This window comes from Punica granatum, chromosome 5 (assembly GCF_007655135.1).
Source record: "Punica granatum isolate Tunisia-2019 chromosome 5, ASM765513v2, whole genome shotgun sequence".
Lineage (NCBI taxonomy): Eukaryota > Viridiplantae > Streptophyta > Magnoliopsida > Myrtales > Lythraceae > Punica > Punica granatum.
This window is the reverse complement of record NC_045131.1, coordinates 15,415,175-15,487,263: the sequence shown is the minus strand read 5'-3', so window position 1 is coordinate 15,487,263 and position 72,089 is coordinate 15,415,175. Positions and strand designations below refer to the sequence as shown.

The following is a 72,089-nucleotide window of genomic DNA, read 5'->3' as shown; positions in this document are numbered from 1 at the left end:
GCTTAGCTTTCTCCATCTCATTATAAATAAAGCCCATCGCAGGCTTTTCATCCGAATCCACCATGCGGAGCACCTTAATGAGAGGATATGCAGCCTTCAAACATGTATTAACATTACTCCAAAATCTGTTATCCATAACAGCACGTTCCGCATACTTTCCACCTTCTAACTTTGCAAATTGACTCCCTTTCCATTGTTTGGATGCAAACATAGTCCTTAGAGCATTTCTATTATCGAAGAGGCATCCCAAAGTCAGATAAGCAGTAGCAAAGCGAGTCACAGCCGGTCTAATCAAATCTTTACCCTTTGTGAAATGCTTTAGCATCGTGATAATGAGTGTTCTCGAGTAAATGAAGGTTGTGATCTTCCTACCCTTCATTATCGTCAGCTCATGTACCTTAATTTTCTTCTCCAAATCCTCCAGCATAAGATCTATGCAATGAGCTGCACAAGGAGTCCAAAATAACTTCTTCCGTTTCTCCATTAACATCTCACCTGCCGCCTTATAATTGGCAGCATTATCTGTGACAATTTGAACTACATTCTCTTCCCCAACTTGCTCTACTATATCATCTATCATTTTGAACACTTTATCTGCAGTCTTAGAGATGTCTGATGTGTCAATAGAAGTCAAAAAAATTGTGCCCTTGGGGCTATTCACTAGGAAATTACATATAGACCTCCTCTTCTTATCAGTCCATCCATCTGACATAATGGAACACCCCGACTTCCTCCACATAGCTTTATGCTCCTCAAGCAATGACATAGTATTATCAACTTCTTTTCTCAAATATTTATCTCTAAGCTCGTGATAAGATGGCGGTTTCAATCCAATGCCATACTTCCCAATCAATTGACACATCTTCTCAAACTCAGGATTCTTCACACAATTAAATGGAATTGCACTTGTATAGAAAAAACGAGCAATCTGCATACACACATCCTCTCTTAAATCCTTTTTCATCATCTGATTAATTGTTGGTTGTCCTTGCTTGCTTTGAATGCTCAAACTTTTCTTCTTAAACAAAGTAGAGATTTCAGTTGTTTCCTTTCCCTTTCTCTTTGTACCAACTCCTACATTTTCATCATCATTATCAATGTCTACAACATCATTATTTTCCAACCCACAACTACTAGCTTGTTTCTTCTTCATTGAAATATCCTCCAAATGCATACAAATTGCGAGCATATTATTCTTAACATCATCAGGAACAGCAATACAAGGTGACACATTAATCTTGGTACATCCCAAGTGATGCTTCAATCTATAAGGACCCCCAGAAACTATCTTATTACAGTATTTGCATTTAATCTTTAGTCTTTCTCCTGGAACTTCATAACCGTGTGCCCATGCCGGATCATCTCTAACTCCAGATGTATTTTTTCTAGATTTGGCAACTACCCCAGTATTACTAGCCGATGCACTCCCAGATCCACTTGCAGAAGCCATATCTGTTCAACCCAAACTCAACAATCACTCACTTAACAATTCTAACACAAACATGGCTTAACTGATCAACTCAGTCCAGAACGAATCATTCTAGAATGAAGACTAATAGCAGCAAAAATTTTGTTACAGAAAAAGGGAAAGAGTTAGGGAAAAGGTACCTGGGTAGTAGCCCTTTGGCTATATAACAACTCCTATTTTCTTGGAAGGAGAATCAATTAAGACAGTGGCTTGAGAGAGTGCAAAAATTTGGATTAATAAAAGTGATTAGATAAGAGCTGTGGTTATTAAGAAATGAGCTGTGGCTATTGAATACGAGCTGTGGCTATTAAATCTATGAACAGGACGATCACCTTCAATGCCAGTAAATTAACTAACTGAGTATTTGAATTGCTTATAAATTTACTACTCATCGATCCCGTCAAATGTGCAACTATCGATCGTGCCATCAACCAAGCATTCACTCAGTAACAGAATGAGCCACAACTGTGGCCATAAACCAAGCATTCACTCAGTAACATAACGAGCCACAGCTATGGCCATCAACCAAGCATTCACCATTACCACGCAACAGAACGAGCCATAGCTATGGCCATCAACCAAGCATTCACCATTACCAAGCAACAGAACGAGGAAAGAAAACATCAAAAAAGGAAGCAGCAGCAGGACGAACAAAAAAAGAAAAAAGAAAAAAAGGAAGATCAAACACGTCCTTCCCTTCACAGGATTACGTACCCTGACACCAGGGACTTAAGCTACGTAACTATAATGGATAGATACACTTTATATACTTTTTTTAAAATATATATATATATATATTTTCCTTTTGTTGAGGAAAGCCGTCCTCCCATGGCATACATGGAGGAGGAATCTGGAGACTTGCTTTAGAATTAAAGCTTTGGTGTCACCGTGATGTGAGGTTGGGATGTGAACACACTCAAAACAGATGATCCGACCCCTGTTTTTCAGTGATTGGGTTAATTGCACAACAGATTCGCACTCAGTCAATTGCCAATATCTGATATTAAACCCAGACTCCTGTTCTCAAGCTACATCAAGTTCAAACTCGACGATAAGTATTAAGTACTCGATGCTTTTCATACCTGGAAAATGCAGAGGAACTAAGGAAATAATCGCAACTGCAATCGAAGCTTGGACAAGCTAGCTTCTCGAAAAAAGAAGGCGGTGGACCGTCAATCGAAGCGAGTAGGTGGATCGAACTATCGAAGATTTCGTCGAAGATTTGAGGCAATGTTCGAAGGTCGAATTGGAAGGAGACGATCTCTGTAAGGAGCTTCCGTGGAGAAATTAGGGTTTCATCTGATAGGAAAGGAGGAAGAAGAGCGGGTGGGAGAGGGGTTTCGGGTTTGGGCTTTCGGGTCCAGGCTTCGGCCCGCTTATTGGGCCCGGGCTTGGGCCGAATCTGGCCTGAAGGTAGAATTGCAGAATCAGCCCGATTCTGCGATTCTACGATTCAACGCGCGATTCGGTTCCGATTCTACGTCCCCGACTCACCTAGCTGAATCAGAATCGATGATCCTCCTTGAATCGTAGAATCGTACGATTCTACGATTCGAATCGCGATTCTGACAACCATGTTTGAAACTCCTCGGCTTTGCATCGCCGAGGCCACTTTGGTGTGCTTTGCCCTGTGGAGACTTGGATCTTGAGGCTTGTTTTATGCATTCTGAAGTCGAACTACGTGTTCTTCGCCCTTGCACACTTTACAGGTAATTTCCCCTATTGTCTAGAAAAAGAAAAATGCAAAATTGCCCTAGGGAGTATGTGACCGATGTTGTCCTGGTGTTTGCTGTGGAAGACGCCCATTCTTGATGCGAATGACCGGGAGCGTTCTAGTGTCGTTTGTTGGAGTGACCAACTATGGTGACTTCAAGGCGAACTTTAACCAGGAATGCCCCAGTGTACATCGCTTGCCGAGGTCGTGTTGTCGCGAGCTTCAACCGGGGATGCCCTAGTGTACGAGGTGGAAATGCTCATCGTGGGCGAATGATGTCCGAGGTGGTCTCGGTGTGAATGGTGAACGTGAATACCTTGGTCTTCATTGTTAATGTGACCCGTGGTGGATGCCTTGTGCAATCATCGACCCCGATCGTGCTTGTGTCTCCAGCATCAGTTGTACGCTGGAGAGGTGTGCTCTCGAGGCCGATTGGCATGCTTGTTTGTCGATTGAGATAGTTGCGCTGAAGGTATGTGGCTCGTTCGGACGCTTCCGTCTTCGGCTTCATAGGGAATACCTCCTTGTCAGGCCCTTCCCTGCTAAAGTATAGGAAGAAAGACCCCATAGGAGTTCTTGGGGAGGTGTAAACTCGCGCATCGCTCTTTGCCCGCGACCGACGTGTCCCTATGAAGGATGACAAAGAGGATGATGCATTAGGCGATTATGCGGTGGAATATGTAAGGTAGACCCATGGGAATATGCATTAGGCGATTATTCACTAATCATTAATGTGCACAAAAAAAAATTTCAGTCTAGAATTTTCTTCTCGGATTTTGAAAATCGAGGGCTCGGGGAGCCCTTGGCATAATGTGCTAGAAGGGCCTTAAGCATGGACAATATGCAGCATAGTGCCCTAAGTGGAAGAACCACGAAGGTAAAAACGAAAGGGCCATCATAGACAAGAAAGCCAAATGGCTAGGAAAGGACACAACCAAGAAAATTTCAATTCCTGAACCTTCAGAAGGAGAAAATCCTCAGTGTCATTGCAAAGATGTACACGAACTAGAGACATGTGCAAGTTTCATCAAGGACAACAGTAACCAAACCACTAATCATGAGGATAATCCCTCGAAAGAAGAGACTGAGAAAAAAAAACCCTAAAAAGGAATTCAACATCCTTGATGAGCTGATGGCTCATGCTATGATTCCTAAAACTAAGGAAAATTGGGATTTGTTGGGAGAGCCATCAAGGAAGTTTGACTACAAAGTCCAATATTCAGCTCCTCTTAGTTTCTACATGAATGAACCCATAGTTCCTACAAGATGGGGATTTGAGGACGAAAGTCATAAATAACCCTAACGGGTTGATGCCAAGGCCATTAAGAGGACACATTTCGAGGATTCTATCGAGGATATTACTTTGACCTTGATTCTGACCTTAAGAAATTTGTAATTGCTAAAGAATTAACCCTAATATATTTTGGATTAAGAGGAGAGTTAGTTAGAAGGGACTTCAGAAAGATTGAATATTTTATGGATGAAACTTTTTTGCAAGATCAGACTTATGGCATGTGCGTTCATATCTCCGAGTTAGATGAGGAAGGCTTGCTCGAGAAGTACTCTCAGAAGCAACACATCGTGAAGGACATTAATCATCTTATTTCCCCTAGAAATTCAACAGGCGAACCACGAAAAAGAAGTGGAACTCATGGCTTTATAGATACAGGAAACCCCTTTTTCGAGAACAAGTCATTGCATGGGAAGAAGCAGGGGAAATGGCCGAGATCTCCCTTTTACAAAGGAAGGCCTGGCAAACATAATAGAGTTCGATAGGTCCGACTATGAGCCGTGTGACTAGTTATCTACTCCAATCAAGAGTGTGTTGTGTTGCTTGGGTACTCCCCAAGGTATGTAACGACATTGAATATGCAGTACCAACAGAGAATAAAAGGGAGGATAGATCTATAACACCATTAGTATTGAGATATCAATCTCGTGGAGGCGGTAGACTCGTTCTCACAACAACTCTAATCGGATTTAGAAGTAATGGAAGATACTTATTGGAATAGGGTATCTAAAGGCGACGCGAATAGAGTATCTAAATGCTTTCTTAGAAGACTTGCTCTCCAAAGAATGAGAGTAAGTCTTCTAAGAAGTGCTACTGATAAATGCTCTTAACAGAGTAAAGAAGTTGTAGCACAAAAGAGCCTACAACGTCGGTGACGAGCTTGAGGCAGAAGCCGAAGTTTAGTGTACCTTGAATTTTCAAACAAAGATATATATTTATATATGATTCTATCATTTATGTCTTCTAATCTAAATTGGTTGAAGGGAAATTGTCTAGAGGTAAGGAGGAGCTTAAATAGCAACCCGATCCTAGGTTCGAAACTCCTTGGAGCCATCGGAGCGTTTTTGGCATGATTATTCGTTCCGTACGCGCTGGGGGTTCACGGAGCCTCGAGGATTAGTCGGGCGAAACCCGGACACCCCAGGTTAGCCAAAAAAAAGAAATGATGGAACCTATATAAAATATTGCTAGGCAGAAGCCAGCACTAAAGCGTACATTAGAGCAGGAGAAAATTTGACTAATGGGGGATAATTTGTGCCTTAATTATCACCCAAACGAGCTCAGTTCAAGAAAATCGAGAGAGTAGTGCTTGGGCATGATATTTTGAAAAATTCCAATGTGATGTCGGAATGCTGTCCTAATTCAAAGGGTCTACAGCCAGACCGAGAAAAGGCAGGGATTCTGTTATGGGTTTAGTTAATTCTATTTTTTGTAATTCTATAAGCTATATGTTATATATATATATATATATATACACAAGCGGCATATATATAGTTTATACATATAATCTTGCAAACGGCATGTATATATACATATATGCAAACGGCATATATAAGTTTTGGGCTATATTATTCCATTGTATATGATCTATGTATTGAGCAATGTATACTGTTGAGATATGTTGTCCCACATCGAAAAATTGAGAAAGAAACCACAAGCTTATATGAGGCTTGGGTCCAGTAACCTATCAGCTTAAGCTTTTGGGTTACAGATGGGCTCAAGTCCGTGTAGGCCCAAGTGGGTATTTTACATGGTATCAGAGAGGGTTATGCTTCCGCGCGCTCATGTGGGCGCACACCACGCCAGATTCAATTTCGAGGTAGCCAAGAGTGCGCCTTATGTTAATCAGGCCCAAGAGTGGTCCGGTCCAGTTCCGAGGTAGCTAAAGGTGCACCTCTAGTTAGGCCCGAGTGTGGAGCTCAAGACTAGTTTGGTATTTGTCCCCCCTTGCCCGAGCACGGAAGAGGATGCCCGGCTCGGGTCAGTTGTTAAGGGCGGGTGTTTAAAGCACGTGGCACGTGTTGGACCACACGTTGCCATGTGAGGGCGGGTGTTGAGATATGTTGTCCCACATCGAAAAATTGAGAAAGAAACCACAAGCTTATATGAGGCTTGGGTCCAGTAACCTATCAGCTTAAGCTTTTGGGTTACAGATGGGCTCAAGTCCGTGTAGGCCCAAGTGGGTATTTTACATATACATAATCTACATAATTTACTGTATATTATGGCCTTGTGTATAATATTTATATTCTATTGGGCAATATGTGGATATAATCTACATATTTCGTTGATAATCTATATAAGAATACTTTCATGATAAAAGAATATAAAATTTCCTTCTATGTTCATAATGATGAGAAAATGTAAGAGAATTTCGTCTTTTATTTTTAATGATGTGACGACGTGAGAATTTAACTTGCGCTTTGTTTTCATATATATATATATATATATATATATATATCTACCAAATTCAAGAGAAAGTCTTACATGTAACGGATATATTATGTAATAATGTAACAAACAAAAAAGAGTTCATAAATTCGTCTCGATTCTTCCTTCCTCCTCCTTGGTTCAGCTCTATTCCGAGCTCTATGCTTGTTCTTCCATCTCTGAGCCCCCTCTAATCCCACCTTCCTCTCCCATGATCTCCATCGAGCCTTCTCCTTTCGCTCTGCTACTCCCTCACTCTCACTCTTCTTCTATCTATTTTCTTTCTTTCGACCAGAACGTTCCTTCTCTCTCCCTGGTTTCCTCTCGTCTGAGAATCTCTCTCTCTCTCTCTCTCGCTCTGTTTTCCCTTCGTCTTCCTCCTAGCCAAAACGTACAGAGAAGAAAAAGAAAGAGATTAATGAAATAAATGAGATGGCGGTGGAAAGGATTGCTCAGGGGAAGAATTTTGGGGGCCACGTGGAGCCCATGCCACCATTTCTTTTTTTTTTTTAAACAACATAAAGTATATTATATAATATAATATATATATATAAGCATATGTAAGTATATGGGTATGTATGCACGTTTGAAAAAATATGCCGGTTCTCACACTACGAGTGATTTATTTTTGTTTATAATTTTCAATTCCATGAGCTTAAACATAATCTTGAAATCAAATTCAATTTTTCAATTTAAAAAGGATATTAAAATAATTTTCAAAAATTTCCATGCAAGTAATTTTACTTACATTATTGAAATCGCAAGGACCTTATAAAAAAATCATACAAGTAAATAGAATTAGTTTCTTTTTTCATTTTCCAATTCTACAAATACTAAATTATATTCTTAAAATCGTAATTGGATTATTTATTTTAAAAAGGATGTTGAAATACTAGCCTTTTCGGCCCACTACGGGGTAAAACTCTTCCAGCATGAATTTTTTACATTTACAAGAACTCGAATGCGAGACCTTATTTAAGTGGAATAAGTATCGAACCGTTTCAACCAACTCACGATGGTTAAGATAATTGATTTCTTTAGAAGTTCGTAAAATGAATGGAATAAATTTAGTTTCCATTTTTATCATATTTACTTAAAGTTGAAACATATGAGTGATTTACTTTTCAGTGAGTTATGAGTGATTTATTTTTATACAAAAGATATATATCCAAATATCTTATACAATATTGATATTGAAAACTAAGATTCTTTTTAGAAACTAAAAGGCTTAATTATTACCGTAATTTTAATAAAATTAATGTTGTTCATGCTTTTACTAATATTAAATAAATGATATAGATTTTTTTATGTATATATGATAAATTTAACAATTTTATTTATTGTTATCTTGACAATTATCAAAGAGTTAATTCTATAAGCTAATTAATTGTTTTAAAGATACTTTATAATAAAAATATACAAATATCTACTATGATAAGCAATCGCACGCAATGCGCAAGTGAAATAGCTAGTTAATTAATCAAGAAGTGATTACAGGTCCAAACCAGCAATATGGTGGCAAGTGAGAAATTGCCCATATGCACAGAAGCGTCATTTTCTTCCAGCTTTCTTCTTTTTCATGACTTTCCTCATTTTCACATATATATTTGGGTGAGAACCATAGGCACAAATGTATAACTGACACGAAATCTTAGTCCATGGAATAATTTTTCAATTATTATTTTTGTGTGGATTAGGATGGGGAAAAAAAGAAAAGAAAAGCGATCGACTTTCTTTTACACAATCAATTAAATCATCTATTGAAAAAGAAGGTGGGTTTGTAATGCATACTCATGAGGTTTTAAATTCTATTTTCACTATGTGATTATGAAGCCCTTTGATTGTTTTATTATGTCGCATATTTTTATTAGTTATTATAGTTTTTATTATATTATATTGAATCTATGCACTGTTCATTATAATAATTGAAGAGGAAAATATTAAATTCTCTTGGACATTTCTTGTGTGCAGCAATTTGACATATTTTAATGGTGACGTGACCCAAAAAAAAGTTAATATTGGTGGTCTACGCGAATCATAAAATGGAGAGAGGCCCACAAGCATCAATAAGGCCACCACAATATATATATTTTATTTCGTAATATTAGGGACGTGGCAAAAAAAGAAAATAATATTGGTGGTGCATGTGAATCACATAACAAGAATACTCAGTTGTTCTGTTGGCGTATTTTGATTGACCTCCCCCACTTCATGACCCATGATCACGAGTTTAGGTGTGTTTGTTTTCGCAATAAAGTTTAACTCAACTCCACTTATCTTCAATTCAACATCACAATCATTACTTTTTTTAAAAAAAATATTTTTAACCATTCAATTCAATTTTTAATATTAAATTCTCTCAACTATTCATTATTTTTTCACAATTTAACAACACAATCATTACTTAATCATTATTTTCTTTCAATTATTTATTACTTTTTCACACTTTTTCTTATAATTCAACAATACAATCATTACAAACCAATTAAAACCAAAATTCAACTCAACTCAACTGTCAATCCAAACACACTCTTAAATCTTTGTAGTCCACTCTTTTTATTATTTTTTTCCAATTTCACATTCCCTATACTCTTTTTTCTTTTTTCTTTTTTTGCCTTTACAAATAAATTATTTCTCCTTTTTTAATACGAGAAAACAATGGATGGTACCCATTTTTGTATTATCTCATTTTGCCTTGGCTTAAACATATTTGCAATTTCAATATTTTTTTTCTTAGAAAAATAGAGCCTATATACTCAAATGTTTCTATCTAAGATATCTAGAGCATATAACCTGAGTTAAATATAATTAAATTATATATGCAAAAAAATTTATTATTGCATAGCAAAATGACATATGATTATTACATAATTGTAGTCATGTAGAATTTCTATAACAATATAGGAACATATAAATCTCTATATAATGAAAACGGGTCCATATATATACAATTTTGCCACCTATTCCCATTTTCATTTTTTCAATTGTCGGCAGGGCTCCTCCACCCCTTGTCCGACATCGACTGCAAGTTTCTTTTATATATAATTTTTTTATTATTACTTTATTATTGTTATTATTATAATATGTAAAATGATTTTGGCCGGAATTTGACCGGAATTCTACAAAGTGCCTATTTTCTGGTGAGATTGGGGGATAACGTGCAACTTTTTAAAAGTAAGGAGGCAAGTGTTGCTTATCCCCAAAGGTCAAGGGAAACTGTTTTTTTCCTCGTGTAAATTATTTCTCTGTTCCCTCTTATATTATAAGATACTCATTATTTTTATGTAGTGTATCTTATGTCTGTGTAAACTCAAGAAAACCACTATTTTCCTTCGTTTGTTACAAATGAGATTCGTGAACCTATAATAAAAATGGGAGAGAGGTAAAGGGAGACGAGGAATTACCATTAACTATATATAGAAGATCTAGTTAATCTAACATATATTGTTCCCAAGTTGAGAATGATGGCACTGCACAGAATCCTCACAAGTAAACTATTTCAATTGGTGTCTGATATCCAATAAGGATTGATTCAAGTAGTTCGACACTTATTTTCTTTATGCAAGGCTTGAATATAAGTATTGTGAATGAAGAAAATCTTTGATTGGGAGAGTTTTAACCCTTGATGAACCGACCTAACTCGAATTGGATTAGTCGGACTCCATTAATTGGATTTTCGAATATTATGATACGTAACAAAGAAAAAAGAAAAAAGAAAAAATTGGTGCTTAATATCATTGAGTGGGTCTCATACCATGACTACATGGTGATGGTGGCTGCTTCAACGCCCCGTTCTTTACTTCAAAGACTTCATGGAAATAAGCTGTCCCATAACAATCCCCCCTGGTCTCATCCCTGGAAAAGACTGAATAATCTTCCCACTCTTCATAAGAATCACGCGAAAATTCACCTAAGCATATATCATTTAAGGACATGATAATGCTAGGTTGAATAGCCTCTAGAAGGGAGAGAACAACAATTAATTAAAAATGTTAAAAAATAGAGGTACTGCCGGATACTATCTTGCCATAAACAAAGAAGATTTATATTCTATTTTCGTCGGTGGGAATCATCGTGCTCCTTTAATTTCTTTCCCTTAAACTCATGTCATCAGTTGTGCTCCTTCAATTTCTTTCCCTTATCATTAAACTCATGTCATCAGTTGTAAACGAAAGAAGGAAAAATCAAAACGTACAAGAAAAAAAGAGAAAAGTCAGAACCGTTGAACAAGGAAAACAAATGCCAGGCAATAGACGGCACGAAGACTAGAATTGCGTTTGTTGGAAGGCAGATGCAGAAATTTGATTCAGGTCAAGAGCAAATATCATTGAACTGAACATTCTTCTTCACGAATAACCGTAAATCGTCGTTAGCCACCATCTTCATTAGTGGAAAATAAACCGATATTGAATGCATGCATTGACCCGCATTATTCTCCCGTTGGTGAGTGAGAGTAACGGCATTCAATATGTAGGCTATGAGAAAAACAAGTATTCTGTAACTCATGCATTTTATTCCTGTGGTCAATCCATATTTATGGATTTTGATGGTGCCTGATGTCATGTCATTGAGGGGAAAGGATTTGGGTCTATTAACCCTATCACTCGGTGACTGTGGCTGCTTGAACCACCCATTCTCTACTTCAAAGACTAGATGGAAATAAGCATTTCCGTAACAATCCCACCTTGTCTCATCCCCGGAAAAGACCGAAGAATGATCAACATTACATCCCTATACACCCTTCACTGAAAGTGTTGTTAATCTGAAATAAGCGTTATTTCCCTTCTTCTTCTTCTTTTTCCCCTTATTGAGCTACGTGCGGATCAACAGATTTCTTCACGAGTATAATATAGTTGTAAAGCAAGGCCAATTTAGGTCGACAAAAATTGAATATACGAATTATAAGCAAAGTTTCACTCAGGATATAGAATTTAAGGACGATGAGAGTAAATATTTAATGGGTGATATTCAATCACTTGACTATGTACAATCAGAATGCCTAAAAGTGAGAAACTGACCCCACAATAGACCCACAAATTCGTACTTATAAGTGTTTTGTTGGTTGCTCATCCACGCTCAATCAATATTTTTTCCATGATAATGCCATTCCTTAAGATCTGCATTGGGGAACAAGAAGTGAGAAATATGGTGCAAAGTTGAACAAGTCCAACTGAAATAAAATATAAAATAGAAAAAGTTCATGGGTCCGACTATTATGACAAGGATTCCAAAAGAATAAACAAAGCTATCTACCGAAAAAAAAAACAGAAAAAAGAAAAGCAAAGCTAATTAAATCATAGCATGAGATGGAATGGACGACAAGTGCGGTTGGTTTTTTGTCCTAAAAGAAACATCTTTTCGACTTTCCTAGCTCAAAGATTATTGGAGACTTTAAAAAAATAAAAAATTTAGTCCTCCAAGTCCAGGAGGATAAGATTCGAGTTCTTTCTTAACTATGAATGCACTTAAACTTCATGCAACAGTAGTTTGGATTAATTTAAGAGTAAATTGCACCGGTGGTCTAAAATATTTTACAAATGTTTTATGATGATTCAAAAAGTTTTTTTCGCTACATGATGGTACAAAATGTTTCAAAGTTGTTTCCTGATGGTACAAACCGTCAACTCGAGCTGACGCCGTTAACATTTTGCTGACGTGGCGCTTCCTATGTGTCACTTTTGTTACGTGGAACCAATCATAGTGCGCCACGTCATTTAAGACAAAATAAAATTTTAAAAAGTCCAAAAATATACAAAAAATAATTTTAAAAATACAAAAAAAAGAGTAAAAATTTTGAAAAAAAATTTTAAAATTTTAAAATTTTGAAAATTTGAAAATTATTTTTAAAAAATTTAAAATTTTTTAAATGTTTTTTAAAAAATACAAAAAAGAGTAAAAATTTAGAAAAAAAAAAAAATTATTTTAAAATTTTAAAATTTTAAATTTTTTAATTTTTTTTAAATAATTTAATTTTTAAAAAAAAAGGAAAATTTTTAAATAATTTTTTTTATTTTAAAAAATAATTTTAAATAATTTTATAAAAATTTTAAATTAAATATTAAAATTATTTTAAATTAAATATTAAAATTATTTTAAATTAAATATTAAAATTATTTTAAATTTAATATTAAAATTATTTGAAATTTGAAATTTAAATTTTAAATTAAAAGTTTAAAATTATTTTTAAAAGTTTTTAAAATTTAAAATTATTTTTAAAAGTTTTAAAATTTCAAAATTTTTAGAATTATTTAAAATTTTTCAGCCACATCAACATGGAGGTGACACGTAGTAGCCACGTCAGCGTCGGCTTGATGGCGTCAAGCTCGAGTTGATGGATTGTACCATCATGAAATAACTTTGAAACATTTTGTACCATCATATAGCGAAAAAAACATTTTGGACCATCATGAAACATTTGTAAAACATTTTGGAGCACCGGTACAATTTACCCTTAATTTAAATAGCGAAACACTTATTTTTTAGTTATAATGAAGGTTTATAAGCCTAATATAATGAAATACAAATTCTAATAACTAACACAGGGCACAAGCAGTCCCATTATGAAAATCGAACGTGAAATCTCTTTATTGAACATGTGAGAACATGGCGCCACTCACTATGCCTTCTTCTCTACCACTTAACCTTTATAATTTAGTGCTAGTATGAGAAAGGTGGTTTAACAAAGTAGTACTCACTTTAAAAACTACTTTCACTAGAAACTAAGAGATTTTTAGTTTCGAATCTAATTAATAAGACCATCCTTACTCTTTTATATCCTGTTCCTCTCCTTCCTATACCCAAAACCCTCCATTATATATGCCGAAATGCAGAAAATGAACTCCTAATATTGGTATATATTTCTAGATTTTCCTTATTCTTTTCCGTTAACAAGGGAAGATCATGGACCATAGATCGAGGAGAGGAAATATAGCGATACAGGGAGTCCAACTAGTGAAAATCATATTTTTGACTTCTTGATCTTCATATCTCCTTTCTCCAATTTTTGTCATGCATGTATGGACTCGTAGACGGATGGAAGGTTTTTCTCATCTAAAATACTTACTTGCAGCCCCTTATTTAACGGGGCAATTATATTGACTTAGAAGATTTCACTTATTTTTCGTTCCTGTAAGAATGTTTGCTTTGCCCACCCTACACCGCTTGCCAGAAGCAATCTGCAGTAGCCATGTTATGGGTTTCTAAGGTTGGGGAGGAGACCGTCATCTCCCGACGATACTGAAATTGACTTGATCAATTGACGCAGAAAATAGCGCTTCTTTTGCTCTGAGGCATGAAATCTTAATCTCGGGATTTCCGGGCTCAAATTTGCGTCCAAACAGAGAAGAATGGTAAGAATGGGAACCCACAAATTTTCCGCCAATCAAAACATCGCTTAATTTTGTGGGTAATAATAACGGAGCCTAAGGCCTGAGAAAATAAAAAATTAAGAAATATAAAGGTGAGATATGGGGACCCAATAATATCGGTGAAAATCAACAATGATTTAAAATGAGACGGTGGGTGCTGGAAAAAAGCGGAAATAAGAGCCAAATGAAGCGCTGGTCTTGCTAACAAGCACAAACGTTACCCTCTTAGAAAGTTGTGCTGGGGACATAATTTTCCGAAAGGGACTTAGCGATGGTTTGGGAATTCCCTAACCAGACCTAAATGCTAGATTGAAATAGCAAGACTAGAAAAATGAGCCGCGCATAGAATTATTAAAATAACAAAATGATGACTTTTACTGGAAATGACATGTATGGAACATAATATAAATAGCTCTCATCAGTTGCTCTGCTTAGAGCCTGTCCAACCTATAAATTTTAGGTATTATTGAGTTTACTATTAGTATTAGTATTTAATAATTAAGGGAACTATGTATGTAAAGTACAACTATGCTCATCAATAAATATAAAAATAAACTTGACTATAACCCCGATTAATATGGTTTTTTTTTCATTAGTGAAAATTGTGGGAGACATTGCTCTTGTAATTCCTGAGAATAGAACATAAAAGATTATCCCCAACAAATGCATCTCCTGGAACTCAAACATGCGTTCTCCTTGTCAGCACCCCATTTCGGTCCACCGACTCCAAAGCGACAAAATCATCACTTTGTCACCCCGCATGAGGGAAGTATTTCTAGCGAATTGCTTTAGCATTCATGGCCTTTAAAAAAGTGACATCAATGGCCCAGCCCACTGCTGCGGCCCTATTCGGTCCAGCAAGCCTGTTCGGCCCAATCCAGCCCAGTCCACCCCGCCGGATCTCGGCCCGGCCCAGCTCGTCCAGCATTTTAATTTTTTTTTAAAATTTTTTTTATTTACAGAATCGCCCCTCAACTTCCCAAACTAGGTAAATTCTCGACTTAGTAGCATGATTAGGGCTCCTTTCCTGAATATTATTGCTTGCCTGATGGATATAATGTGAAATGAGTATTCTTGAGTCGCGTGGGTGATCGGATTTGTCCCGAACTCGATTTTACGAACTATCCATTTTGTCACATTTCAGTCCAGAGGACGCATTTTATTTTTTTTTCAAATCTGCCCCAAACTCTAAAATTTATTTTCAATCAAGTCCCGATCATTTTACTATTTTCCAATCAGTCCTTCGATTTTTCAGAATTTTTTTTAAGCATCCGAAATAACTTTCCAAGTTTTTTTTAGTTTAGTCCCGGGGCCATTTTTCACCTTTTTCAGATCTGCCCCGACTTTCAAAATTTCTTTTCAATCAAGTCCCAGTCATTTTACTATTTTCCAATCTGTCCTGGAATTCCCAGAATTTTTCAAGCATCCCAAACAACTTTCCAAGTTGTTTCAGTTTAGTCTTGGGGCCATTTTTTCGTTTTCCAGATCAGTCCAGATTTTCAAATTCGTTTCAATCAAGTCCTGGGACATTTTCAGTAATTCTACATGGTCCCCAATTTTTTCAGAATTTTCAAATCGGTCCCCGGAACTTCATCCGAATTTTCAAATCGGTCCCCGAAACTTCATTCGAATTTTCAAATCAGCCCCTGCTCTTTTAAAATCGTTCAAGTCAGTCCCCTGGACATTTTCTAAAAATATTCGACCCTTTCCTACTTGGATCACCCACCGACAATGTATGTGCCCCATTTAAATATTTTATTTTGTAATTATATGCGATAATGTCGGAAATTAGAGTTTATCGGGCGGTCAACTAATGGTTATCTCGATGACTCGAAACCCGTAAATTAAAGCATTTGGCAAGTTTTTAATTAACCTAAAATTTTACACACGGGATAATCGGGACGTTAAATTTGGCTAAATTAAATCATTTGATTTTCTTTAAATGGATTGCACGAATTGATTAATAATTTGTAATCGCGTCGACAGTCCAAGAACTGTTAGTCATACCCTTTTAAAAATTCGCAATTTCAAAAGCACCGAGATACGTGCAACGTAATCTTGATTTTCATGCACATACATATTTACCGATTCAAGGGCATGATTACCGGTTCTTGTACTGCCGTAATCCTAGCGTAGGTTTGTGCGTAGAATTGGTCAAAACATGGGAAAACAAATTAATCACAAACTCGGCTTAAATCAAACACGGGCAATAGTCAAATAGAGGGTTAGGTTTTTGGGTTTTAGGTGAAAATACTTTCAATCTGTAAAAGCCATATTATCACGATACAGAATAATCTAAAAACAACCCATACATTCGAGACTCTACTATGGACATCACGTTTGTCGGGTCCGTCAAAATAATGTCGAATGCTACATCCCTTCTCTATCATCCTGTTTGTTTGTTTTAGGATAAGATTTGTATGCCAAGATACCCCGGATAATAATTGATTAACTCACGTAAATTCGGCGATAACAAAACTTCATTGTTTGTTTATTTGTGCTTACTTGTTATATTCTTGCACTTATTTGTTATGCGGGTCGAGCCCGATCCTTTAGGATACGATTCACATGGGGTCCAACGCCCCAATCGTAGATTACGGGACCTAATCCCCTAAACACCGAGTGCGCACCTTAATTTCAATTTCAGTCTTTTCAAACCACACGGTGAGCACGAGTGGAATAATAACCGAATGCGAACCGACCGGGATTCAATTGTTGTAATTTGTATTTTATTTATTTGAGAGGACAATGTGAGCATTTATGTTGTACGTTTATTCATGTAAGAATCCCGGTCGGAGAGCGGACGGTCGGAGTATTTCTTCGAATTTACGGTGTCAAAACGCGTAAGATGAGCGGAATCTAATTAAGCGGTAATTAAATTAAAATGGCAAGCTTAGACAAGCTAGAGTACCGATAGGGCATGCGAGATATAGGCTCGCATGTAACAGAACCCCCGAACTCAGAATTTCCGGTTCCGTACAAGACCATTGCCTTAGTATACTAGGTGTATCCATACCCCTAGACCCGGGCGACTCACCGGCCCTCGACCTTCGGGTCGTAAACAGGTAGTGGCGACTCCTTCTCACGTGCGTCCGTCGCGCGTCCCCGGGAAGGTGGACACTCCTAAGCCGCGTTGCATTTAGGCACGCGCATGCGTGCCCCGAAGAGACGAAATTCGGATCGCACAGCTTGGCGACTCCACTGGGGACACTTAGAGGATTCGGGCTCGTCTCCGTTTGCTTTGTTTGCTTGTTTATTTACCGTTTTTCGCAATTTATCTTTTATCTACTTACGCACATTTATTTTACGCATGCATTGCTTATCATCCTAATTCTAGGTACCTATGGGTCGCGTCCCACGACCGATATTAGGAAGCACAGGTTAGATAAGGGTTCCGAGTAGGGGCACGCCGCGCGGCTGGGCTGCCGACACGACCTTGAAAGACCCTGCTCGATTTCGAGGAATTCACACCCTCGAGTCGAGAACCCCCATCCCTAGATAGCACGGTCCATGTAGCACCAAACCATGCATTGTGCTAAGCCTCTACACAATCTTCTAATCGCCTTCAACAACTTGTCGTTTGAGTCGGCCTGCGTGCCATTTGAGTCGGCCTGCGCGCCATTTGAGGCTTTCTTATTTTCGAGAGACGTACATGTACCTTGTACTTTGTATATTAAGCCGTGGGCATTTATTTTTCTGCAAGCACGCATCGCACAATTTTTCAAAAAAGCTAGGGGTCATTCATATCGACGAGTCCTAAGTCGGTTTCTTGTTGGTCCCGCTCTGCCTCTTGTCTGAGCCTCGGCCGCGTCTTGCCACCGCCAAACAAGCAATCGCATCTGGACTAATCTTGTACACCAGTTAACCACGACTAGCAACACTCAAGGATCTCACCGGACTTTCATAAAATGAGACCGGCACACCTATCAGGGCATCTTTCTCTTCAAATGCAGCCGCCTTGATTGACTCACCAATATCAGAATCGAGACAATTCATCTTCGCCGGATATAGCCAAGAAGGATGAGGAATTCACAGAACAACGTCAACTCCAAGGAAACTCGCAGGCCCCTACATCGAGCTTTCGAGACTTGATCAAGAATTGGCCCAAACGAACATTGCCTTGGAGAGGTCTCGGCACAGAACTGGCGCTTTCCAAAGCAGCGTAAGCTCGCGCTCTAGGCGCAGTGGAAAATCAACTTAGGACTTCAATTTCAAAACCTGCATTGAACTTTGAACCTTTTGAGTCAATGTGAATGACGGCATTAGTTTTGGAAAACTCACGCATCGCATGCATCCCACTCATTTACTGTTTTGCATAACAACTAACATCCCACCACACGAGTGAGTGGAGACCTTCTTTGCAGGTAGACCAACCGCGACCTTTACCCTCTCTCCACGGCAAGGCGAGCTGTGGCCCGAGGGCCGATCCACCTTCCTCGGCAAAGCTAGCTTCTCACTAACTCCGCGCAACTAAGCGTCATCGCGTGATCGCACGCACGTCTCTTCGCGCCACTGAGCACATCCACCAGCACAACCGGGTGCGTCCTTCCGCGTCGTGCGAGCATGCCTCCATCTTGCCCATGCACATACCTTCGGCGCGCTCGCACGACGCCTACCAGGCTAGTTCGATCCCCTGCGCCCTTACATTGAAATTGCGAACATAGTTTGCTCCTTCATTGTTCCCCTTTTCCTATTACAGGAAATAACAGACAAGAAGGCAATCTGAATTCTAAAATCGAGACATAAAACACTTCTCTGCTACCTCCTCGGGCTCCAAACACTGAGGATCGACCTTCCCTCCACGAAAGATCACAGGCGACAGCTCCAACGAACATAGCATGTCTCAGCCCACTCGCCACGGGACTTCCAGCATGATCACACTGCCGATCGAAGAATGGGCCCAACCCACCCTCCGCTATGGCCACCGACCTGCTACCGGGGCAACACACCACTCTCCTTTAAAAGCTCTTTTACATTTATTCGCATTTCCAAGCAAGCTCTCGGCATGAATAAACCATTCAAGGGGCACTTGAACAGTCTCGAAGACGCCCTATTGGTTCTGTCGGACCTGTCCGACTCGCATGTCCCAATGGGATTCGGCTCCTCGAGCTTTCCCTAGGACGGCTGCGCAGACCAACCCGCAATCGGGAAAGTACAACTATGCGATTCCCAGTCACAGTCTAACTGCTCCAGCGTGGCGATGACCATACTCCCGAAATTGAGTGTCCCCCACGCGCGACACCCCATGGGTCGCGCGCTGGATAAGGGAACTTCCCATGGGTCCACATTACATTTCTTACCACATATTTCACCGTATAATCACCTAATACATCATCTTCTTTGTCATCCTTCATAGGGGCACGCCGGCTACAGGCGAAGAGCGATACACAGGTTCACACCTCCACGAGAACTCCTATCGGGTCTCTCTCCCTATATTTCGCCAGGAAAGAGACTTGATGTGAAAGTACCCCCCTTTTAACGAAGCCGAAGACAAAAACGACTGAGTGAGCCACATGCTGTCAACCCAACCATCTCAGTCGATAGCAAGCATGGCCCCCGAAGCAAAGCACGTACGCCGACTTCAAAGCACCTATCCTCCTAGGGGCACCCTCCACGGGAACGACAAAACACGGTTAGGAACGGCGTTCGACACAGACCACGAAGACCAGGGCATTCGCATTCAACTTTCATGCCGAGGCAACCTCGATCTCCTGCACCCCAAGACAAATCTTGTTTTTCTTTTTAGACGATAGGGGAAATCATTTATAAAGTTTGCAAGGACGAGCAGCGCGAAGTTCGGCTTCCGAATATCTTGAAGCCAAATCTCCATGAAGGGCTGACCCTCACGAAATAGGGCAAGGTACACCAAAGCGACCACGCAATGCAAAGTCGAGGAGTTTCCAACAAATACACGGGAAACAAAAAAAAAAACCCAGCGGTAAGAAAAAAACAAAGCGAAAAGAAGCGGGAAAAACTCGCCAATGAAGAGAGAGAGAAAAGACGCGGGAAAAACCCGCCAATGAACAAAACAAAGCACCGCCGAGATATAAAACTCCGGCACCGCCAATTCGAAGAAGAAATCAACAAACCTCGACAAAAAGGGGAGCAGCAGACGCAACTTCTCGACGGAGACAGAACACAACGCACTTGGAGGTCGAATCCTTCGAACCCTTCGCCCTTGCAAACTCGAGAGACAAAATAATCGAGCCCGCTAGGTCGAAAACCCCTCGGGGCGACCTAGGCAAAGGTTAGGGCAAGAGAGAGGCACGACTGAAAATCCTGAGGCGGGCAGTCGTGGCAAAAGGAGAGCTAATCCCATTTAGGTTGAGAGGTACGGCCCTGAGGCGGGTGACTGTAGCAAAAGGAGAGTAAAACGAGAGATGAGCAAAACAGTCACCCTGGGCCTTCATTGCACAGACTAGGGATCCCCAAGAGAAATGACCAGATTATCTACTCTGACACAATCCCTGATCAACTCCCTAATGTGGCTCAACTGTCTTAGGCGGTTTCTTCCCTAAGCACAGTGCACAAGCAAGCACACCATTTGAGCACTTCGCAATAGCCTACAGGACAAGAAGTCGAAAGAAAAAAGGGGGTACATCTCGCGGCAGGCGTGAACTCTTGTATCCTTTTAGCCTGGGGCAACGTGTTACCTAAGCTTTCTCTTTTCTATTTGTCAATCGCATAACTCCAAACGGGTCACAGCCACCCTACAATCGGCTACCACAGAGCCAAAGTCCTAGACATTCATTTTCGGGAGTCTAGTCATAACACTTTGGAAATGACTAGACCGAGGTCTGACCAAATTTGCACAGAAATCCCCATGCGGGTTACAAACGCAGCCATCCTATGGCACCCTGACGAGAAGGGTCCTAAGCCGACGGGCGCGTCGAATAATCGACAGAGCCGCTAGAGCATCATTGAAAATGTCTCGATATGCTCGTGCATGGCCAACAGGAGTCTTGGAGGCCTCACATTTAGGCCTTCGAAAATGGGATTTCATTCGCAGCGCCAAAGTAAAAACTCTCAACGGGTCGCCTCGGCGACCCGAAACTGAAGAACATGCGTCGGGAACACATCCTTTTACCTGTACTTATACATTGTTAGTAACCCCATGACTTACTGATAATACCAGGATCACAGGTACTACAAGCCGCAAGAGCTACGGCGGACTCTGATTTTCGACCCCTTGGGATACGTAGGTACTCCATCCCAGAGCTCGAGTCCCTCATCATACGACCGGGGCATCCACAGTAAGCAATCGCTTCAGTGGTGAGACCAGCTACCAGCAAGAGCAACAAACAATCGATCCAGCAACAAGGCCAGCTTCCGGCAGATCAAACACACTGCCGTCTCAGGGGCAAAGCACCGACGAAGCAACTTCATCGCGGCAGCAATGTCAATCGACAGCAGATCAACACCTTTGGGACAGTATCAGCCCTGTACACTCAGCGCGCACCACTGTCCACATGATTAACGAAGAGATGTGCATGGAACCCAAATGGGCGTCTCCCCTTGACGGACTCATGTCTGCCTCATACGACAAGATTACAATCTCAAACTCGAGTGAAAGGCCCTCAAGGAGGCACTTAGCACCATCATCTGACAAATCCGTCAGCATCAACGGGCCCAAGTCAACTCTCTCGCGTTCTCGGGCCATCCTCGATGACCGAATCCTTTTACTGCTTTGGGTTTGGACACCCACATTTACTGCTTTGGGTTTGGACACTCACTTTTTACTGCTTTGGGTTTGGACACCCACCTTTTACTGTTCTGGGTTTGGACACCCACCTTTTACTGCTTTGGGTTTGGACACCCACATTTACTGCTTTGGGTTTGGACACCCACCTTTTACTGCTTTGGGTTTGGACACCCACCTTTTACTGATTTGGGTTTGGACACCCACGTTTTACTGATTTGGGTTTGGACACCCACCTTTACTGTTTTGGGTTTGGACACCCACCTTTTACTGCTTTGGGGTTTGGACACCCACCTTTTTACTTTCTTTGGGCCCGTAAACCCATCTTTACTGCTTTTCGGACTCCGCGTCCATCTTTGCTGCTTTTCGGACTCCGCGTCCATCTTTATTGCTTTTCGGACTCCGCGTCCATCTTTACTGCTTTTCGGACTTCGCGTCCAGGACTCCGCGTCCATCTTTACAGCTTTTCGGACTCCGCGTCCATCTTTACTGCTTTTCGGACTCCGTGTCCATCTTTGCCGCTTTTCAAACTCCGCGTCCATCTTTACAGCTTTTCGAACTCCGCGTCCATCTTTCTCGATTTTCGGACTCCGCGTCAATCTTTACTGCTTTTCGGACTCCGCGTCCATCTTTGCCGATTTTCGGACTCCGCGACCATCTTTACAGCTTTTCGGACTCCGCGTCCATCTTTACAGCTTTTCGGACTCCGCGTCCACCTTTTACTGCTTTGGATTTCGACACCCACCATTTACTGCTTTGGGTTTGGACACCCACCTTTTATTGCTTTGGGTTTGGACACCCACCATTTACTTCTTTGGGTTTGGACACCCACCTTTTACTGCTTTGGGTTTGAACACCCACCATTTACTGTTTTGGGTTTTGACACCTACCATTTATTACTTTGGGTTTGAACACCCACCTTTTTACTTTCTTTGGGCCCGTAAACCCATCTTTACTGCTTTCAGGGCCATAAGCCCATCTTTATTGCTTTCAGATCCATAAGCCATATTTTCATTGCTTTCAGGTACATACGTCTATCCAACTCCCTTCCATGAATCCAAAAACAGAGAGAATAAGTGACTATGGGGAAAGACGCCGGGATAGTCGCCCGAGGTCAGACGGGGTGCTTCTCATGGTCTTTGGCTGCATCCTCTATCCGAGCACGCAACCAAAGAGGGGCAAGTTGTCAACACCCAATTTTGGTCCACCGGCTCTAGAGATGCAAAATCGTCATTTTGCCACCCATGAGGGAAGTATTTCTGACTAATTACTTGAGCATTCACGAAGTTTTGGAAATAGCAAATTTTTCTAATTTAACACCAATTTTATAATTTTTTTTCAAAAATAATACTGTTTGGGACGTTTTTGAATTTCGCGTTCATCGACGTCAATTTTCAAAAATTCGGGACAAAATTCGAGATTGAAAATAATTTCATCGCATAATATCGATCAACGAATTTTTCTGAGCACGATGGCGATCTCGAATTATTTTTCCGACGTCCGATCAAGAAGACATAATTTTCAATTTTGTACGCGCGTCGAATTCGAAAAAAAAAAAAAAAGTCAGAAAGTCATAGTCGGTCAGAACCGGTCTGAGCCGGTCTGACCGACTAATTTTAAAAAAAAAAGGGAAAGTCAAACTTTGACTTTCCCTGCCATCCTTTCCGCCCAATTCTTCCATTCCTGTTCTTCTTCTTTCCTTTTTCTTTTTTTTCTTTCCTTTCTTATCAGGATCTAATCGGACGATTTTTTTTTCCTTCGATTCTTTCGAAATTTCCGGCGAAAATTTCGCCTCATCTTCATTCCCTTTCCTTCTTCTTCTTCCTCACAAAAAAACCCTAGCCGCGGGGGGATAGGGGATCCGAAAAAAAAAAGAGAAAAAAAAAGTCCGGGGAACACATCCTCTCGGATCGGAAAAAAGCTCCCTCATCTCATCCTCTCGGATCGAAAAATTCCCAGAGGGGACCCTCACTTTTGGTCCCGAAGCTCCCACGCCCACAGCTCGCGCCCAAGATTCAAAAAAAAAAACCACAGCTCACGGCGGAAGAAAACCCGAAGCTCACGAACTCTCTCGAAACTCGGAGCTCGTTCTCACCTCGCGCCACCCCCCAGCTCACTCTCCCAATTTCCCTCACCTCGGCTCCCTCAGCACGGATGCGCACGGCCGCCCGGATTCCCAGCTCGTCCTTCACCCGAATCGCGTCCTCTCTCCTCGATTCCCGGCGTTCGTTCTAACCGGGTCGTGTTACATTTTTTTTTGACGCACAGGGAACGCCAGCAGCCCAGCGATTCGGCCCACGTCCAGCGGTCCAGTCCATCAGTCTGATTTGGCCCAGTCCAGTTAAGCGCCAATCCAGCCCGGATCTCAGCCCGTTCGGCCCAGTCCAAATCCCAGTCCAATTCGGCCCAATACAGCCTGGATCTCGGCCCAGTCCGGTCCAACAAACCATTACGGCCCAGTCTAGCCCAGCTCGGCCCGATTCGGCCCAATCCCTCAGCAGCCCAATTCGTCCAAAATCTCCTCTATTTACAGAACTGCCCCGTTCTTTTCAAACAAGGTAAATTCTCGACTTAGGGGCATGTTTAGGACTCCATTTCTGAATATTAATGTTTGCTTGGATGGATATGATGTGAAATGAGCGTTATTGGATTGCGTGGATGATCGGATTTGTCCCGAACTCGATTTTACGAACTTTTCATTTTGTCTCATTTCAGTCCTGAGGATGCATTTTATTTTTTTAGATCTGCTCCGAATTTTAAAAATCGCTTCAGTCGAGTCCCGGCCATTTTTATTATTCTCCAATCAGTCCTTAAATTGTTCAGAATTTTTTAATCATCCCAGGGAACTTTTCAAGTTGTTTCAATTTAGTCCCGGGGCTATTTTCCGTCCTTTTCAGATCTGTCCCGAATTTTAAAATTATTTTCAGTCAAGCCCCGGCCATTTTTTACCATTTTTCAATCAGTCCCTGAATCATTTAGAATTTCAAAACCTATTCCGAAACTTTTCATGTTGTTTCAGATCAGCCCGAACTTTCAAATTCATTTCAAAAAGGTCCTGGGACATTTTTAGTAATTTTTACACAGTCCCCAATTTTTTAGAATTTTCAAATCAGTGTACCGAATTTTATCCGAATTTTCAAATCAGTCATTGTTCTTTTAAAATTATTCAATACAGTCCCTGGACATTTTCTAAAGATATCCAATCCTTTCCTACTTGAATCCCCGACATGTGTGCCTAGTCAAATATTTTTGTTTCGGTAATTATATGTATATAACATGACAATGTGTGTTCTTTTATTTTTTTCCACTTCCATGAGTCGGTGTCGTTTTATCAATTCCATTACTATTATGTTTGTGTATGTTTGTATGTGTTCATCACGATCATGGCGGCACCGATTGTGTAAAATTTGTATGTTTGTCATGTTTGATGTGATAATATGCTCTTGATCCGTGTTAAGTGCTTTATTTTCTCGTTTTAATCGAAACCTCACATGAATCGGCTTAATCATGCAAACTCGACATAAAATTAATTTTTAAATCTTAAGACCTTCGGAAATTAGAGTTTATCGGGCGGTCCACTAATGGCCATTCCGACAGCTCGAAATCCGTATACTAAAGTATTCGGTAAATTTCCAATTAACCTAAAAAATTTCACACACGGGGTAATTAGAACGTTAAATTTGGCCAAATTAAATCATTTGACATCTTTTAAGTGAATTGCACGAATTGGTTAATAATCTATAATCGCGTTGACAATTCAAAAACTGTAATCATGCTCTTTTAAAATTCACAATTTCAAAAGCACCAAGATACCTGTCACGTAATCTTGACTTTCCATACACATACATATTTTTCGGTTCAAGGGCATGATTACCGGTTTTTGTTCTGTCATCACCCTAGTATAGGTTGGTGCTTAGAATGGGTCAAAACACGGGAAAATAAATTAATCACAAACTCGGCTTAATTAAACATGGGTAAATAGTTGAGCAAAGGGTTAGGTTTCGGGTTTTAGATAAAAACACTCTTAATCTGTAAAAGCCACATTGTCACAATACAGGAAATTCTAAAAACAACACACGCATCCGAGACTCGATAACAAACATTTTGTTTGTCGGATCCACAAAAATAATGCCAAATGCTACATCCCTTCTCTATCATCCTGTTTGTTTGTTTTAGGGTAGGATTTGTATGCCAATATATCTCGGTTAATAATCAGTTAATTCACGTAAATTCGGCGATAACAAGAAACCCCATTGTTTGTTTATTTGAGCTTGCCTGTTATATTTTTTGCACTCGTTTGTTATGCGGATCGAGCCCGATCCTTTAGGACTCGATTCACATTGGGTCCAATGCCCATAACCGTCGATCACGGGGTCCAATGCCCCAATACACCGAGTGCGCATTTAATTTAATTTTCGGTCTTTTCCAAAACCATACGGTGAGTATGAGTGAAATAATGGCCGAATGCGAACCGACCGGAATTTAGTCATTGTAGTTTGTCTTTTATTTATTTGAGAGAACAATGTAAGAGTTTATGATGTATATTTATTCATGTAATAATCTCGGTCGGAGAGTGGACGGTTCAAGTGTCTCTTCGAATTTACGGTGTCAAAACGCGTAAGATGAGCGAAACTTAATTAAGCGGTGATTAAATAAAAAATGACAAGCCTAGACAAGCTAGAGTACCGATAGGGCATGCGAGATATAGGCTCGCATGTAACAGAACCCCCGAATTCGGAACCTCGGGTTTTGCTGACCATATGCCTTAGCAATTAGGTGTACCCCGTACCCCTAGACCGGGCAACTCACCGGCCCTCGACCTTCGGGTCGTAAACAGGTAGTGGCGACTCCTTCTCACGTGCGTCCGTCGCGCGTCCCCGGGAAGGTGGACACTCCCAAGCCGCGTTGAATTTAGGCGCGCGCATGCGTGCCCCAACGAGACGAAATTCGGGTGCGCACACTCCTCCTAGGAGTTGAGGCCGCTTACCACTTCAACCAACAATTTATTGGTTAATAGGGTCATTTTAGTAAATACATACGAGATATTACACAAATAATAGAGGATATACAAACTAAGATTATAAAATTTCCAATCTAAATCAAATATAATTTAAAAATAACAAACTTTGAATGAGAAATTTTCTTACGTTAAGTATAATAATTTTTTTCGCCCAAAAAATATAATATTTTTTCCTATGTAAGTTCACTCTTAATCAAGAAAATAGGAAGTACTTTAGACATGTATCTATGAGGGGAAAATATAATAGCCGACTCTCTCTCACGGAAATTATCTTGTCTTGTAGATCTATCCCAAGACCAACCTGAGGAAAAAGGTATGTCGGGAATGCAAGAAGGTAGGACATTCCCACCAAAAATGTCCTAAGAATAAGGGAAGAGTCGAGGGCTCGGGGAGTCCCTGGTGTAATGTGCTATGCTTGGACAATATGCAACATAGTGCTCTAAGTGGAAGAACCAAGAAGGTAAAAACGAAAGGGTCATTAGAGACAAGAAAGCCAAATGGCTAGGAAAGGACACAACCAAGGAAATTCCAATTCCTGAACCTTCAAAAGGAGAAAATCCTTAGTGTCATTGCAAAGATGTACACGAACTAGAGACCTGTGCCAGTTTCATCAAGGACAACCGTAACCAAACCACTAATCATGAGGATAATCCCTTGAAAGAAGAGATTGAAAAAAAAAACCCTAAAATGGAGTTCAACATCCTTGATGAGCTGATGGCTCATGCTATGATTCCTAAAACTAATGAAAATTGGGATTTGTTGGGAGAGCCATCAAGGAAGTTTGACTACAAAGTCAAATATTCAGCTCCACTTAATTTCCACATGATTGAACCCATAGTTCCTACAAGATGGGGATTTGAGGACGAAAGTCATGAATAACCCTCACGGGTTGATGCCAAGGCCATGAAGAGGACAAATTTCTAGGATTCTATCAAGGATATTACTTTGACCCTGATTTTGACCTTAAGAAATTTGTAATTGCTAAAGAATTAACCCTAATGTATTTTGGATTAAGAGGATGGTTAGTTAAAAGGGACTTAATAGATTGAATATTTTATGGATGAAACTTTTTGCAGGATCAGATTTATGGCATGTGCGTTCATATCTCCGAGTTAGATGAGGAAGGGTTGCTTGAGAAGTACTCTCAAAAGTAACGCATCGTGAATGATGTTAATCCTGCGTTTGGTTTGTAAGTAACATTTTAAAATCAAATTTTGATTTTAAAAAAGAGTTGTATAAATGGTTATGTATGTCGCCCACCCTTTGACTTTGCATGAGTTATTTTGTTTTATTGTGGGTAAAATTAAGTTAAAGTGTGATTTTAAAATCACACTTACAAACCAAACAAAGCATAAACGTCTTAGTCCCTTGGAAATTCAATAGGTGAACCATGAAAAAGAAGTGGAACTCATGGATTCACAGATACAGGAAACCCCTTTTTCTAGAACCAGTCATTGCATGGGAAGAAGCAGGGGAAATGGCCGAGATCTCCCTTTTACAAAGGAAGGCCTGGCAAACATAGTAGAGTTTGACAGGTCTGACTACGAGCTGTGTAACTAGTTATCTACTCCAATCAGGAGTGTGTTGTGTTGCTTGGGGTACTCCCCAAGGTATGTAACGGCCTTGAATATACAACACCAATAGAGAACGAAAGGGAGGACATATCTATAACACTATTAGTATAGTATTGGAATATCAATCCCGTGGAGGCTGTAGACTTGTTCTCACAATAACTCCATTCAGATTCAGAAGTAATGGAAGATACTTATTGGAATAGAGTATCTAAAGGCGGCACGAATAGAGTATCTAAATGCTTTCTTAGAAATTCAGCAAAAAAAAAATTGCTTTCTTAGAAGACTTGCTCTTGAAAGAACGAGAGTAAGTCTTCTAAGAAGTGTTAGTGATAAATGCTCTTAACAGAGTAAGGAAGTTGTAGCACAAAAGAACCTACAATGCCGATGACGAGCTTGAGGCAGAAGCGGAAGTTTGGTGAACCTTGAATTTTCAAACAAAGATATATGTTTATATATGATTCTATCATTTATGCCTTCTAATCTACATTGGTTGAAGGGAATTTCTCTTGGGCCAAGTCTCATAGAGGAATTGCCACGCAGAAGCCAGGACTAAAGCGTACATTAGAGCAGGAGAAAATTTGACTAATAGGGGATAATTTGTGCCTTAATTATCACCTAAACGTGCTCAGTTCAAGAAAATCGAAAGAGTTGTGCTTGGGCATGATATTTTGAAAATTCCAGTGTAGAAATTCTAGACTGCTAATGTCGGAATGCTGTCCTAATTCAAAGGGTCTACAGCTAGACCAAGAAAAGGCAGGGATCCTGTTATGGGTTTAGTTAATTCTATTTTTTATAATGTGACCGCGTGTAAATGTAAATATATATATATATATGTGCAACGGCATGTATAATCTATAAGCTATATGTTATATGTATATACATATACACAAGCGGCATATATATAGTTCATATATATAATCTTGCAAACGGCATGTATATATACATATGTGCAAACGGTATATATAAGTTTTCGGCTATATTATTCCATTGTATATGATCTATGTATTGAGCAATGTATATATAATCTACATATTTTACTGTATATTATCGCCTTGAGTATAATATTTATATTCTATTGGGCGATATGTGGATATAATCTACATATTTCGTTGATAATCTATATAAGAATACTTTCATGATAAAATAATATAAAATTTCGTTCTATTTTCATGATGATGTGGTAATGCGAGAGAGTTCTATTTTCTATTTTTAATGATATGACGGCGTGAGAATTCGGTTTGTACTTTGTTTTCATATATATATATATATATACATATATATAGATGTCTATCAAACTCAAGAGAAAGTCTTACATATAACGGTTATATCATGTAGTAAATAAGAGTTCATCAATTTCTCTTGGCTTTTAGAAATATCATAAAAAATGTATTGTTGACAAAAAAAATAATTTTTTTATGTATATAGTGACACAGTGACAGGGGATATACCCTCGTTACACACGGCACATTCTCCCCGGTACATTTCATTCTTCGTGTTCCTCCGTCCAGATCTAGAATTACTTAAAGAAAGACATTATCGTGCACTTTAATTATTTATGTTCGGTACATTTTACTTAAAGTAGTGCTATCGTTAACCTCAATTGATCTTTGCATCAGATTTAAATCTCGGTGCATGTCGGTAATAACGGCCTTGGATATATGTCAAGCATATGTATATGCTCATCTGTACCTGCAGTCCAGGGGGGAGAAAAGCATAAAACACAAAGAAAGAAAGGACGAAACACGTATTTATCATCAATTGCCGTATTTCCTATGAAGCTTTTAAACAAAACTGGTCCCTGTCAAGACATTAAGTGAAGAACGAGGACAGAAGCAATTATCACCCTCACCACCAGTCATGTTATAGGTTTCTAAGAAAATTTCTCGTGTTGACGAAGTAGAGCACACCCAAATTGACTTGACGAATTAGAGAACTCTGCTTAATTTGTTCTTGATAAATATCCCTTCCCAGCTCCAAAAAATTCACGCACCCTTCTAATTCCGATCTGATATCCCACCGTACATCAGAGTGCTTAGTGATGGCACCCTTAACCATTCTACTCCGAGTGATCCTGGCCCTCATTTTTGTGCTCGAAACGTCTCCTCATCTTCCTTTTGGAGACTCTACACGCACTACCAACAGTCATGGAACTGGAAGTAATCGAACCGTAGGGGGTGAGATGGTGGCACTCTTGAAATGGAGATCCAGCCTTGGACGCCAAGGCCGCTCCCTCCTGTCCTCATGGGATCCAAGCGTCCCAACTTGCAGATGGATGGGGATATCATGTGATAGTTATGAAAGAATGGTGAGCTTGAACCTGTCTTACTATAATCTTGATGGTACGCTCCAAAATCTGAACTTCTCCTCCTTCCCCGACTTGACCACTCTCGTGCTAGTCAGTACTTCTCTGTCCGGAACCATCCCTCCAGACATTGAGAACCTTTCCAAGCTCAACTACCTTGACTTGTCCAGCAATAATCTTTCTGGAAATATCCTATCCAGCATAGCAAACATCGCCAACCTGTCTCATGTCGATTTTATGAACAACAGTCTCGATGGAACCTTGCCGAAAGAATATGCTGCTTTCAGATCTCTTACTTTTCTACAGCTATCATATAACAGCATCTCAGGCTCAATTCCTGGCTCGGTTGGAAACTTGACAAGTTTGACTGGCCTATATCTTAACCATAATGAACTTTCAGGGCCTATCCCCCCCGAGGTATGGGTGCTAACATCTCTCAGAGATCTCTACTTAAGTGACAATCAACTAACCGGCACTATCCCGCCTGAAGTGGGGAAGCTCACATCTCTCCAAAGGCTCGTGTTAAATGACAACCAATTAACCGGCACTATTCCTTCTTCAATTGGGAATTTAAGCAGCTTATGGTATTTTTTGTTGTTAAATAATGAACTTGTTGGATCCATTCCTCAAGAAATAGGAAAGTTGAGCTCTCTCACTCAACTCGATTTGTCATCTAATAGGCTAAGTGGTTCCATCCCCGATACCATTGGAAATCTGAGCAACTTTGAATTTTTGTACTTGTATAAGAACAATCTCTCTGGCGCCATACCCCAAGAAATCGGGAACATGCCAAGGCTGATGCACCTGCAACTTCATCAGAATAATCTAACGGGTAGCTTGACAAATTTGCACTTTCTTAGCCGTTTTGATTTTGTGCATTAAGCTTTCTGGTCATATTTCACATGACGTCGGGCCAATTTGAATCCCCTCACTCACTAACTCTTCACACATTAACAAAATTACAGGTGCCATTCCAGATTCAATCAGAAAGTTGGGCAGTTTAGATGTACTGTTTCTTGGAGGAAACAGACTGTCTGGCCCAATTCCTTCCCCCATGGGCAACTTGAGCAAACTGACGATATTGGATTTGAGCCTAAATCAATTAAGTGGCTCTCTTCCCGTTGAGATGAACAATCTCACACGGGTGAGGATTTTGCAGCTGCCTAATAATCACTTTGTAGGCAATCTACCCCCTGGCGTATGTCGTGGTGGTGCACTTGAAAGAATTATTGGCCATTCTAACTTCTTCACTGGCCCCATTCCCCGAAGCATGAAGAATTGTTCAACTCTTTCTAGAGTCAGGCTCGAAAACAACCAACTCACTGGAGACATATCACATGCTGTCGGCATATACCCCAATCTAGTTTATCTTGATTTGAGTTATAATGAACTCCATGGAAAGTTGCCTGCGAAATTTGGGCTGTACAACAATTTGACACTCCTGCGGATCTCCAACAACAATATTTCAGGAACTTTACCGCTTGAGCTTGGAAATATGAAAAAGCTTAAAGTCCTTGACCTTTCAAGAAATCACCTTTCAGGGGGAATAGAAAGGGAACTTGCAAATCTGCAGTCCCTGCTTGGGCTTTCGCTGGATTATAACAAACTCACGGGGAGCATTCCTCCTGAGGTTGGGACAATTTCGACTTTACAAAGTTTTAGCCTCTCTGAGAATAGGCTGGTGGGCTCCATCCCTAAGCAACTGGCCAACTGCATTGACATGCGGTCCTTGAACTTAAGTGGCAATGAATTGCATGACAGTATCCCTGTTGAGATAGGGAAACTACAATCTCTACGAAGCCTCGATCTAAGTGGAAATTCCCTTACTGGAGAATTACCTGAGCAGCTCGGGCACTTGCGAAATTTAGAGACCCTCAATCTCTCACACAACATGTTCTCAGGTGATATTCCATCAACTTTCAATAATATGGAAAGTTTGACAACAGTTAATGTGTCCTATAACCAATTGGAGGGTCCGATACCCAATAGCACAGCCTTCCGTAATGCCTCAATCGATACTGTAAGAGGTAATAAAGGCTTATGTGGAGAAATTGTGGGTCTTAAGCCATGTCCTTTGAAGAATCATGCTAATGGTCGTAGTGAAAAGGGTGACAAAAAATTGTTGGTGATTTTGCTCCCTACAATTGGTCTCTTGCTTCTTTTTATCATCATTTTTGGACTTTTGTATGGTATGAATTTCCGGACCAAAAGAAATGCGGAGAATGAGTTGGTCTCCACCAATGGCAATTTGCTGTCAATATGGAGCTACGACGGAAGATTAGTATACGAGAACATCATCGAAGCCACTGAGGGATTCGACTCTAAGTATTGCATTGGCTGTGGAGCATATGGGAGTGTTTACAAGGCAAGATTGTCGAGCGATCAAATTGTTGCAGTGAAGAAACTCCATGTTTCACCACACGACATAGTTGGCACTACAGGTGGGTTCTCAAAATAAAAACTCTCTGATATCCAATTTAATGTTGCAAAATTCAAAATTTAATGATAATGTTTGTTCATACCTCTCCAGCGACAGAGATATCTAGGAGGAAGGCTTTTAAGAGCGAAGTTCGTGCTTTGATAGAGATCCGACACCGTAACATTGTCAAACTCTATGGATTTTGCTCATCGTCAAGGCACTCATTTCTTGTGTACGAGTACTTGGAAGCTGGGAGCTTAGAAGGTTTATTGACCGATCATGAGATTGCAGCAGGATTTGGGTGGCTTGAGCGTAGGAATGTTGCGAGAGGTGTGGCAGATGCACTATGCTACCTGCACCATGATTGTTTTCCACCCATAATTCACCGTGACATTTCAAGCAAAAATATACTTCTCGATGTGGATTACGAGGCCCATGTCTCGGACTTTGGGACGGCAAGATTTATGAAACTGGATTCATCAAACTGGACTTCATTTGCCGGAACATTTGGATATGCTGCTCCAGGTAAGTACTCTCCCCGAAATAATTGTGAGGCAATGTTTGCAACTTCCAATCATACCCTTGATGAATGTCAACCAAAGCTTTTTCATAAATCCATCTTTCTTCTCGTGGCAGAGCTTGCGTACACCATGGCAATAAATGAGAAGTGCGATGTCTACAGTTTTGGAGTCGTAGCCCTGGAGTTAATCATGGGAAGACATCCAGGGGATCTCATATCATCCATTCGTAATGTTTATCATATGCAGCTCAAGGAGATATTGGACCAGCGTATTCCATATCCCAGAGATGAAATAATGGTTGATTTGATCTCTTTCCTAGATCTAGCATTCTCATGCCTAAGTTATAGACCGGAGTCTCGTCCCAGTATGAAGCAAGTTTCTCAAGGTCTATCCACTCAAAGACCCAACGTGCTTGATTATTCTTTGGAGATCAAACTTGGAGAATTGTTCAATTCGAGAGGCTTGGTTTCGTGAAAGGTTCCTCTTTTGCCCATTCAGTTTCCCTATATTTAAAGAATATATGTACATAGTATACCTTCATTACGGTGGGAAGCATGCTTGATTATTGTCTTGTTATTACCTTTAATTACTGTGCTTTCTTGTTCGGAGTGGCAAAGATGATATCTTTGGCCATATTGATCTTTATATTGAAGATAGCATTTCCATGCTTATGCTGCAGTCTAATTACACATCCGAATTAGAAGAAGTTTCTTGAAGTCTATATGCTTGAAGATCCACCACGGCAGAGTGATTCTCGGAGATCAAACTAGGAGTAGCTCATTAGAGGGACTTGATTTTGTGAAACTTTGATCTTGTATATCGTTTCTTTGTTACTTAATTAACGATAGAACCCATCCCGCGTGTGCATGGATCTTGTAGATCTTTGGTACTGTTTTTTCCTCACTTCCTCGGTCAGATTGTCATGATAGTGATTATAATGTACTGATAGGCATATATACAACATCGATATACATATCTTCTGCTGCATTTCTTGACACTTTCAGAAGCGGAGTTAGTTAAATCTTTTGCTTTTCAGAATTTCTATGCTTGAATGGTAACGAGAGTGAGATCCTATGGATCTCATATTTGACTTCTCCGTGCTGGATTTACTTCATAACAGCTGGATAACAAGTTTACTCGGTGCACTTCTTCTTCATCGCCTTCACCTTCTTCCTCAATTCCTCCTTGATCTCAATCTCCATCAGAACCTTAATTGCTTTCTCTATCTTTGCCGACAAGACAACGTTAACATCTTGCTAACCTGCAACATCTCTCTTGTAATCCATCTTCACCTCAACCCCAAGCCCGTGCTCTCTGAGCATTTCGAGCGCATTGAACTGCTGCTCGAAGTACATGGCCACGGAGCAATTGGAACCCTGAGCCAGTGACTCTCCAGCATGAAGTTTCACCTACAATGCAGCACAAACCTTCCAACTGCCGGGTGCACCAGCGCTGCCACCTGTGGGGCCCACCCACCATCACCCTAAAAATCACAACTGTCCGTTCCAGGAATCCTTCTGGCAGGGCGTCCTCGAGGTTCACGTAGTGACTAGGTTACCCCATTTATTCCCCTTGGGTGTTGGTTGGTGTAAGGACCACAGAAGCCGGTGCTGGCCCTGCTCCAGAGCCTGGGATATCTCTCGCATCAGGTCCTCCCCAATGCTGCCCATGCTCCCGAAGCATAGGAACACAACTGATGATACGAGTTGGTTGTCGAGCCATGCTATCAGAACCTGATGTTGCTGAGCACAGCATGATCCGATGTTGGCATCTCCTTTCAAGTTCAATATTGGTCCCACGGTATACACCTTTGTCTTTCCGTCTCTCACAATGGAGCAGACTGCGTATGATTCCAATTCCAAGAACGTACTCACGAGAATACCTTCTCTCTCCTGAACCCGTTTGAACTGATCAAGCACGACGTTAGACCAGTCTCATTTGAGCACTACAGAGGGAAAGACCTCTGCCGGGGCAGGCTTTGACACAGCTGGGAACAGCTAATTCGACCTCTGACTTCTTTAATTCAGTGATGTCTCGGCCTCCTTTTACTCAGTGATGTCTCGGCCTTCCTCATCAAAAAGGGTCTGGAGGTGGAGCAGCAGCAGCACTCGATGTTTAAAAAGCAAAAAATCGGGGCCCCGAAGTCGTACACCACATCAATCGTGATCATGCATAACATGCCAATGACGAACCCAGCAAGCTGAACAGGTTCGGACCAAACAGAGTCAACTCAGTGATGGCAGCCGTAATGTGGGATTTTTGAAGTTTAGTCACTGACATATGAAGATTTTTCCCCGGGCTCAACTGCTGGTTGGGGAGGCTAATGAGTCTGAGCCGTCTGTCTACATATGAAGCCGCCAGCGACTTGATATAAGTATCAATCTACTGGTCGAACGGGACCTTTATGATGAATATGGTGGCTGATAATCGTTCATCCTTTCCTCATAAATTTAACGGTAAGCAAAAGGAGCTAGACTCCGTCAAGAGTGTCTGACTCAAGTTGCTTTTCTGTAATGGTGTCCATTGCTAACACCTCCTCCCCATAACCAGCAGCAACACCTCCAGTAAGGCCATGCTGGCAGCCATCTCAGACGAGGACTCTGTCTCTATAATTGCACGTTCCTGGATTTCCTCGACCCTAGAAGGAGAGTTGGAGCTCAGATAGCTACTCAAATCCGATGGATTAAATGGGAGCTCTTCCATTAAGTCAAGAGCGTCACCCAATATCACAGCTCGATACCTAATCTATCGGTCGGAGAAGAATCACCAAGTGCTGCCCCTGTAGGAGTGGAACTGATCGCTGGTCTTGCCAAGTAGTGCCAGAGACTAACTTTCAGAATCAGAGTGGGCTTGCCCCTTAGAGGGTCCAACACCTTTAGAAGCATTACTCTTGCTAGAATTGCCAGCCCCTTATGGCGCCAACCGCAAGAGCTTTCCCCTCATCCACAGAGGCCTTGTCTTCCATAAATCAGCGAACTGAGAGTCTCTGTTGCCTTTACTGCTCGCAAATGCGAGGACTATCCATCTATGTCTTGTCCCCAAGTTTTGTGGAGATTTATGCCCTTTTCCATCGGATCTGGTCACCTGAATTCACCTGATTTCCTAAGTCAATCTTATTCTGACCTACTGACATATTCCTAGTTGAGGCCGCGCTACCCCCAGAGTGACCCAAAGCATGCATCTTTATTGTCAACATTACCTTCCGGAACATAAGGTGGAATCAGACGAAGACATGCGTCTTGCTTAGGGCCATAACGTCCACAATAAAAACGATACAAGATAAATACCCTCATAAGCAATATTGTATGTCTCATCAAGCAGCGTAAATTGTGCCTTAAGACTGTTTGTCAAATCAATTTCAACGCTAGTCCTAGCTAAATTCCCCTTCTAATAGGCCTCTTCTACTAGAATACAGTCGATTAGAGATGGAAAGATCTGTCAAAAACCCGTCTCGAAGGGGGCATTACAAGCGGAATTGAGATGGATTTTCTCCCATACCAAAATGAGGCAGTGTTAGAGACGGAAGAATTTTGTCTCAAAACATACGGACGGACAAAACCATCTCTAATCCGTCTTCAGAGACGGTTAGAGACGGAAAAAGAGTGGTCCATAATCTTGTCTGACGAACATAGAACCCGTCTGAAAGGCCGTCTGTACCTTACATGGATGGATCTGAAATGGATTGTTTACATCTGAAAGTCTGTAGGAAACCCGTCTTTAATGTTTACAGACGTGCAATTGAGTACATGTTTGACCGTCCACGGTACCGTTTGAAAACCGTCTGTACGTTTTATGGACGGATTAGAGAGAGTCTTTGAGATGGGAAAGCCATCCCTAAACCGTCCCAAAAGCCGTCCATGTATGTTATAGACGAGTGTTTGGACGGGCTATCTCTAACGGCAGAATAGCTTAGAGACGGATTTTACATTCCAAACCCGTATGTAACCGGTAAAGGTTAAAAAAAAAAAAAGAACTTGAAATTAGACAAAACCCACCTGCAATACAGTAAAACCCAATGCAATCCAAATGTATATAGATTCAAGCAGACATCAATCCAAAATGCAGACATATAGTTTCAACTAACATAGTAATAGTCAGATCAAGTTTTAGCAAACAAAATATAAACTAGCTAGTAAATTCAAATAAATGACTAGTTCTCTTCCGTTTCATCATCAAAGTACTTGCTAATTCCCCACCATTGTCGGAGGCATCCCCGTCCTGATCGTCCTCCTCTCGGGAACACTCCAGCTTCTTCTTCTTCTCCTTACCCGGGGAGCTGCTATCGTCAATCTTCAACCTCTTATTCAAGTTTTTGAACTGTTGCGTCATCAAGTTAGAGTCTGGATCCATCTTGTTCTCCATGGAGACAAACCTTTCCTTGTTTGCCTGATACTGTTTCTTTATCTTCTTCACCATCTTCTCCATTCTACTATCTGGTCCGGCTCTCTCCTCTGACAGAATTTCCTGCAATACCACCAATCGGAGGGAAAATCCCAACCCGACTTGGGGTTAGATTAGTCCAATTGCTCGGGACTAGTTTGGAGTCGGCACTAATCATTTTCATAGGCCGGTAATCCACCTATCAATCCACTATGGGCCAAGATACTAACCTCCTATGAATTTATAGTTTGCTGGTCTTTGAACTAGTGATCCTAGTCTGGAGGCTCTATTACGATCCTACCGCTCGCAAGCAATAGTTCCGCCCGAATTGGTATCCAATGCTCCGGTTCATTCACTAACTTGTCAATTTTAAGATTAATTTAAAGTCCAATTGTTTTATCCTAAGTTCGATAGTCTTACCCGTGTATTTATGTATATATGTACAATAATTACAAGATGGGCCATCATACATTCACATTTGCCCATATGCATTCATACCATACATACATGATGCATACATCCATTCATACACCATGTCCATAGTCACATTCATTCACATACATCCTGAGGGTGGGCCTAGAGCCCTTAGTCTAGGAAAATGAACTAAGTGGACCTACAAAGCGGGTCCAAGGCCCAAAAGCATGAGGGTGGGCCTAAAGCCCTTAGTCTAGGAAAAATCTAAGTGAATTTCCTAAGTGTACTCTTTTTATTTACAAGTTTTATCTTTTCCAATTTATTCCCATTTAATTGGGCTAAATTTACATGATTATCCGTTAATTCCCCAAAAATCTAAAAAAAAGTCGTAAAGCACTCAATGTCAAGAATGACATTCAATTTAGATCCTAGAACACTTAAAATGAGTTCCTTATCCCCAACCTCGTGGACTAACTATCAAATTTAAGTGATTGACCTGTTTGATTCCAATTGACCAATTATCACAAATATCAGACACTTATTCTAACAATTTCAATTTTTCACCAAGTGAGGACTCGATCACAATTTAATCCCGACTCTAAGAATCCTACCCTCAAGACCACTAGGATCTTCTCCGATTAAACCTAAGACTTTTGTACTAAGTGGGTGATTAATCTTGAACCCCATGAATTAACGTCAAATGTACATGAATTAACAAGATTGGACCTCAATTGATTAATTGAACCAAATTTTGACACTTAGACACCAAATACATAGTCGGTCACATATACATATACTCATATAATGTACAATTCCACTAATTGAGCCTATTGACACCAAATTCACACAAATTGGACAAATTCTTAGAGGCGGAATACTAATTAAGTCAATTCTAAGCTAATTCCACCTAATCAGACTGAATTGTGCACAAATTGACTTCGATTGCATCTTAATCCCACTCAACTCCAGCTCATCCCAGGGCTTCCGAACACACATTCAACATTTCATACGCCAATTTGAAGCAATCGAACCTAATTCACCATAATCAAGACCCAAATACCCTAATTAGACCTTTATCATGCGAGATTAAGCCAAATTGAGCCATAAATCACCAAATCGACTCATCTAAGCCTACTTTATCATGACAACGAAAATGTAACAGAGGATAAAGAGTTCAATGCATGCTCAATTTGCCTAATTAAACACAAATAGAACTAATCCTAGCAAGGTGTCATTAAAATCCAACTCCATGCGATTGAGGCTCCAATCGACTCAATTAATTACGAATTGGACTCGGATACCACATGCACAGTAAAGACCCGAGAGTAATTAGGACAAATTTAGCCAAATTTGAACCTAATTAGCATGCCACTACTCGATTAATCATAGTTTGGGCACTAATCAAGCACAATTAACTACTATTAGCATATTTAGCTATGAAATGCGTAAAATAAGAGATTCCCGACGCAAATGCGAGAAAGGAAGCTCGATTCAAAGTCAGACCAGAGGCATAAATCCTCCTTTAACTTAGTTTGGGCAATAGCTCGGATCTCCGACCTTAGAAATGTCAAGACCGGGCTTAAGCTCTTGAAAATCCTACTAAATATATATGAGCTTAGGTGTATTAATTGAATTTTGGGGTATTTTGGCGAAGGCTTAGCACATGAAGTTTGCCGAAAGGTCTTTTCTTTTGAAAATGACCCGATATTTGTAGAGAAAGGGGAGTCGGAGGTCCTTTCGCAATTTCGTAAACTGTTGATCAAAATGAAGGGATATTTGTTAGAGGTCAAACACGTGCCAGCTAGCCATCTGGATGAGGATGGCCAGCTGGCCATTGGGTGCTGTTCCAAACCGTGCCCAGGGCTCCAGGCGCGGTTTTCAACCATGTCGACGTCCTAAATTTAGCGATTTCTTGGAACTTAGTTCAATTACTTCGAACTGAATTGATTTTATCGGAAATAATAGTGTGTTCGTCCTCAAACTTATCGAAGAACTTCATTTTTACCCATTTTGAAGACTTTATAGTACTTTTGAGCTGAGAAAATTCACCATAAAATATTTTTAGTTTCATAAAATGATTTCTTGACTGAAACACCAAAATGAATATTTTTTCACTATGTGAGAATATAGAATCCTCTATTTTGAACCCTTCCTCTATTTGATAAAGCGTGATAATCAAAGTATTCGAATTTTTTTTATCAATTGAGAATAATTGAGGTGTCGATTAAAGCATTTGAATTTCGTTTATCAATTGAGAATAACTGAGGTGTCGATTTTAAGGAAAAATATGAATAGTCAGGTTTAAAATAAAAATCTCAAGGAATTCCATGTTATTCTAGGAAATTGATTTTCTCACGTGCAAATCCTGAGAAAAATATTGCCAACCACCGTATTATTCCAAAAATGACACCAAAAATAAAAAAGTTACTTGAGGATAGCACTCGAGGACTTATCTTATGTGTCTTCAAAACCGTCTTCTGAGTTTTAATCCTATGCATGTTCTTCCGTTTGAGTCTGCTACGCAGCTAATAAAGTGCTTGGGGATTCTTTTTTGTTAGTGACCAGGCCTGGGCCAAAAAGGGGTACTTACACCGCCCTTACATTGGCAATCTCCTCCTGCACGTTGGCTCTTATCTTTGCATCCAATAGAGAGGTGTGTGTCCTCATCCGTTCGGCGTCTCGCTCCATGAAGTGCGAGGAGCCCGGGATATCGAAGAGGTTGAGATGCTTTAACCCATACATCTGTCCCTTCTTGTTAGAGCCTCCCACGGCCTTCGTCCTAAGGTCAAGCTTAGCGAGACCACTTGGGCCCTCTTCATCCTCCTCCTGGGAAGTATTCAACTTGTCGAAATCCACCTACAATAAAAAGATTAGGCTCGAAAACATATATGTAAGAATCCCTAAATGCCACCACAAATTAACTTCAACTAGTTGAACAGACCTACGCATATTCGCAGGCTAGCATGGTTTCAATAATTAATAAAATTATTATTTTTCTGTTGGATATCAATAAAATTACTATTATAACTCTATAAAAATGATTTTATCTTCATTACAGTTTCTATTAAACATTTTGGTTGACTAATATTGTATATTTTCCTAGATATCTAATATTTTCGTGGAAATGTCTCAACTGAAATGTAAATCACCATTTAAAATATGAATAGTTTAATAAATCTATTATATTAATCTTTTCGTCTTCCATGATTGCAATAAATTTCGATTTCGTGAAATGGGCAATATAATATTGTGCCACTTATGGTATGGGTAATGGCAGTCAGACAAAGGGTCACGTGAGGCTTCCCAATGCTTTGACCCGGCTTTTAGTATTTTATATAGATACAATAGAAAACCTTAATCACCATAGCTTTTTCTTCCTATGGCTCCACATAGGTACCATCCCTCTTCTTGTGGAGCTCCTTGAATAACTCCACCAGACTAACTCGCCGTCTCCATTTCTTCTCCTGTATTAGAAAAAAAAAGTCAAGTCTAGATACGACGATTTGCAAGTTAGCAAGTCATGAAATAATGAATTAAAAATAAAGCCATCATCACTAAAGTACCATATTAGCTTGTGAGATAGTGGGAGTAATGCATCCTCCCTTATGCAATGAACCCCCCTTGACCGAAGCTTGATTCTCCTTATTTTTCGCACAAACCTTTTTGTATTCTTCTTTTTGCAAGAAATCTCAAATCTTCATCGAATGCTCCTCCGAAATCCATTTTGGCCTTTTCCCTTTGGCACGAAGAATGGCCATCAGCTGCCTCATATGCTTTGACCCTCGAGCATTGAAGGCCTTATTGATGTGGTATTCCAGAGACTGGTGCCAATAGGCATAGTTATATTCCACGGAAATATGAGGACATTAATTAAAAATACATCATCACAAAAACAATGATTTACAACAAACAAATTAAATGTGAATGATAATACCTTCCACAATGCAAACCACAAGTCCAACGTCTCATCAAGAATATCAAATCATCTAGCCCAAGGCTCATAATCTCTGTGTTAATATTTCCACCATCGGACCAAAGCCTTCCTTCGACTGCCAGAACCTACATATAGAGAGACAACCGTGCAGTATTTCAGCAATTAATTACTAGCATTTGTAATTTTTCAAAATAGATAGTAAATTGCAATGACTAACCCCTCAGGTAACTCTTTGTGCAATTCGGTCCTATGGTCCATGCTTGTTCCCCCACTCGACTCTATAGATGATCGATCAATAGGGACCCGTTACAGTTGGGCCCCTTGTTGGGCTTTGTCTCCTTCTTGCGCTTCTAGGGGAATCGTGGGCAATTATTGAGCTTCCGGTTGCAGTTGCTGAGGGATCGATGGTTGATCTGTATCGGGGATCCGAGGAGCTGAGACTGTGATGGGGTCCTAGCCCATGCTGTAGATGCCAGTCCTCGAGTAGGATGAAAAGATCTGGTGCTGGAGCATCTATGGCCCAATTGGTGGAGGGGTATTGCCCTTCGCTCTTGATTTCTTCCTGAATAGATTTTTAGCTTTAAACCGGCCATCTTCGAGCAACAAATTAAAGCAATAATCCAACCAGAAAGCTACAATCAGACCACAAAATTAGACCAAACCAATAGCAAATAAAAGCAAGAATCATCGGCCAAATCCTTACTATACATTTACTTATATTTATCTACAATCTAAATTGCCAAAATAGCACCAAACCATATAATCTCAGCAGCAAAATGCAGCAGCTTCGCACGAGCAAGAGAACTTTTGGCTCTTCCCATAGCCGAGGCTCTGCCGAAGTAGACACGACATCCCGACCTAGTTCATAGTTTAGAGAGGCAGGAGATTAAGGAAGCTTACACAACTCTTTCCATCGTCCAAGCTTGTTGTTTCCGAAAATCAACTCGAACAAAGGTAGAACTCCACTTGGAGCTTGCTGGTCAGCTCGGATTCAAGCTCCCTAGCTCGGGCCCGAACCCATTTCCTCTCCCTTTCTTCATTTCTCGCACGTATATGCATATATACTTAAATACCGCATTTTATGTTTCCGTCTCTTACGTTAACTTCTCGCACTTTTTCCTTTTCTGACGTTTAATCTCGGTTCTCCGCTCCCTAATGAGACCTACAATACCGAGATTCCGTAAAGAAAAGAGGTCGGAGTGTCCTGCGAGTATTATTTAGTTATTTATTCACTCTTTAAATTTATGCTTCCATATATATATGTATGTATATATAGGAAATATATGTATAATAATGTGTATACTTCTTCCCCATCCCCATCCTCGAATCGGCCTCTAGATGTCGGTATCCCGACAAAGGAAGAGAGGTCGGGCTGTTTTACGAATATTCACACACATATATACATATACTCATACGATATACATATATCGTTATAATGCCCGATTTAAGTTTGATTTTTTCTTTTCCTTTTGATCTTTAGAACCAACTTAAGATTAACCGCCTAGCATCATGATTAGAGAGTTCAAATCCGTTAAAAACATCACGTTTGTTCTCGGGTCTTCATGCTAAATAGATAATCAAATACATTAATGGTGACAATTTGAATTGAAAATCGGTTGAAATCCTTAGGATAGCTCACGGCCACTTGAAGAAATTTAGTCAAAATGTGCTTAATCATTAATAAGGAATGGGAATAATGAAATGATCATGTCTGTATGTATACATGTGGGGGAGGGGATTTAAAATGGAATAATTGAATCATGTAACGCTAAAGAAATGAATTGGTCGAATCAGGAATAGGGTGTTTTGCAGGACCAAATTGATTTTTGTGAGTCCAAGTGCTAACAAGAAGTCACCTTCCACAATTGGAGTGTTAATTATGAAATTGTATTTAACTAGCCATTTCACCAGTTGCGCGTGATTGCTTATCATAGTAGAAATTTGTATATTTTTATTATAAAGTGTCTTTAAAAATATTAATTAACTTATAGTTATGGAATTACCTCTTTGGTAATTGTCAAGATAACAACAAATAAAATTGTTAAATTGATCATATATATATATATATATGAAAGAAACTATATCATTTATTTAAAAAGTATTAATTTATATATTTTATAGATAAGATTAGTAAAAGCATGAACAACATTAATTTGATTAAATTTAACTAATAATTAAATCTTTTAGTTTCTAAAAAGAATCTTAATTTTCAATATCGATATTGTAGAAGATATTTGGATATATATCTTTTGTATAAAAATAAATCACTTGTAGCTCACTGAAAGTAAATCACTCATAGAATTTAAATGTTTCAACTTTAAGTAAATTTAATAAAAGCGGAAACTAAATTTATTTCATTCGTTTTACAAACTTCCAAAGAAATCACTTTTCTTAACCAACGTGGGTTGGTTTAAACGATTCGGTGCTTGTTGCGCTTAAATAAGGTCTTGAATTCGAGCCCTTGTGAATGTAGATAATTCATGCCAGAAGAGCTTTACCCCGTAGTGGGCCGACCCGACTTTATTGGATTAGTCTGGCCTAATTGAGTTTCCGGATGCCAAGGTTAACAAAAAAAAATGAAATCAATTCTCATAGCATCATTTTTATTTCTAAGTGTAATAAATATTGATACAAAACATGTAGTGGTTATTGAATATTCTAAAAATCCTTACAATTACAATTAATTTTGTAAGTAATTACTTGCGTGAAAAGTTTTTAAAAAGTATTTCAACATCCTTTTTGAACCAAATAATCCAATTACAATTTCAAGAGTATAATTAGGAATTTGTAGAATTGGAAAATGAAAAAAGAAACTAATTATGATTCATAGAATTTGAAAAGATATATATTATTCTAAATCGTATGAATTCTTAGAGTAATTTTCTTGTATGATTCTTTTCTAAGGTCCTTGCGATTTCAATCATGTAAGTAAAATTACTGGAGTGAAAATTTTTGAAAAATATTTTAATATCCTTTTTAATCTAAAAAATTGAATTTGATTTCAAGAATATGTTTAAGCTTGTGAAATTGAAAATTAGAAACAAAAATAAATCACTCGTAGCTGATTGAAAAGTAAATCACTTATAAAATTTAAAATTTAAAATTTAAGTAAATTTAATAAACATGCAAACTAAATTTATTCCATTTGTTGTCTCTCGCAAGTATACAGGTCATGCAAGTAACAGAGTAATGAGTAAAGTATCATTCCCACGAGGAATTGATCTAATAATTTTACTAATCACTAATATTATCACACCTCAATAATAGTCAAGCTAATGGATTATATGAGATGTAAAATTAAAGACAACAAAATAACTAACACAATAAGATATAATTTGACTAAAGGAAACCAATTATGAGGAAGCCTAGGGTCTCGTTTTCCCTCGATGTTGTCTTAACTTCACTTGCACTCTCCTTCTCATATTCTTGAATGATCGGACGTACTACCCAGAGATTCGAAGTTCTCTCCTAGGTATCTTTCAAATTGCATGGAGGATATATCTATTTAAACAAAGTCTCTACATGTCTAAGAGAATCAAAGTCCAAATAAACTCATCAAGTTCCTGCTAGTTTCACGGGGCCTACGGAAGCGTGAAAGGAATAAAAATTCAAAATTTCCTACCCGTCAAACTAGATCCCAAGACCTTCTAGTAGAATGGGAATAGATAAAGTGTACCTGAAATCTTTTAAACTGTCGATCGAGCGTCCCACGCATGACGCCTCTACCGGTATCCACACCGACTTCGTCGACGAGTCTTCGAGATCAACGGTGCTAGCGGCCAATGCTCGAAGGAAACACCGGTGCGACTCCGATCCTTATTAGATGAATTGAGCTCTTCGAATCAAACAATTTGATCCGAAAGTTCATACACATATATGGGTACACACATGCATACAAAGGCTTACAAATGCATCATATGCATTCTTGACCAAAAAACAATCACGGCCATTTACCAACATGTATATATATATATACATGCAATGGAGTTGACCATTTGCATGGTAATTCTCCGTGGCCATCAAATGGCCTTCCATGTGGCCATGCATGCATGCCATTATATGGCCATCCATGCAAAAGCCAAATGGCTTTATTTCGTACCGCCGTGCGTCTCTATTTCGTGTATAAATCGAGTCCAATTAATCTAGTAAATCGGGTCCAGTTAATCGGTAAATTTAATCTCATTAAATATCCGATTAACTAATCGCACCATAACTCGTCTAATCTCTATTAGACAAATGTAGTGTTTCAAAACCATCTCGTCGATTTGGTCGTAGTGTGTGACCCTGTAGGTTCCCGATTACGTTGACAGTAATATCGAAATCTCTATTTCAATATTACAAACAGTGAGCGGCATCTAGCAATGCATCACTGCTACTCAAGTAATCAGAAAGTCAATTTCTCGACGAACCTTGTGACCTATGTTACCGTGCAATATAATCTCTTTGTCCTCTATATCTCTATTGAGCCCAAGGTATGGTCGTTGTCATCCTTGTATGGCTCAATCTCTCTTTCTTGGTTTACCGGGTAAGTCTATCAGAACAAATGAGATCGATATCTCTATATCGACTCATTTGGGTATGCATACACTTATAGACTCTACCCACCAAGCGGTCGTGAGATATCACTCCCATTACGTAGGAGGGACAAATTCTATCTTGGTCACTTACATTCCTCTCCATGCTTTGTGGTATACCCAATAACTGTCTTTATAACCAGCCTGTTACGGTGGCGTTTGACAGTATCAAAGTATACGACATTACATGTAGGAAACTATGATGACCTTAAGTCAAAGGACCACTGCACCATAGTCACTATGAGATCTGCTAATGACAGTCACGTAACGACCCATGTAGCAGTCTCATGACGGATCAATCCAGTACACATTACTCCTAATGTATACCTGCGGTGTGACTCGATGTCTTCACATCCATGACCTGTGAGACTTGGTCATCAATCTACACCCACACTAGTCTAACCGCATTATCGTTGTCCTAATTAACGATAATACTTTGACTAGGGACATTTAGGAATAGTGTTCAGTCATTATAGGATCTCACAATCAAGTCACACTTGATGCCTGTTGAACCTACTATTCCAAGGACGTTATTGTGTAAAATTAATATTCAGCGCAACCTACACAATAACATAAATGCCTCGTATTATAATGAAATATATGTTATATTACAGAATTGATGACAGATTGCCTCTAGGGCATACACCAATTCCCAACAATCTCCCACTTGCACTAGAGCCAATCTGGCATATCCCTAATGCCTAAGGATCTACTGTGAGCCTCGTGCTTGCGCTGTACAAGAGGCTTCGTAAGTGGATCTACGAGATTCTCATCTGTTAGTATTCTGCATATCTTCACATCTCCTCTGTCGACAATCTCGCGAATGAGATGAAAGCGCCTGAGTATATGTTTGGATCGCTGGTGAGACTTGGGTTCCTTAGCCTGCGCAATGGTTCCATTGTTGTCACAATAGAGTTCCACTGGGTCTGCGATACTCGGAACCACAGCAAGTTCTGTTACGAACTTCTTGATCCAAACGGCCTCTTTTGCGGAGTTAGAGGCAGCAATATACTCGGCCTCTGTAGTAGAGTCGGCTACTGTCTCCTGCTTGGAACTCTTCCAACTCACAGCACCTCCATTGAGGCAGAACACATACCCTGATTGCGATCTACTATCGTTCTTATCGGACTGGAAGCTAGCATCGGTGTAACCTCTTACAACGAGCTCTTCTTTGCCCCCATATACCAAGAACATCTCATTAGTTCTTCGCAAGTACTTAAGGATGTTCTTTGCTGCGATCCAGTGTCTTTCACCTGGATTTGATTGGTACCGACTCGTCATGCTCAAAGCATACGAGATATCAAGTCGAGTGCATAACATGGCATACATGATGGATCCAATAGTTGATGCATATGGAATCCTACTCATGCGATCCCTCTCCTCCTGAGTAGAAGGACTCTGAGCCTTCGAAAGGCTTATACCATGTAACATGGGCAGCGATCCTTTCTTAGAATCTTGCATGCTAAAGCGCCAAAGCACTTTATCTACATATGCACTCTGATTTAAGCCAAGCAGTCTCCTGGATCTATCTCTATAGATCTTGATACCTAACACAAAGGTAGCTTCGCCTAAGTCTTTCATGGAGAAACACATTCTCAACCAAGTCTTCACAGACTGTAGGGAAGGAATGTCATTCCCGATCAAAAGTATGTCGTCTACATACAACACCAAGAAGATCACTGCGCTCCCACTAACTTTCTTGTAAACACAGGCTTCATCTTCATTCTTAATGAAGCCAAACTCTTTGACTACATCATCAAAGCGAAGATTCCAGCTCCTAGAAGCTTGCTTAAGTCCATAAATAGACCGTTGCAGCTTACAAACCTTTCCGGCACTTTGTGGATCGACAAAACCCTCAGGTTGTGTCATGTACACATCCTCGAGGAGCCTTCCATTCAAGAAAGCAGTTTTGACGTCCATTTGCCAGATCTCATAATCATAGTAAGCTGCAATTGCATGCAAGATCCTGATGGATTTAAGCATAGCCACCGGGGAAAAGGTTTCGTCATAGTCAACACCATGAACTTGTCTGAAACCTTTCCCCACTAGTCGACCCTTAAAGGTAATCACATTACCGTCCACGTCGGTTTTCTTCTTGAAAACCCACTTACACCCAATAGGTTTTACCCCTTCAGATGGATCAACCAAAGTCTATACTTTATTAATGTACATGGACTCCATCTCAAATCTCATGGCATCCAGCCATTTCTCGGAGTCAGGGCTTGTCACGGCTTCCGCATTGGTTGTAGGCTCATCATTATCTACGAGCAATACATCATTATCTTGAGTCACGAGAAATCCATATCTCTCGGGCTCATGACGTATCCTACCAGACCTACGAGGCTCCTGTGTCACCTGTATAGAAGATTGTACCACAACACCTTGTGGTTGTTCTGCAATCTTACCCGTCGATTGGTCAATGTCAATTTGTGGTAGAACTTCCCCAAGTCCTAATTTCCTCCCACTTGTTCCTTTGAAGAGAAACTCTTTCTCAAGGAATACCGCAGTTCGAGCGACAAACACTTTGCCTTCGGTGGGATTATAGAAATAGTATCCTCGTGTTTCCTTAGGATACCCTACAAAGTAACATTTATCTGATTTAGGGCCAACCTTATCCGAAGACAATTTCTTAACGTAAGCTTCGCAACCCCATATCTTTAGAAAAGACATATTGGGATGCCTCCCATACCACATCTCATATGGTGTCTTTTCAACTGATTTCGACGGAGCATGGTTTAATATGAGAGCCGCTGTCTGTAGAGCATATCCCCAGAAGGAGTCCGGTAAATCTGCATGACTCATCAAAGATCGAACCATGTCCAATAAAGTTCGAACCATATCCAATAAAGTTCGATTCCTCCTCTCAGCTACACCATTCCACTGTGGTGTACCAGGTGGAGTCAGTTGGGATAGAATCCCACACTGTCTAAGATAGTCAGCAAACTCATAGCTCAAATATTCACCTCCTCGATCTGATCGAAAAACTTTAATACTCTTACCCAATTGATTCTCCACTTCATTCTTAAATTCCTTGAACTTTTCAAAGGATTCGGATTTGTGTTTCATCAAATACACATATCCAAATCTACTGAAATCATCAGTAAATGTAATGAAGTAGAGATACCCACCTCTAGCAAGCTTGTTCACTAGTCCACATACATCAGTATGTATGAGAGCCAGAAGATCACTAGCTCGCTCACCCTTTCCAGTAAAGGGGGCCTTAGTCATTTTCCCCATTAAACAAGGTTCACAAGTCTGGATTGATTCAAAATCAAACGAGTCCAGTAATCCATCCTTATGGAGTCTGGAGATGCGATTCTCACTAATATGGCCTAAACGACAATGCCAGAGATAAGTCGGGTTCGAATCATTGGACTTGAGCCGTTTGGTTTCCATGTTATAAACGGGCGTGTCTAGATCAAGAACATACAGACCATTACTTAAATGAGCACTGCCACTAAATACATCATCCATGTACATAGAACAACACTTGTTCTTGATAGTGAAACAAAATCCCTTCTTGTCCAAACAAGAAACATATATTATGTTTCTACTAATAGCAGGCACATAATAACAATCGTCAAGATCCAGTACAAGCCCAGTAGGCAAAGACAGGTGATAAGTCCCTACAGTTAATGCAGCAACCATTGCTCCATTTCCAACTCGTAGGTCCACCTCGCCCTTTGCCAACGATCTACTGTTTCTTAGATCCTGCACATTTCCACAAATGTGAGCACCACACTCGGTATCTAATACCCAAGATGTAGAAGCAGTAGATACATTGATCTCTATAACATGGATACCTGAAGTGGAAGTCTCACTTCCCTTTTTCTTCTTCAACTCCTCCAGGTATACCTTGTAATTCCGCTTCCAATGGCCACTGTTGCCACAATGGAAGCAACAATCATCCTTTGCCACTTTGGCCTTGGGCTTCAATGCACCCGAGTCATACTTGGATGCGCCCTTAGCCTTCTTGCCTTTGCCCTTTTCCTTGGTCCTTTAGACCATCAGATTAGGTGTCCCTTTGCTGATATCCTGCTCAGCTATTCTCAACATGCCAAGCAGTTCAGGCAATGGTTTGTTATAGTCATTCATATTATAGTTCATGACGAACTGACTATAACTGTTGGGCAACGACTGCAAGATTAAATCTGTGGCCAACTCTTGACCTAGAGGAAATCCTAGTCATCCCAGAGTCTCCACATACTCAATCATATTGAGTACATGAGGACCTACCGGGCTGCCCTCAGTCAACTTTGCCTGAAAAAGTGCCTTCGATACGTCGAACCGCTCATGCCGGGCCTGCTCTTGATAGAGCTGCCTGAGATGTACGATCATATCGTATGCCCCCATGTGCTCGTGTTGCTTCTGAAGCTCCGGATCCATGGTGGCTAGCATGAGACATCCAACGCTCACGGCATCATCTTGATGCTTCCTATAAGTATCTCTCTCAGCTCGGGTAGCATTATTAGGCGGTGGCGCAGGAAGAGGTTGCTCCAAGACATATAACTTTTTCTCCTGAGTGAGAACGATTCTCAAGTTGCGGTACCAATCCAGAAAATTATTCCTGGATAGTTTTTCCTTATCAAGGATTGATCGCAAACAGAAGGCACTAGATGTGTTTGCTGCCATGGAAACTACCATAGAAATACACAGAATAAGTATTATAACATAACAATATTTAATGAGGACTTTATTAAATATTGCTCCCACTATTTTTTATCAAATCAATGACCCTCACCATTGATTCGGAGAATCTCATTCTCATAGCGGTCCAAGATCCATATTTCACCAAGTTCTGAGTCAGCGAGGGCTGAGACTCCCAGAACTGGTTATTTAGGTAGGGAACCCTCTTTCCCAATTGCATTACATGCAACTCTTGGTTAGTTGGGTGAATAACACCTTATTCCAATCTACCTTGTAGATTGACGGCCAACTCCTTGCCTCTGAACTCCTAATCCTATTAGGCTTGTTCAGTTAAGTCCGACCCATCGGTAAACACCACGCCTTACCAGGATAGATGAGGATATCCTAAGAGGGCTAGGTCTACACACTTATCGATCTTGGTCTTGACGAGTGTTACACGATGGAAGGCTATGGACTTAATATTATTGAGGGATTTTAACAATATTTAAATCGATCTCACCATTTACTATTATGTAACCATTACATAATAGTTCCTGTGTATAACAATTATACCACTAGCAGTCATGCAAGTACAACCATTATACTAACACAACTATAGCCTAGTCCAAGTCTAACAGTCATGCTAGCACCAAGCACACATGTAACAAGCATAAAATCCTATTTCATGCTTCTATCTATTCAGATTCTAACTAGCTAGGCTCTGATACCAATTGCTAGTTTCACGGGGCCTACGGAAGCGTGAAAGGAATAGAAATTCAAAATTTCCTACCCGTGAAACTAGATCCCAAGACCTTCTAGTAGAATGGGAATAGATAAAGTGTACCTGAAATCTTTTAAACTGTCGATCGAGCGTCCCACGCGTGACGCCTCTACCGGTATCCACACCGACTTCGTCGACGAGTCTTCGAGATCAACGGTGCTAGCGGCCAATGCTCGAAGGAAACACCGGTGCGACTCCAATCCTTATTAGATGAATTGAGCTCTTCGAATCGAACAATTTGATCCGAAAGTTCATACACATATATGGGTACACACATGCATACAAAGGCTTACAAATGCATCATATGCATTCTTGACTAAAAAACAATCACGGCCATTTACCAACATGTATATATATATATACATGCAATGGAGTTGACCATTTGCATGGTAATTCTCCGTGGCCATCAAATGGCCTTCCATGTGGCCATGCATGCATGCCATTATATGGCCATCCATGCAAAAGTCAAATGGCTTTATTTCGTACCGCCGTGCGTCTCTATTTCGTGTATAAATCGAGTCCAATTAATCTAGTAAATCGGGTCTAGTTAATCGGTAAATTTAATCTCATTAAATATCCGATTAACTAATCGCACCATAACTCGTCTAATCTCTATTAGACAGATGTAGTGTTTCAAAACCATCTCATCGATTTGGTCGTAGTGTGTGACCTTGTAGGTTCCCGATTACGTTGACAGTAATATCGAAATCTCTATTTCAATATTACAAACAGTGAGCGGCATTTAGCAATGCATCACTGCTACTCAAGTAATTAGAAAGTCAATTTCTCGACGAACCTTGTAACCTATGTTACCGTGCAGTATAATCCATTTGTCCTCTATATCTCTATTGAGCCCAAGGCATAGTCGTTGTCATCCTTATATGGCTCAATCTCTCTTTCTTGGTTTACCGGGTAAGTCTATCAGAATAAATGAGATCGATATCCCTATATCGATCTCATTTGGGTATGCATACACTTATAGACTCTACCCACCAAGCGGCCGTGAGATATCACTCCCATTACGTAGGAGGGACAAATTCTATCTTGGTCACTCACATTCCTCTCCATGCTCTGTGGTATACCCAATAACTGTCTTTATAACCAGCCTGTTACGGTGACGTTTGACAGTATCAAAGTATACGACATTATATGTAGGAAACTATGATGACCTCAAGTCAAAGGACCACTGCACCATAGTCACTATGAGATCTGCTAATGACAGTCACGTAACGACCCATGTAGCAGTCTCATGACGGATCAATCCAGTACACATTACTCCTAATGTATACCTGCGGTGTGACTCGATGTCTCCACATTCATGACCTGTGAGACTTGGTCATCAATCTACACCCACACTAGTCTAACCGCATTATCGTTGTCCTAATTAACGATAATACTTTGACTAGGGACATTTAGGAATAGTGTTCAGTCATTATAGGATCTCACAATCAAGTCACACTTGATGCCTGTTGAACCTACTATTCCAAGGACGTTATTGTATAAAATTAATATTCAGCGCAACCTACACAATAACATAAATGCCTCGTATTATAATGAAATATATGTTATATTACAGAATTGATGATAGATTGCCTCTAGGGCATACACCAATTCCCAACAGTTCCTATCCCGATCATGGTTGCCTAAGGCAAGCACGTATATTTCTATCAATACCCGCGAAACAACCCGTTTAACAACAATCGAACAAAGGTTATTCCATCCCCTATCTAAACCATGGCTTACTCCGTCAAGTTTGCTAAGATTATTCGATCAATGAGATTGATGGGCAAACAATCACAAGCATTAAGAATGGAATGTAATAAGTACATATATTCATTCAACAATATGATCAAGAAAGTATCATGAAGTTAGTTCAACATCGAGTTCCATCAAAACCTTAACAATAACTCAGTTAATGGCTTCAAAATGCATCATTCCAAAAGAGTTTATCATGCTGGACAAGAGCATAGAAGAGTGAAAAAGGAAGAAGAAACTTGAAGGAGTCGATGTCTCGACTTATTGCTGGGTTTTCTTCCTCCTTAGCTCGATGCTCAACTGCTCCTCTATTATGCTCTGTTCAGCTCTATTTTTTGCTCCTTCTCCTCCCCTCTTATTCTAAAACTAGCCCCCCCTTCCTTTCTTTTTAAAGGCAGCACGCCCCCTTTTCTTCAAGGAGAAGTCAGCAGCCTTTCCTCCTTCTTTCCCTCCAAGTTGCAGCTTAAGTATGAAAAGTTTGAATTGAAGTCTTCTTTTCTTCCAAAGTTGGCTCATGCATTAATGACTAGCCCCTTTCTTTGTTTCGTCTTCTTAATTGAGGCTTCAACTTGGATAAGATATGCCCACTTCTGCTTGGGACAGTCCCACATTTGCTAATTTTCGTCTTCAAAGTCGGTTCTTGGGTGAGAAGGTGACAAACCGGTCAAAATTGCAACTTATGCATCAAATAGTTGCAACTTCGAAACCTTCTGCCCTTTGTGGGCTCTAGAGCTGAGTCGCGACTTCAGATTGTTGGAGTTGCTACTCCAACGAGTGCCACAATGATCCACTTCTTCCAATACTCCTATCAAACACGAATATACATTTCCATGAGAACCAAAATTATACAAATACAAGCTCAACGTTAGAGTCTTCCGAAGATAACTAACTCGACCTAAAAACTATCTAAAATACTAACACAAAAAAGACTTAGCATTGAATTCAAGTACAATTAGGAATAGAATAACTCAAATATATAAAGAGTTATCACCATTCATTTTATGAACTTCTAAAGAAATCAATTCTTTTTAGCATCATTTTTATTTCTAAGTGTAATTAACATTCATACAGAACATGAAATAGTTGTTAAATATTCCAAAACTGCTTACAATAACAAATTTGTAAGTAATAACCTGTGTGAAAAATTTTCAAAATGTATTTCAACATCATTTTTTAACTAAATAATCCAATTTCGATTTTTCAAGAGTATAATTAAGCATTTGTAGAAATGTAAAATGAAAAATGAAACCAATTCTAATTAATCAAATTTGAAAAGATATATTTATTTCTAAATCATACGAATTCTTAGATTAATTTACTTGTAATATTTTTTTTCTAAGGTCCTCGCAATTTCAATAATGTAAGTACAATTACTTGCATGGAAATTTTTGAAAAATATTTCAATACCCTTTTTAAATTGAAAAATTAAATTTGATTTCAAGAGTATTTCAATATCCTTTTTAAAAAATATTTCAATATAAATTTTTAATAAATAAATTCATAAGCATCACTTTTAATTTCTAAGTGGATTTAATATTAACATAAAACTTGTAATAATACTATTTTAAGAATGTAATCAAGCATTTGTAACATTCAAAATTAGAAAAAGAAAATAATTTAATTAATTGAATTTGAAAAGATTATATTAATTTCTAAATTATATGGATTCTGCAATCAATTTATTTTTATTATATTTATTTAATCTTTGAGTTTATATGATGTTGGCAAATTTTTTTTTAGATATTCTAGTCAATATCGATTTACTTGTTAAACCAAATATTGGAAAATGGAGATAATTAATAAATTGAATTTACAAAATTATATTTATTCCTGTATTGCACTAATTTTGAAAGCCATCAATTCTTGTATTAAATAGTGTATAGAAGATGCTACATGGAGATTAATTTTTTTACGTTAATAAGGGTTGAGCAGATGCAACATAGCAGGATTTAGAGAAGTTAAAGGTGACACATGGTAGATTCTGGTGAAGCCAAGGGTAACACTTGGTGAAACCACATTCATTCTCTCCCTTCGTATTGGATATATATATATTATATATAGATTGCCTATGCACTTGGTCACGTAAATTAATGTTCCAAATCGGTTAATCGTGCTCACTTGACCATAACCATGAAAAGGATAAACTTGATTGATGCATGATGGTTTCGGCGATATAGGATCGATTTGCTAGATTAGCCGACAAATGGATTAACATGCTCACTTGGACTTAAAATCGAAAATGAATGGTAGATATTTCATGTTCACTCAAGGCTATGCATGCTTTGGTGTCCAGTTCGACTAATTTTGTTCAATTTTGCCATGAGATCATGATTTGGAGCATTCTGTGATGTTCGTTGAATTAGGGCCGAGTGGGATTTAAGGTCAATTAGGTACTGGTTGAGTCCAACCTGTTAATTGCTCGGAAAAATGGATTAATTTGGTGTCAGGAAGGTTCGGCCACTTAGGGGACAAGCGATTAATTGGCTTACAAATTGTTTAGGAAGAGATGAAATAATGGATCTGTGAAGTTCATTTGAGGGTGGCCGAATAGGATTTTTGGTGTCAAGTGTTAACTTGGAATTAATTTGGTCAATTGGAAATCCAAATCGAGTAATCACGTACACTTTAAATCAAGAAAAATCGGGAATAATGACGCACTTAGAAATTAAGGAGTCTAGGATTAAATTGGAAGATTCAAGGTCTTGAGGGTAGGATCATTAGGATCGGGAAAATAATTGAGATAAGTCCATCCTTCAGCTTAATGTGGCATTAATTGAATAAAACGGAGTATTTTTTGTGCGATAAATCGATTAAAGGAATTAAAGAAATGTTAAGTCACTTAAACTCGACTTTTAATTCACGGGATTAGGGAAACAACTCATCAAAGAGTCACAGGTTTAATAGGTAGGTCATTTGATCTTGAGGTATTAGGAATTTTTATAGATTTTTGGGAAATTTGCAAATAATGTAAACATGACTTTAATAAAAATGGAATAAAATTGGAAGATAAGAAAAATTGAAAATAAAACTTGTTATACTTAGGCAGTTGGACTTAGATTTTTTAGGAAGGGGTCTTAGACCTGGCCTTCCATTTTTCGAGCTCCAGGCTCATTTTAGACTCACATGGCCCGATAATGGATGTATGTATATGGATGTGCATGGGGGCAAGTGTATGTATAAAGCCCACCCATGACTTGTAATTTTTATTTTTCCTTTTTCTCAAAAATACAAATTCAAGTAATAAATACTTAAACCCAGAACAAACTTAAAATTCGTAAAAAACTCTAGCACGTACTAGACTCGAGACTCGGCCAAAAAAGCGGAAAAACAATGGGACTTAAGATAAAACAGACAAGGTGGGGAATTAAACCAACAGATAGGTACCAACTTGGGCTTACGGGTTTTACCCGCACATAATAGGGCCCTCAAACTTAGATCACTAGCTCAAGACCAATAAATAAAATCCTAAGTAGTTAGTAGCTTGACCATTTAGTAATTTAAATAGGTGGTTAACCGGCCTATAAAAATGGTTGAGTGGCGACTCCAAATTCCGGGTCCCAAGCTCACGATCAATCTAACATAATCATCTCAAAGTCAGTTGGGACTTAAAAACTCCATACAAACAATACCGTAAGCAGAGATCATTGTAGGATCACTAGCTCAAGACCAATAAATAAAACCCTAGGTGGTTAGTATCTTGACCACCTAATGATTTAAATAGGTGGCTAACCGGCCTATAAAAATGGTTAAGTGGCAACTCTAAATTCCGGGTCCCAAGCTCACGATCAAATCTAACATAATCATCTCAAAGTCGATCGGGAATTAAAAAACTCCGTACAAACAATACCGTAAGCAGAGATCATTGTAGAATTCCATAGGGAATTCAGGCATACGGATCCAAAGTGCCGCTCTGTCAGTATGTTGGCCTTTGATGATCTGAAGTTATGGACCCAAGGACGAAAAGAAAGACAGTGACCTAGAATTGCCCAAGGACCACCTACAAAATAGACTCCCGATCCTCCTCATTCCAGAATTACACGATGAAAAAAATCATGAACAAGCCTAATAAGCTTTGTTAGGGACCAGAAAATTTGCTCGATTTACCGACCTAACTTATCATCATAGACCCATCTTGATGCACCAAATCAATAATAATTTCTAGATGAGATATTCTCTCCATAAGTATCTCTCATATATCTCCAATATCTTTGATGGTATATTTTCTTAATATTTGCTTAATATCTTTGTTGGATATTCCATTATTTATTATATGCAATCACATATCTCGACAGTGTACTTGGGGGCTAGCCTCTGGGTCGTGAAACAAACCTCAGCAAACTCTGACTCCACCAACATAGGTGACAGGTCTCACAATTGAGAACATCTAGCGCCGGGTAACTGAGCACGTGGCAAGAGTGATGCAGGCTGCAGAGTGACAACAACGGGGGCTTCCACATATTGAGGAGAATTCTGAGTTGCCCCTCTGCAAGGATATCCTTCGTGCTAAGGTCCCTTGCAAGTTCTCTCCTCCTTAGATCACTTTATATGGCGAAAAAACTGATCCACTGAACCACCTTCACTGCCACACTAGTTCGCTCATAGGGAGGGGAGTGACAGGACAAGCATACTGTGTACTTCAATGTATAGCATCACTCGATGCATACTATTCATTTCTTGCAATATATATTCATGCATATATATGTGTATCTAAAGGGTAATTAAATTGATTTTGGTAATTGGCTGATTGCACTTTCATTTCCATAAAAATTTTACCTCAACAAATTGATTTTAATTTGATTATGTAATCCTTTCTTCTAGTAGGAAACATTTCATAATTAGGCTTCCAAAAGTAAAAAATCCAGTCTGACTAAAGCAAAAATGATCCAATTAAAATTTTACGTTCAATGCACGTGGCTCTGAACTAGTCCAGTTCAAAGAGAGGCTCCTAGGAATAAGAGGAGAAATTCAAAGGGAAAATAAAAGGGCATAGATGCCCATTAGTGAAGTTTAAACTTCGGAGACCTTGATTCCTAGCGGAGGCGGAGTGACCCTATAGAAAATCTCCGTTGTCGATTTACCATTGGTCCTTTTGACTGAGGGTGGTGAAAGGAAATATGAAAAGAAAGAAAGTCAAGTAAAAGGTCCAAGAGATATTCAAATTGCGTCCTAATCAATATGAGTAAATTCAATTAGCTTGCTGCTTATTTTTATTAAGTAAGATTTTGAATTTGAATCTTGTGATAGAGAAAATTCATGGTATGAGAGTCAAAGAGAGGCTCTTAGGAATAAGAAGAGAAATTCAAAGGGAAAATAAAAGGGCATAGATGCCCCATTAGTGAAGTTTAAACTTCGGAGACCTTGATTCCTAGAGGAGAAGGAGTGACCCTATGGAAAATCTCCGTTGTCGATTTACCATTGGTCATTTTGACTGAGGGTGGTGAAAGGATATATGGAAAGAAAGAAAGTCAAGTGAAAGGTCCGAGAGATATTCAAATTGCGTCCTAATCAATATGAGTAAATTCAATTAGCTTGGCGCTTATTTTTATTAAGTAAGATTTCGAATTTGAATCTTGTGATAGAAAAAATTCATGGTATGAGAGTTTTACATGGGCCGACTCTGCTCAAATTAAATTAGTATGATATGTTGGACTTTCGAGTATCATGATACATATCGAAGAAAAAATCAAATTTCATCCTCAGTGAGTAGCAATAATCCACACCAAATTTGACAGTTATATTTAGAAGTAGAAATACTAAACACTAAGGGTGTGTTTTATTTTTAAAAAATTTCAAACTCTACTCAACTCAACTCCACTTATCTTTAATTCAACAATACAATCATTATTTTTTTAAATTTTTTTAAATTTTTTAACCATTCAATTTAATTTGTAATATTAAATTCTCTCAACTATTTATTATTTTTTTCACAATTCAACAACACAATCATTACTTAATCATTAAATTCTCTCAACTATTCATTACTTTTTTACATTTGTTTCTCATAATTCAACAATAAAATCATTACAAACTAATTAAAACTAAAATTCAACTCAACTCAACTCAAAAACCAAACACATTCTAAGATTACCTTTGCTTGCAACTTAATGAAAGTTAAAAGTCATTTGCAAGTTACATGGGAAAATGAATAGAAAATAAAGAGAAAATGAAAAATAATGGTCGCTTCTACTTAATCTATGTCAAAAACTACTTAATAAATAAGCAAAAAAATTATGACTAAATAAAATAAGTCATTTTTCATCACAAAATATTTTATCATCCTGGTCATTCCACCCTTTTTTTAATACATTTCTTTCTTTAATTGATTAAGAACATAATTTTTAAGCACTTAACTTATCAAACAACACTTACTTAAAAAGTAATAATTTGAGAAAGAGAGTGTAGTATGGTGGTACATGTCGTCGCCCAACAACCAAGAGGTTTTATGTGTGATTCTCATTATGGGAATATCCGTACATCTTATTAGGCATTAACCAAGCTTTCGATTTCCTTATATTAAACTCATGAACCTCATTTTTAATCAAATTAAGTGGGAATTCATAGTTCTAACCATCGCATCGTTCATTCATAATCACAATCAAGATAGAAAACGAAACTTAACAACCACGACGACTAAATAGTCTAAATTTATTTCTTTTTTAAAGACTCCCATTAAGCTTTGAGCTATGAGGTCCGAATAGGATCTTCTGATGTCACATGACACCAACCTTACCGCTGCCAATTTCATGGCATTAAATTAATTTTACATTTCTTTCTTATAATATGATTTCTTTAATGGAGCCGTCTCCCTAACTTGGACTTGTTCAATTTTGCATCGGCACCTTTCGCTCTTTCATGCGTATCTACAATCTACCTATATATCTATATAAAATACTAAAATCTGAGTCAAAGCATTAAAAAGCTCCACGTAAGAGGATGGGGACTTCTCCTTGAGTCACCATTCGTCTGATCGTCAGTCGTTTCACAAAACTGATATTTATTGCAATCATGGAAGACGAAAAAATTAATATAATAGATTTATTAAACCACTTATACTTTGCAGGGTAATTTACATTTTAGCTGAGATACTTCCACGAAAATATTAGATTTCTAGAAAAATATACAATATTAGTCAACCAAGATGTTTAGTAGAAACAGTAATGAAGATAAAAATCATTTTATAGAATTTACAATAGTAATTTTATTGATATCCAACAAAAAAAAACAATAATTTTATTAATTATCGCAACCGTGCTAGCGCATATACGCTCGCCGTTCGTCTAGTTACTTTAAAGAATGACCTTCTTGTTCATGAGCTTAAATTCAATATGTTTGGCAATTCAATGTTCAAACCATTGCATCGCTTATTCATAATCACAATTAAAAGACGTTTCTCACAAGAGGGCCCCATCGAACGGTGATTTGTTGTGGGACCGCTTCTTTCCATGAGTTTTTTCCCCCCTTTTGGATGAGGTTTTTTTTTTTTGGGGTGAATTATTTCCATGAAGTCTTTGTTTTCAATTTTAGATTTTCTTTTTATTTTCTAGATAAGAAAAAAAATTACTTTTTTCTTCTATTTTAATTTTAATAATAGTTTCAGTTTTTTAGTTTCTTTATTTTTCATATATTTTTAATTTAGGTTTCGTTTTAATTATTTTATTTGTTTATATTCTATATTATTTTTTTAATTTACTTTTAATATATTTTTAATTTTTCATATTTATTATTTTGGTTTTTCATTTTGTATTTTTTATTGAGTAATTTGAAATTTAGAAGAACCGATTAATGTCACGTTGGTGCTACATAAACAATATTTGACATGTCAATAGTCACGCACGAAGCCATATCAGCAAACATTAACGCTGTCAACCTCAAATTGACAGAATGCACAACATTGTTATGAATGAAAAAGATTTGCACTCGATTGCTACAATTATTTTGTTTTGTACCCAAGTGTTACATTCGTAAAAAAGTTTGTTCAATCTATGTTCTTTACCCCAAGAAACCAACCTCAACGAAAAAAGATGTAGCATTGTAATCAAGAGATTTCTGATTCAATTTTTGTGGTGTAATTATTTGTGGCCCTTTAATTGGATGTTAGAATTATTGTTTTATTATTCTAGACTCTCATGTCTTCTTTGAAATTAAAAGATTAACGTCAGTGCTGTCCATTTCATCTCATGCCATAATAATTTAATTAAGTCTATTTTTCTTTTGGAATTCTCTATTTTTTTATGTGTGAGCCCTGGTATCCAAAAAGTCAATTGGGTCCCAACTAATTCAGTCGAGTTGGGTTGGCCCACTAAGGGGTAAAGTTCATCCAGCATGGATTTTCTCCATTCACAAGACTTGAACTCAAGACCTTACTTAAGGGGAACAAACGCCGAACCGCTTGAACCAACCCACATTGATGAATCCTTGTTATCTTGGACTCATGAACTTATCCATTTTTTATTTTATGATACGCATTAAAATTGAGATGTCACACTTCTTTGTTCCTCGATGCAGATCTAGAAATATTTTAAGGAAAGGCATTGTAATGTCCTTAAATATATTCTACATGCTCGGTGCATTTTTTGCTTAATTTTTTGCATTGTTATTTCAAATTTTAAACGAATATTATTTTTCCAAAATACCGATCGTTAAATGAATATTACTAAATTAATTATACTTACCATATCTGTAACATCCCGACTTTTATAGTGCTTGTATAATTACATTTTCACATTTTAACAGTTTTCATTAGATTTATTTATTGATTAATGATATAATTTTTAATTTTAAGAAGATAAGTATTAAGCTTGGCTTTCCATGTGTTAAATTTTCCTTCACCCTTCCCTTTCCACACGGCCAACTCAATTCCATCCATTCCACTGCCATAACTTTCGGGGCGTTTAAATTCTTGGGCTTTCATTCCTTTATCATATCACTCTTCTCGATCATAATAGAGAGATTGAGAGAGTTCGAGCAGCTGAGAGAGAAAATTGAGAGAAAAATATGAGAAAAATTCTAGAAAATAGAAAGCGTTTGGTTTTCGATGTTTAAAATCTGGGGAACTTGTCAAGATGAGTAACCTATTCTTAAACTAGTACTTTTATTATCATTATGTCGGTATTTTTAGAGCTGCATTGTCATAGCCATGTCATTGTCACGGATCATGCATGTATTTTTAGACAATCGATTATGATATTTGGAAATGAGTAGTGAGGTTTTGAGTTTTATAACTGAGATTGATAGAAGTTGGTGAGTGTTGTGGCACCCCAAGTCAGTGGTAAGCTGAGCAGTAGAAAAGGGCTGCCTGGAGCAGAGAGGCTGCCAGTGTAGAGCCGCCACTGTGGTCGGGAGCTAGGAAGGGGCACAGGGACAATATGAGTTATGGAGGTCTCAACAATATTTTTATGATATTACTAAACTTGTGTTATGATCCGGCTAGTTTAGGTTGTGGTTATTCATTGGACGTCAAGCTCACCCTCTAAAATATATTCTCAATTGTTTTACAGGTCAAAATAGCGGTTGATTCATGGAAATTTATCGGGATTTTTATTCGTCCGATCGAATTTGTAATTCTGTGAATATTCCTAATTTGTATGGAAATTCATGTGCATTTATCTATTTTATCATGTAAAATTTTCAAAATTTACCATTTTCGGATTTTACAATATCACACAAAGAAGAATATGGTTCAACGCATATGTAAAAAAAAGGAAGCTGAGAACAGAAAGGAAGGGAAATGTACAGAATCGACGAATAGGAAGATGAAGAAGAGAGGCGGATCATTAGGTTACAGAGTAAAGAGAGTGGAATTAATGTTTCTGTTTATAAAACACTGAGGGCATGTTTGGTTCGCAAGATTAGGTAAGGAAGGGATTAGCTATTCCATACGTAATAGATTGTCCGACGTTTGGTTCACCGGAACGCGGAATAAATATTCCGACCGGGCTGACTTACCCGGTATATATGCGGATTAGGGATGCCCCAGCACGGTCCAGATTGGGATTTTTGGATCCGGAAATGGAGGCGAAAGGACAAAAATACCCTCATCTTCTTTCACTAATTACAATCGCATGCCGTCCCATAAAAATGCTTCAGAGGTCGACATTTCCCTTTCGGAAGAACATCCGAAACCCTAGCAGAGAGCCAAGCCAAGCAATTTCTTATCGATTCCTCGCGTTTTGCTGTCAATTCGTTCGGCTCGTAGAGGAAAAGGGTTGCGGTGTTGATCTCCGCCACCCCACTGCCGGTAGGAAAGTCGGAGGAGAGATGGAAGCTCGCGGACCTCCCTTGATTCGAAGAAGGTAGGGTTCAAATCTCCTTTTAATTCCACCCATTCTCGACTAATGGAGGTTTAGCGAGAGAGAGAGAGAGAGAGGTGGAAGTTTCATTGGACTTTTGTGGAAGGGGAGAGAGACAGAGCAGAACTTGAGGAGTTGGGTCAAGCTCAGAGGTGTGTGGGGAGGGTCAGCTTGGGAGGGCAGCAGTGAGCAAATCGCGGAGAGTTTACTCGGATTTGGGGTTCAGGAGTGATTTGATGGATCTGATGGCTGTGAATACTGATGAGGAATCAGAAGTTCGGGGGGAGGCCAATGGGGATGACAGCAGTAATGCCAAAGTTTCAAACCGGGCAGTCAGTTCGAGATTTAGGAGCACCAGATATCTTCTGAATGAAAGAACTAGGCAGTAGCAGCCTCTTTCGTACTCGGATAATGGTGTTGCTATTAATGTCAGGCAAAACCGTTTGTTCGGGAGCAATTCGAGAGAGTTGTCAATGTTTGTTGAATTGTTCACGAACTGTTATTTTTGATTAATTTTATTATAGGGATATCACTTGTGTCCCAGTTGTAGGTATGTTCATTGTTCACTTGTCTTCAACATCGAAGGTTTTACATCTCAGATGCTGCAAAACGGATGCAGGAACGGGGTTTAAATGCATTGTGAATTAGGCTGATCTTGATGTGATACGATCTTATCCGGTTGACTGGCTTATGATCTCTGATATCGGGATCTCTGTGTTTGGCTTCATTTTGGTGATTTGGTTTGTGAGAGCTCGTACCATTTGTTGCTTGGTGAACAAACTAAAATCTTGAAATGGAGCAGTGGGGGAAATGATACATTTTTTGGTCTTTTGCCACTTGTTAGTTGAGAGTGATTGCAGGTGATTGCTTTCGTTGCTCACCTAATCCTTCATACCAAATGGAAATGGGGGCATCGACTCAACTGATGAGTTTTTTTTTTTTTTTAAATGTTGAAAAGCATTGGTAGCTTAGCTTCCCATCATTGAGAAATTGTTTATGGAACCAATCCTTTTGGCTTTATGTGATTGGCACCAATATTTGGTCAAACCCTTCATAAAGGAAAACAAGCGCATCGGAACATATGAAAGTAGACAAAAGTGTTTTTTTAAATAATATTTTAACAAATAATTTTCGTAATTTTATTTAATATTTGAAATATTTTTATTAAATGGTTATTCTTTGTTACTTATTTAATTAGTAATTAAATTATAATGTACGATGATTTTTAATTGTAAGAGAACATGTTTTTATTAAGGAAATTTTTTTATTAATTCTTTCGATAATTATGCTTATTAAATTATTAAAATAAGTACTTTTATTAATAATCACAATTTTTCAGTAATTTAATTAAAATAATTAATTTTATTAAATTAATTACTTTTAAATTATTTAAAATGTTTATTTTTTATTAATTATAAAAATTGCCATTAAAGTTATCTATTTATCTTATAAAACCCATTAGATTTACCATAAAGAGCATTTATGTCTTTTCACCCTATTTTTATTCTGTTCCATTTCTTATTCCGCCCAATCAAATATCAGAATTATAATTCTCAGTTTTCCTATTCCTTCCAACCAAACAAAAAAATTCATCTCTACTTCTATTTTATTCCCTGTCTATTCTAATCCTGCGAACCAAATGTAGCCTGAGAATCTCTTCAAATGCTAATGTGGCATACCATCATGGATCCAATGAGAGGTTGTCGTGGGAGTACATCGAATTACTTAATATATAGATATAGATAGAAAATTAAATAGATCCTCCATAATAAGGCTCTTTGTATCCCTTTATTTTATGTTCCTCTTTTAGGTCCATTGATTTCTTTGTATAATGAAATAACGAAAGAGACATAAAAATGAGTCGTTTTCTGCAATTTTAAGAAAACATAAGATACATTGAGTCAGATAATAAATTAATTTCTTAAAATACAAGTCACACCAAAGAAATATTTTACAAGAGAACTTATACGATTGCTAATAATTCAAGTTTTTTATTTTATTTTTTGCTGGATACTAATTATTCAAGTTAAGTATGTGTAAACGACATAAGATTTTTCAAACTTTACCAAATTCGTAGGCCCATTTAATGCGGGGGCGCAATCATCTATAGAGATCTGTCATCTAATTAATTAAGGACTACAAATTGCTGCTCTACCGAGGAAAGAATACTATGAGGACCAAGTCAATTGCATGAAGCTAATGAATGAAAAGTACGGAATATTAATAATTCCAATGCTGTCAATTAATGGGGCTGAAGGACAAGAAGATTTAATTTCCATGAAGTCTTTAGCGAAAAGAATGGGGGATGAAGGCATATTGACTTAATCAACTGACTAATTCCAAGATTTCACTTATTTTTCCTCCCTCCCTATAAGTATGTTTGCTTTGTGCTCTTGAAATTCCACACTCATCCCATATTCCTCAGTTCAGCAAAGCTCAGTCATGGCACCACCACTAACCATTCTACTCCGTGCTATCCTGGCCCTCATTTTCGTGCTCGCAACTTCTCATCCCCTTATCGGACATTCTTATGTCACTGCTAGCACTAGCATCATTGGAAACGACCGTGGAGGTGTGGTGGAGGCACTCTTGAAATGGAAATCCAGTCTCAAAGGCCAAGGCCTGTCTCTTTTGTCCTCGTGGAATAGCACCATCCCGTCCTGCAGCTGGGTGGGGATATCATGCGATAGTTCTCGAAGAATTGTGAGCTTGAACATGTCTAGCTATAACCTTAATGGTATGCTCCAAAACCTCAACTTCTCCTCCTTCCGCGACTTGACCACTCTTGTGTTAGCCAATATATCTCTGTCTGGAACCATCCCTCATAGCATCGGTAATCTCTCCAAGCTCAACTACCTTGACTTGTCCCAGAATGAGCTTTCAGGTGATATCCCACCTAGCATAGCAAACATCGCGAACTTGTCTTATGTCGATTTTGGCATCAACAAACTTGAGGGAACGTTGCCATGAGAACTTGGTCTTCTAAAATCTCTTCGATTTCTCTACTTAGGATACAACCAGCTCACTAGCACTATTCCTTCTTCAGTTGGGAACATGAGCAGCTTATTGGACCTATGGTTGTTTGACAACGAACTTGAAGGTTCCATTCCCGATTCAATCGGAAGGTTGGGCAATTTAACCAGATTAGCTCTTTATGAGAACAAACTCTCTGGCCATATTCCTTCCACCATAGGCAACTTGAGTAAGCTTGAGCTGTTATACTTGTACCAGAATCAGCTTAGTGGCCCATTTCCAAGAGAAATTGGGAAACTCGAATCACTCACTGATTTAGCTCTTTTTAGGAACAAGCTCTCTGGCCATATTCCTTTAACCATAGGCAACTTGAGTGAGCTTAAGTTGTTACGATTGTGCGAGAATCAACTTAGTGGCTCAATTCCGAGAGAAATCGGAAAACTTGAATCACTCATTGATTTAAGGTTGTTCAGCAACATCTTCAGTGGTGTTCTTCCTATTGAGATGAACAATCTCACAAAGCTAATGAATCTGCAGATATATAATAATAGCTTCGTTGGCAACCTACCTCCCGATGTATGCCGGGGTGGTGTGCTTGTAAATATTTCTGTGGCTTCTAACTTCTTCACTGGGCCCATTCCACGAAGCCAAAAGAATTGCTCAACTCTATTTAGAGTCACGCTCAACCACAACCAACTCACTGGAGACATATCGGATGCGCTTGGCACATACCCGAATCTAAATTATCTTGATTTGAGTTATAATGAGCTCCACGGAATGCTCCCTGCAAAAATTGGGCAATACAACAATTTGACCCTCTTGAGAATCTCCAACAACAAAATCTCTGGGGCGTTACCGTCGGAGGTTGGAAACATGAAGAAACTTAACGTCCTTGATCTCTCAAAAAATCATCTTTCTAGGGGAATAACAAAAGGCCTTGCAAAACTGGATGCACTTTTTGAACTTTCATTGGAAAATAACGAACTCATGGGGAGCATTCCTCCTGAGATTGGGATGATTTTGACTTTGAGAAACCTTAGCCTCTCTAAGAACAGACTAGTGGGCCCCATCCCTAAGCAACTTGGGAACTGTATTGACATGTTATCCTTGAATTTAAGTGGCAATGAATTGCATGATAGTATTCCCGTCGAGATAGGGAGACTACGATCTCTAGAAAGCCTCGATCAGTTTGGGCGGTTGCAAAGTTTAGAGACCCTAAACCTCTCACACAACAATCTCTCTAGTGAGATTCCATCCACTTTCAATGCTATGGCAGGCTTGAGTACAGTTGATGTCTCCTACAACCAGTTGGAGGGACCGATACCTAATAGTACAGCCTTCCATAATGCCTCAATTGATGTTGTGAGAGGTAATAAAGGCTTATGCGGAGAAATTGTGGGTCTTAAGCCACGTCCTTTGAAGATTCAAGCTAACAGTCACAGTGGAAAGGGAGATCGAAAGTGGTTGGTGATTTTGCTTCCTATAATTGCTCTTTTGCTTCTTTTTATGGTCATTTTTGGATTTTGGTACGCTATGATTCGTCGGACCAAAAGAAATGCAAAGGACCAATTGGTATCTACCAATGAGAATTTGTTTGCAATATGGAGCTATGACGGAGTAATAATATACGAGAACATCATCAAAGCCACGGAGGGATTCGACTCAAAGTATTGCATTGGGTCTGGAGCATACGGCAGTGTTTACAAGGCAAGGCTGTCAAGCAACCAGATTGTTGCTGTGAAGAAATTCCATGTTTTGCCAGACGGAGACATAGTTGGCACTACTAGTGAGTTCTCAAAATAAAAATTCTCCCAATATTTCACAAATAGCTTAGGATATGAATTATGAAAAATCGATAAAACTTCCAAGTGCTTAGGGAAAAAAACTCTTTGTTGCCGGCTTATGAAACAATTAATAATTCTTATAAAAATGTCGAAGCATGAAGAAAGCTCTTTCCCTTTGAACTTTTAAGTGGGAACTTCATTGAATTTACATGTTACATCCCTCAATATTTGATGATGTTGTTTCTTCATCCCTCGCTGGTCACAGAGATATCACGACAAAAGGCTTTTAGGAGTGAAATCCGTGCTTTGACAAAGATCCGACACCGTAACATTGTCAAACTCTACGGATTTTGCTCAACGCCCAGGCACTCGTTTCTTGTGTACGAGTACTTGGAAGCTGGGAGCCTGGAAAGTTTATTGAGCGACCATGAGACTATGGCAGGAATCGGGTGGCTCGAGCGGGGAAATGTGGTGAGAGGAGTGGCAGATGCACTGTGTTACCTGCACCATGATTGTTCTCCGCCCATAATTCATCGCGACATTTCCAGCAAAAATATACTTCTAGACGCGGAATACGAAGCCCATGTCTCGGACTTCGGGACAGCAAGATTTGTTAAACCGGATTCCTTGAACTGGACTTCATTTGCCGGCACATTTGGATATGCCGCCCCAGGTCAGTACTCTCCCCCAAATTATTGTGAGGCAATGTTTACATTTCGAATCATACCCTTGATGAAAGTCAACCAAAACTTTTCATAAATCTATCTTTCTTTTTGCTGCAGAGCTCGCGTACACCATGGAGATAAATGAGAAGAGCGATGTCTATAGCTTTGGAGTTGTAACCCTTGAGTTATTCATGGGAAGACATCCGAGGGATCTCATATCATCCATTCCGAGTCTCTGTGATGTGCAGCTCAAGGATATACTGGACCAGCGTATTCCATATCCCAAAGATGAAACTATGGCCGATTTGATTTGTGTGCTAGATATAGCATTTTCATGCTTAAGTTACAGACCGGAGTCCCGTCCCAGTATGAAGCAAGTTTCTCAAGGTTTATCCGCTCGAAGATCCAACGTGCCTGATTATCCTTTGGAGATCAAACTTGGAGAACTGTTCAATTTGAGAGGCTTGGTTTCGTGAAAGGTTCCTCTTTTGCCCATTCAGTTTCCCTATATTTAAAGAATATATGTACATAGTATACCTTCATTACGTTGGGAAGCATGCTTGATTATTGTCTTGTTATTACCTTTAATTACTGTGCTTTCAAGAAGATAGCATTTCCATGCTTATGCTGCAGTCTAATTACACATCCGAATTTGAAGAAGTTTCTTGAAGTCTATATGCTCGAAGATCCACCATGGCAGAGTGATTCTCGGAGATCAAACTAGGAGTAGCTCATTTGAGGGACTTGATTTTGTGAAACTTTGATCTTGTATATCGTTTCTTTGTTACTTAATTAACGATAGAACCCATCCCGCGTGTGCATGGATCTTGTAGATCTTTGGTACTGTTTTTTCCTCACTTCCTCGTTCGGATTGTCATGCTAGTGATTATAATGTACCGGTAGGCATATATACAACATCGATATACATATCTTCTGCTGCATTTCATGACATTTTCAGAAGCGGAGTTGGTTAAATCTTTTGTCGGAATTTCTATGCTTGAATGGTAATGAGACTGAGATCCTATGGATCTCATATTTGAATTCTCCGTACTGGATTTACTTCATACTCGGTGGGGCTAGGATTCAAAACACGAATGCTTACAAACAGAACGAAACCGTCCTGTTGCCCCTATATTTAGCAAATCCATGAAATTTACATTTTGTGTTTACAGTCAGCCGGTCACGAATGGCAAATTCAAGAGCATGGAGCACAGAGTCCTTGTGAACAAGGCTGGGCTCCGAATTTCAGTAGCCTGCTTCTTCAGCTTGAGTTTTCAACCATGGCGGAAACTGTTCTGGCCCATCAAAGAAATCTTATCAGAAGACAGCTCTCCGCTCTATAAAGAGATTATGGTCACCGAGTACCTCACTTGCTTCAAAGACCAAGGCTCTGATGACACTCCTCCCTTTCTTTTCTGTAAACCGGAGATTGATTCGCTAATGGTATTGGCTCCTGAACTTGGAATTCTGAAGCAATGGCACTAGCTAGAGGGCCCCCTGATTTGCAAATAATGATGTCATGATCTATACATACTATTGGTTTATGAGCCAACTACAAGTGCAAAAGTAGTATCAGAAGTTTCTTGTTCAAACACTGTGCAAATTAATCCAAAGTTGGGCCATGCATAGCACAACTAGCTTTGTGTTTCGTCCTTTAGCCTCATCCAGAAGTGCCGATCCCATCAGTCAAGATTCTGAATTTGATTAAAAGGAATTGTGGTCTCCCTGGGAATTTATCATAGTATGCCCTACCAAAGGTTTATATTTTTGGGATATACGAAATAATAAAGTCTGGCACATGAAGTTTGAGCAACCGTATTATGGATCAAAGCTATGAAGGCTCTAATTCAAGCAGTGCTACCATGTCATAATCTAATGACCACACGTCAACTGATCCAAAATCTAGAAGTAAGTAGAGGTACACTTACTGCATCCATTATTTATGATTGATATAAAATGTCAACATAAACCGACTCCCAACATCTTGATGGTTTATTCGCTGCGGAAGACGAATGAGAGTTCCAAAGCGCAGAGCATAGAGTGCCCGCGAACAAGACAAGGCTGAGAGTGCCCGGCCTGCTGGCGGCATGCTTCTTGGGGCACTAAGAA

At 39.1% G+C, this 72,089-nt stretch overlaps 5 protein-coding genes and 2 long non-coding RNA genes across 12 annotated transcripts in view; 5 read left to right on the top strand and 2 right to left on the bottom strand.

Annotated features, from left to right (window-relative positions):
• The window catches only part of LOC116209015, a 2,458-nt gene extending 1,008 nt beyond the window's left edge, over positions 1 to 1,450 (bottom strand). Inside the window, exon 1 of the mRNA XM_031542587.1 lies at positions 1 to 1,450. This exon is cut by the window's left edge and continues 37 nt beyond it. Coding sequence (XP_031398447.1) covers positions 1 to 1,450 — 1,450 coding nt within the window.
• A 22,027-nt stretch (positions 1,451 to 23,477) lies between these two features.
• On the top strand, positions 23,478 to 28,229 carry LOC116207222. The gene is made up of 2 exons (XR_004156887.1): positions 23,478 to 24,527; positions 27,273 to 28,229. It is a non-coding gene; the product is annotated as an uncharacterized LOC116207222 (long non-coding RNA).
• A 2,246-nt stretch (positions 28,230 to 30,475) lies between these two features.
• Positions 30,476 to 34,795, top strand: LOC116207156 (MDIS1-interacting receptor like kinase 2-like). The gene is made up of 5 exons (XM_031540025.1): positions 30,476 to 31,697; positions 31,831 to 33,306; positions 33,396 to 33,809; positions 33,921 to 34,282; positions 34,485 to 34,795. Exons 1-4 carry the CDS (start codon positions 30,602 to 30,604, stop codon positions 34,277 to 34,279), a joined length of 3,345 nt encoding a protein of 1,114 aa, XP_031395885.1. The 5' UTR covers positions 30,476 to 30,601; the 3' UTR covers positions 34,280 to 34,282; positions 34,485 to 34,795.
• Positions 34,796 to 37,806: 3,011 nt separating this feature from the next.
• Positions 37,807 to 46,455, bottom strand: LOC116206951. Of its 4 annotated transcripts, none has more exons than XR_004156828.1 (7): positions 46,210 to 46,455; positions 43,434 to 43,695; positions 42,751 to 43,095; positions 42,534 to 42,658; positions 42,163 to 42,420; positions 41,953 to 42,063; positions 37,807 to 41,455 (listed from the first exon to the last, which is right to left on the bottom strand). It is a non-coding gene; the product is annotated as an uncharacterized LOC116206951 (long non-coding RNA). The 4 variants fall into 4 exon arrangements; XR_004156827.1 differs by having other exon boundaries at positions 41,962 to 42,063; XR_004156826.1 differs by having other exon boundaries at positions 37,807 to 42,063.
• A 20,545-nt stretch (positions 46,456 to 67,000) lies between these two features.
• On the top strand, positions 67,001 to 67,528 carry LOC116209014 (receptor-like protein 37). The gene has a single exon (XM_031542586.1). It carries the CDS (start codon positions 67,001 to 67,003, stop codon positions 67,526 to 67,528), a length of 528 nt encoding a protein of 175 aa, XP_031398446.1.
• Positions 67,529 to 67,588: 60 nt separating this feature from the next.
• Positions 67,589 to 71,690, top strand: LOC116207019 (MDIS1-interacting receptor like kinase 2-like). Of its 3 annotated transcripts, none has more exons than XM_031539867.1 (4): positions 67,589 to 69,317; positions 69,581 to 69,988; positions 70,098 to 70,459; positions 71,153 to 71,690. In XM_031539867.1, the coding sequence occupies exons 1-3, from the start codon at positions 67,613 to 67,615 to the stop codon at positions 70,454 to 70,456; spliced, it is 2,472 nt and encodes an 823-aa protein (XP_031395727.1). In that variant the 5' UTR covers positions 67,589 to 67,612; the 3' UTR covers positions 70,457 to 70,459; positions 71,153 to 71,690. The 3 variants fall into 3 exon arrangements, with proteins under 3 accessions (XP_031395727.1, XP_031395726.1, XP_031395725.1); XM_031539866.1 differs by lacking the exon at positions 71,153 to 71,690 and adding an exon at positions 70,614 to 71,141; XM_031539865.1 differs by lacking the exon at positions 71,153 to 71,690 and having other exon boundaries at positions 70,098 to 71,141.
• The window catches only part of LOC116209013 (1-aminocyclopropane-1-carboxylate oxidase homolog 3-like), a 1,917-nt gene continuing 1,011 nt past the window's right edge, over positions 71,184 to 72,089 (top strand). Inside the window, exon 1 of the mRNA XM_031542585.1 lies at positions 71,184 to 71,423. Coding sequence (XP_031398445.1) covers positions 71,184 to 71,423 — 240 coding nt within the window. The remainder of the gene's footprint in view (positions 71,424 to 72,089) is intronic.

What these genes read in the sequence shown, in the direction of transcription:
- LOC116207156 (XM_031540025.1), top strand. Translation starts at nt 30,602, where the DNA reads ATGGCACCCTTAACCATTCTACTCCGAGTGATCCTGGCCCTCATTTTT. An exon ending in TCATCAGAATAATCTAACGG is followed by an intron (nt 31,698 to 31,830) that starts GTAGCTTGACAA and finishes ACAAAATTACAG; the next exon opens with GTGCCATTCCAGATTCAATC. An exon ending in ATTTGGATATGCTGCTCCAG is followed by an intron (nt 33,810 to 33,920) that starts GTAAGTACTCTC and finishes TTCTCGTGGCAG; the next exon opens with AGCTTGCGTACACCATGGCA.
- LOC116209014 (XM_031542586.1), top strand. Translation starts at nt 67,001, where the DNA reads ATGGCACCACCACTAACCATTCTACTCCGTGCTATCCTGGCCCTCATT.
- LOC116207019 (XM_031539867.1), top strand. Translation starts at nt 67,613, where the DNA reads ATGAGCAGCTTATTGGACCTATGGTTGTTTGACAACGAACTTGAAGGT. An exon ending in AGACATAGTTGGCACTACTA is followed by an intron (nt 69,318 to 69,580) that starts GTGAGTTCTCAA and finishes CGCTGGTCACAG; the next exon opens with AGATATCACGACAAAAGGCT. An exon ending in ATTTGGATATGCCGCCCCAG is followed by an intron (nt 69,989 to 70,097) that starts GTCAGTACTCTC and finishes TTTTTGCTGCAG; the next exon opens with AGCTCGCGTACACCATGGAG.